This window comes from Vigna angularis, chromosome 3 (assembly GCF_016808095.1).
Source record: "Vigna angularis cultivar LongXiaoDou No.4 chromosome 3, ASM1680809v1, whole genome shotgun sequence".
NCBI classification, from domain to species: domain Eukaryota; kingdom Viridiplantae; phylum Streptophyta; class Magnoliopsida; order Fabales; family Fabaceae; genus Vigna; species Vigna angularis.
The window spans coordinates 12294099-12366187 of NC_068972.1; the positions used below are offsets into that span (position 1 = coordinate 12294099).

Below are 72089 nucleotides of genomic sequence, written 5' to 3' on the forward strand. Positions count from 1 at the left end.
GTCCCATTTGAAATAAAATATTAGTGTTGCTTAATAAAATATTATTGTATAATTAGATTTGAATTGGAGTGTTAAACCACGTTTTAATTAGAGGATGAAGACAACATGGAAGAGATTTGTTTTAAAAAAAATAAAACTATATGAATTGAGAACTTTTTTTAAGTCAATTTTTTTTTCCTTTTTCTCATCATGTTTTCTTTAATCAAACAAAATAGGTAAGCAGCGGCCGTATTTTTCAAATCAATTTTCTTCCATTCACACGTGAACATAAATCGTAATGACCATCAAAAAATGGTTGGTCTAACTGGTCATAGAAAACTTAAGTTATTGAAAAGAGTGACTAAAGAGTTTGAATTATTGTGACTCTTATTATGTATTAAGAATACTTAATTGGAAAAAGGGACCCAATAAGAAATTCCGCAGCATTCGTAACCCAAACCCTTAATGCGATAAATTTATATAAATTCTTTTAGTAGTTTTCAGTTGAAATATACGATATTTCCCTTCCTATAGTTAAGACCTAAGTTTTTCTAAAAACTTGAAAGCATTTTTTATACGAACAAGTTGGTTTGGTAGAGAGAGTGATAATAAAGAATATATGAAACAGTATGGTAAAAGTGGTGAGTAGCTATATGGAAGAAAAGAAATGTGAATAAAGGTTTTTGAGTGATGACAGAATAATCCCGTGAAGAATTTGACTTCATATTAGCACCACAAATTCTTCATAGTTGATTCACATTTACATCTGTAATTGGATCTATACCTAAAAGAACAAGAATCTGCTTTCTGTACTAAAATTTCCATCCCTACTTTCACTCCCCTTTCCATAAAACTTTGAACTTTCAAAAAGGGTTAAGGATTAGATTAACCAATTTCTCGCTACACCTTATTCACGTGCTCCTGTTCTTCTACACTCTTTTCAAATAACAAAATATGTGATTCTCCTATATATGTGTTACTCTCTCAAATCACTTTATTGAACTCATTGCATCAATCACCATTCGTGCTCTCTAAAACCTAAGATCTCACTTATGTTAGCTTCCACTCAAATACTCTTATATTAATCATAATTGGACCCACAAGTTTAACTTAAGGATCATAAGCCTGAGATGTTTGTCCAAAACAATTCATTTATCCTAAACTATATATTCAAAATTAATTATTCATCATTCATTTTTCACTTAGCTTCTAAATCTATAAACACGCACTATAGACCTGTTCTCAAGCTTTTCAATGCCTTCATTTTTCACATTCCAAATGTTACTTATTCTATGCATATTTTTAAAGATTTTCTTAATATAATTATAGCTATCAAAATAGAATTTGTAAATTTTAATATGGACCAAAATTAAATTTGACAAGTGAATTCAATTTATCTGAATATGTGATAAATCGGATTGAACGAGATAAATTGAATCAATAAGCAATTCAACCCATTTAATCTATAAATTCGTGACAAGTTGAGTCATTCAAATTCTTGAACTCGTTAATAAACAAACTAAATTAGATTAATTCGCTTAATGATCAATTTGTAATAATTAGGATAAAATATGACAAAATAATTAAAATCACAGTCCGTGAATTTAATGATTAAATTAGCAATTAAATTGTGTTTAAACTATTACCATGTATATATATGATTCAGTTATCGTAACTGGTTTTAACCATTGTTTTAAAACTCTTTTTTTAAACAATCTAAAATATTTTAAAGCTAACTAAAATTCATATTTTAAGATATTACGTGAGTATAAATTATTTCGTAATCTATTAATATTTATATTATATACCGTAAAAGTTATAAACTAAATTATTAAAATTTTGATTGCAAGTTATCTGGTTAAATTACAGGTTTAATTGATATTGAATTATAAACTTAGTAATTTAAGTTCCAAACAACTATGATTCGAATCCCTGATAGATATTTATGATTCCCATTAGCTTTTAGATGTATAAAATATATACAAATGATTCAGACGCAGCCAAATTGGATAATATTAAACGGAGATACTACTGGAGCTTCAATACGTGGTACAAATGTTTGAGATTGAGAGCATGTGTAAAAATATATTATTTCTGATCTTAACTACTTTTAAAATATGAATAAATATTTTCTAATATATATTTAGGCCAATATTTGGAACTTATAAAATAAAAATTTATATTTTATGAATTTTTAAAAATTATATTGTATTTTTTCAGCTTCATATTCATTCTTTAACTGATTTTCTTGGCCTACAAAAACATTAAGATTTAATAACATTTTTAGTCCTTAATATTAGAATAAATATGTTGTTATGATTTTTAAAATTAAAAAAATATAATTTCATTTCCATAAATTTTCAAAAGTAGCGTTAAAATAATTAAGTCTAAAATTAGTTATTGATAAGAACTTTTTTAATAAACTCACTCAAATATTTGTGATGTAATAACAATAATCAATTTTTTTATAAATAAAATTAGTTAATTACAAAATTATCACGCAACTCTTATATTTATATTTTTAGTTGAAGATGTTTAGCACCACATCCTTTGCGATTGTTTGGGGTTGCTTCAAGTAGTTTTATTCTTAGAGAAAAGTAGCATGCCTCGTTCCTTGAAAAAAAAAATAGGTTAGTTGTTTGAAGTAGTTTTATTCTTAGACAAAAGTAACATGCTCGATCCTAAATGTTTTTAATTTACAAAATATTATCTAAATCAGTCATATTAATTACTTATTTTTTTTTCTAATTTTTTTATTTAATATTTTTTTAGTGGTTTAAATCTTTATATTTGAAAGACGTTTTCTGCCTCGTAATTATTATCGTGAAAATATATAGAGTTATCAGCTTTGGCAACGATTCTCTTCCTTGATGATGGATCAAATTACTGTTCATGGTCCTAAACTTTATTTTGTTGTTCTTGTAGTGAAATAATAGATAACTTGTACGTATAATAAGTTAATGTTTCGTAATTTTTGAAAAAACCATTTGATTGATTGGATTTGGTACCTGCCATGTTTTTCAGTTTTTCATATACTGAGTTATGAAAAATAAAGAAAACTCCAACAATAAATATATTATATAGAATAAAAATAAACATTTAAATTGATTATTTGAAATAAAATTTAGGCTTATAAATATTTATTCTGTGTAATCCATGAGGTAATATATATATATATATATATATATATATATATATATATATATATATATATATATATATATATATAACAAAAACAGTGAAAACACGAAATACCGGAAAATTAAAATAGAAACAATATATTGTTTCAAAAAATCAAATTTCCAAATTAAAGGTTAAATGAAAGTTTCAATCAGTTCTTCTGAAAGTTAAATGAAAGTTTTTCTGTAAAATATAATTATTTATATAGCGTTTTGCTGACAAAATAAAATATTTTTTACTAAAAGAATATTAAATATAAAAAGTTAATTTTTTTCAAGATATCAAAACAACGTTCAGATATTTAATAAGATTTCAAATATTTAATATATTTTAAAAAATTAATATATAAAATATTACAAATATTATTTTTTTTCATATAGTTTTATATTAAGTTTCCATATATTGGATTAATTTAACTTTAGGGAAAAATTAAATCTAAGCTAATCCTATATTTTTGGCTTACTCAATCTTAATTTTGACTCTCTTTTTTTTTTTCATTCGCAATGTTGATCTGTTTGAATTTGGATTCTCGGGTAGATTTTTCTTTCACTGTTTGTCTTTAAAATACACGAACATAATATATAACAATTACACAAATTTAATAGTTATATCTCAACATTTATCAAAAGTGCCGGGATTTTAGTATTTTCTAAAGACTAAAAGAATACTTGATTTTGTTAAATGTAAGAATTGCAAATCTATAAAATTTTTAGAAGAATCCAACAATTTTTTAGAGAGTAAAACAATTTATTCTAAGCTAAATGTTATATTTTGTAAAAAAAAAAATGTTTTCCGTTAGATGCTGCCTATTTTATTTAAGTTTTAATTTATATTTGCAATTGAGTAATATTTCTTATTTTAATGATTAATTATTTATTTTATCTTATATTGTTTGTAGTAATCACTTTACTTATCACCGTGCCTTATTATTATTATTATTAATAACCTCAATAAGATATACAAATCTACATAAACCTAACCAATTAAAAAAAAAAAAGTTTATGCAAACAACTTGAACAGAAAAGAGTGTTGTTCAAAATATAAAAATGAGAAATTATATTTTGATAAGAATTAAACGAAAAAAATAGAATCGAATGAAGGGTGTTTTATACGAAGTGATCCACTCATTCCGTCATCCGTTCAATATATTCTGTGAGCAAAGCCATTGACTAAGTTATTGGACCTAATTGCCTATGGATCTTCTCCACTTTTTTTGCAGTTGAACAACCACAATAATACATTCTAAAATTATACATAAATACTATCATAATTTTTAATACATCAAACTATATATTTTTAATTTATTGCTACACAAAAATCGTAATATGAAATTGTAGTTTAATTATTAGATTCACAGAGATCACTTTATGGGTAAAAAGTCATTTAAGAATTAGAACTTCTATGTTGGTGGGTCATAGATTATGAGTTTAAGGCATTGATTTTATAAGATACCTGCATTGGAGAATAGATTTAAGATCTTAAGCCTTAAATAAGATATTAAATTATAAAAATAAAAGTTTTTTTTATATCAAACTTAGGTTTCGTTCTAGATAAATATTTCAAAATAACAAATGATTGGTCTTGCAAAACTTTTACATAGAAGTAAAAGTAGACTTAAGACTTTAAAGATAATGTAAGTGGTGGAATTAAAAAATATATATTAAAATCGTACATTGATATAACTATGTAAAAAAAGACATTCTTATGTTACCTATTTTTCTTGCTTAAAGTTTAAATAAACTGTTAGTTGAAATAAACAAATCACTTATCATTATATGCTGATTTTTATATAAGAGAAAAAAAAATATGGAACAACTGAAATGACGTAGCGTGTTACAGTTAGATGTATTTACTAAAAGACTATTTCTTCACTTGTTATAACAAAATATTTTGAAAATAATCATATTAAAAAACAGTGAATTTTTCAAGAGATGCATTTGGATTTATATAAACTACATAAACATTTTGTATTGTTTATTTTAAACAAGCTTTTAAGCTGTTAGTAATTAACACAGTAATATTTATTTTATATACTTGAGATACTAAATTGAAATTAGCTAATATAGTAATATGATATATTGTTCAGTTTAAATAAAATAGGATGAATTATTTAGTGACCTTCATTCATGATAGTAATTATGTAAAGATTTGTGAGTTTAGAATAGTGGTTTCATACTAACGTCATATATTTTATCACATCAATTATTTATGTCATTTTAATGTTTCAGCTATAATGTCATCATCAACATGTTAGCAAAAATATTTATTAAAACGACTTAATATTAGGAACCTGGTTTTCACAATAGCCACATTTAGAGTTGAAAAGTATAACAAAAACAAAAATTAGGCCATTCCTCTACTCTTCAAAAGCAGTTTTATTGACTATTTTTAGCACTTACGTCTTTTCAGCATCAAAGAAAGGATAAATCGTTTATCAAATATGACATATAACTTTAAATTTTTGGAGTGTTCGAATTATGAAAATGGGTTTTAATTTACTAAAAGATCCTCATTTACCATGAACATTTTCAAACCTGAACAAACACTGAGGATCCGAGGACACTTGTCATGTTTGGCACCTTGAGGCCGTGCGTGACCCATTACTTCTCACATTCGTTCGATCTCGTTTAAATTTAGGGCAAAATAAAAAATGAAACACGGTGGTGTCCTAAAAAAAGTGTGTCCGAAAAGCAATGGCCTAGCTTCAAACTAGCTTGGGCCGGGCCAGGGTAGAAGTTTTTTGGAAAGCCCATGGTATTATTATTTTATTTTAAATTTGTGATATTCGTCAATAAAAGGTTGGGAATCGGACTGCACCTGCACAGACAAAACCCTATCCCTAAAAACCCTAATCCTGAAGCACTGTAACTGTAATGGCAAGAGCCATTTCCTCATCCTGTGCACGGTTCACCATGCGTCTTCTCTCCACCAGCACCTTCACCGCTACATTACCCAAACACTCATCACTTTCACTCCCTTCGCGTCGTTTCCTTTTCCCTCTCTCCCATGCCATCGTCCCTCCCTCCACTCGCGTTGCCGGGATCCGCTGCCGTGTCAACAAAGCTGGCGACTCCGCCTACTCGCCTCTCAACTCCGGATCTTCGTCCTTCAGCGACCGCCCTCCCACCGAGATGGCGCCCCTTTTCCCCGGCTGCGACTACAACCACTGGCTCATTGTGATGGACAAGCCTGGTGGTGAGGGCGCCACCAAGCAGCAGATGATTGATTGCTACATCCAAACCCTTGCCAAAGTTTTAGACAGCGAAGAAGAAGCTAAGAAGAAGATTTACAATGTTTCCTGCTCGAGGTACTTTGGTTTCGGCTGTGAGATTGACGAGGAAACCTCTAATAAGTTAGAAGGTATGTCTTCTTCTGTAATGGAACTTTTTTGAGTGAGTGTTTGTTTCTCAATGTTTTCACTCTTTTATTTGTGTAGGGTTGCCTGGAGTTTTGTTTGTGCTGCCGGATTCTTATGTCGATCCGGAAAACAAGGACTATGGCGGTGAGGATTTAATGCTCTTCGTTTGGTGTCTTTTTAACTACTTATGGATATTATTTTGTGAAAATAAGACTTTATTTTTGTTTGTTTATTTTCTCAACTATGTTATAATGATGGTCCATGCTGAAAAAACAAGGTTTAAGTTGTGAAGTATGGGTGTACATCTAATGTCTAACTAAACTGTTCTATATGTATACTTTGTGAAAATGTAGATTAGTAGAGATTCATGTCTTATCATAATTTGTATTGGGTTTTTATTGTGTCTCTTTTTAACTTCGTCTAAGTTTGAGTGTACACTACTGTTCTTTTATCAGATGTCCATCTTGGCAAAGCTAAAAGCTCTCAATGGGTAATGGCTAGCTTTGAATGCTAATGGACTCATACTAATTTCTCTCTAATCCTGTTCTGTTACTTCACACAGTAATGGAGTCTCAGAATCATTGGAGTTGATACATTAGACTAAGTCATACGTTACTGTGTTCTTTATGGCGCTGGTTGTTCACTTATTTAAAGTTAAAATTTTATCTGTTTTTTGTTTACTGTAATCTGATGAAACTCTGGAGTTCAGTACTTATGATGCACACACAGTAAGTAAAAAATCAGCAGAAAAGAACCTTCAGAGAGAAAAATACTGTACTTATTTCTTCCCTCCTTCATCTGCAGTCCATCTTGGCAAAGCTAGAAACTCTCAATGAGTAATGGCTAGTTTTGAATGCTAATGGACTCACATCAAATTCTCTTCTATCCTGTTCTGTTACTTCAAAAACTTGTGGAGTTTCAGAATCATTGGAGTTGATACATAAAAATTCTCTTCTTCCATATCAGTAGTGCCAGAATTTTCATTTGTGTTGTCGCTGATGTGGATTTAATCTTTATAAATAAATACATTGTTTTTCTCCCTTTAATGGCAGTCCATCTTGGCGAAGCTAAGAACTCAATGGGTAATGGCTAGCTTTGAATGCTAATGGACTCACATAAAATTCTCTTCAATCCTGTTCTGTTGCTTTACAAACTTTGGAGTTTCAGAATCATTGGAGTTGATATATAAAACAACTTGATTGTCTTGTCTTCAAGGCCAATACCCCTCCAATCTTTTGTTTGGAGTATTTACTCTCTTTTTAGTTGTAGTGTCCATATGTACTCTATGAAGAAGGATTGTTACTCGTTTTAATTAAAAATGTCTCTGCTTTCTGATGAAACTCTTGGTTCAGTATTTGTGCACATACTAGTAAGGAACTAAAATCAATAGTAGCAACCTTTATAGAAAAATAGTGTACTTTTCTTCTATTATTGGCAGTCTATCTTGGCAAAGTAAAGTTTCCACGTGTAATGGCTAGCTTTGAATTTCAAGTTACTCGTGAAATTTTCTTTATCCTGTCTTTGGTGCTTCACAAAGATCTAGTTTCAGAATCATTGCACTAGATACACGGATTACCCACCTTATGCCTCTTGAGTGTTTTGTTTACAATAGCATTGTACTAATAACCGAGTTATGTATAATTTTTAATGGTAATGAACTTTTATAGAATTTCTCTGCTTCATTTCTGTCATTTAATTCATTTTTGGAGTTACCAAAATGAATATTCCTTTTTCATTCTGGGTTGAGCTATTTGAATTATCTTTCATTAATTGGTTAGCGTGTGTATTTATTCGTTTCACTTTCGGTATTTTAGTGTAAAAGTGAATGGTTGTCATATGCTTCTTGGTTTTGAGGAATTTGAATTATCTTTCGTTAATTGGTTAAGACTTCCATGTATTTATTCGTTTCTGTTTTGGTATTTTAGTGTAATAAGTGAATGGTTGTTATATGCTTCTTTGTCCACTTGGTAAGCACATAACAATGACATTAATCCCTGATTCAATGGAGTAGGTCAATGACAAGTCCTCTTGTTCTTTATTATTCATCCCCACTTCAATTGTTACAAATCCTAATTGATCTTATTCTTGGTTATCAATGTTTTATCCATGTTCGCATGATAAACAAGTTATTTATTGGTTACAACATTTTATTATTAATGGTGCAGCTGAATTATTTGTAAATGGAGAGATCGTCCAGAGGTCACCTGAAAGGCAGAGAAGAGTGGAACCACAGCCACAAAGGCATCAAGACAGACCAAGATACAATGATAGAACAAGGTATGTCCGCCGCAGAGAGAACACGCAGTGAAAGACCAATTTGTGATAGGGAGAGGAATGTAATGTGTATATAAACCATGGAAGTACTGTAACATGCACTGTTTCAGTCTTGCCTTTGGAGACATTCTATATTATATTTCTGGTGTCACTGACGATGTTAGTGCGGAGCTTGGTGTATTAGACTTATTTTGTTACAACTTTTACTATAAACGGATCTTGAACTCTTTTCACCATGTGTTTTGACCGACATAAAGTTGCCATATTTGGTTTCGATGCTTTCTTTTGATTTTGAATATTCTTAGAGTTTTCTCGAGAAACCATTAATAGACAAGTATATAAAATGCAGTTCATAACGGAGAGCATACGTCGTGAAACTGAGACTATTAATAAGTTTGATGAAGGCAACGTTTCTGGGTAACTCAACCCGCATTTAAATTTAATGTGATGGAACTTCCTTCACGATTTGATCATACCTTCTTCTCAATAGTTATTTTGGCATTTTTGAAAGCATATCATCAGCACTGTTGTTGTACATCAAAGATTTAGTTATAGGTGGTGCATGATACAAACGACGGGGAAGGGGAAATCTGAATAGAAATGTTAATGGGTATGTTGCGTCTCTGTAAAATGCACTTTGTTGAAGGAGAATTTTGGAAGCATATGTTTAGGAAGAGAACTTCAGCGAGAAGGGGATGAACAGTAGCAATAGGTTAAATTTCACGCCTTTGCTATTGAAAATGGGATGGCTTATCCGAAAGTGAATAATACTGTATACGATTCTTTCAAAAATTTGGTTGGCAATATGGAAACTAAATTTCGCAGGGGAAAAATTAAAAGCATTCAGGGAGCTATTTTGTATCACTGTAGACTTATTAGTAATAAGTGTTAGAATGTGAGTGTCAGTATCGAGAATGATACGTTATTGATGGGTAGAAAGTGAAGTTAATTTGATTGGTAGATATAGATAATCTAAACTGTGTATGTAACATTTTCCCCAGAAAATACGGGCACCCTTGATCTTTCAATCCCACTCAATATATGAGAGTAGTTTTTATATATACAACAAAACAACTACATTACAATATTAAAGTATGCCAAAATGTACATTAAAATGTCAAAAAGTTTATACTTTTGGTGAAAAACAAATTTACATATACTATACAAGTGAATATTTCGCTCCCAAGCCAGAGAACGGCGCCATATGAGAAGTTTTAATGCCCAAGATAATTTCAGAAATCGTAGCGAACTATTCAGATGGTAAATCTTGGTACATTAGATACAACTTGATACGAATGATTTTAGTTCAAAGAAGAGATTAATCAATGTGGATAAATAAATGGGTCTATTTTGTTTCTTAATTAATTATATTTGGTAAAAGTATATGGTGCTGGGTTGTTAGCTATTGTCTATTATGTAGCTCCTTGGTTGTGCATACAAATGGTGCGCGATCTCTATTCATCTTTCAACCAGCATAAGAAGAGAATAAATTATTAATTACATCACATAGCTAACCTGTGTTTTTTCTCATATTTCAGCTATCAAGAAGTAAAAAATTGCTGCTGACCTTTACAAACAAACTAGTAGCTCAGTATGATATTTTGTCAACAAAATAAGTGTGGAAGTGCTATCTAAAGGGTTCGATGGGAGAAGATTCTTCAAGAAAAGCTGCAGCTTCAAAGCATTCAACGGCTTCCATTGCCGATGTCCCCAGATCATCTCTGTAGAACAGTCCAAGATTGTACCAAGCAGATGGGTTTGTTCTGTCAAGGCGCAACGCATCAGTGAGTAGGCTTCTGACTATTGAAGATGATTGACCACCAAGTTGTCTGAGTACACAAGCTGTAGATATCAAACTTGGAACATGGTTGGGATCAATATCTAATGCTTTCCTAAATGATTTCAGAGCCTCTGGATGAAGACCTCTGGCTTCAAAGAGTAAACCTGCAAAAACCTATCCTTTGAATTTTGCTACCTTAACAAAATGAGACTTAATAACTTAAGGAAGTTTGGAATCTAAAACACGTTAAGCTTCAAATAATTTAAGATTCCTATTTTTGTGGAGAATTATATCCTTTCTAAAATTATATTGAAAACAAGCGATATACCCTTTGTGTGCCATCTAGAAGCAGAATAGGGATTAATAGCCTCAGATTTTGCCAGACAAACTTCAGCATCCTGCCACTGTGATAAGGCCATATACACATTGGCTAAATCATGCCATATTTCCATTTCCAGTCTTCTGTCACGGTTTCCCTTACTCTTCTGTATCACAAAAGTAAAGTTATTCTACATACATTAAAAAGGTAGAATTTAAATGAATTTTTAATATTCTTTTCCCCTTGGTAATGAGTAATTTAATGAATTAAAGTGATATATGGCGCATATCTTTACAACCTTACTTGCCGTGCCTAAACTTTTATTTTGGACCTGAAGAACAGCAAGAAGAAAAGTATATGTCTCCACCGCATTCTTTAATTTTCCCTGTGCAATCCTTAGTTTAGCTTTAGTTCTCAACAATTCTCCTTGATCCCATTTCCCACTTTGATCTAGAGCTGCATCGATAACCAGCTCTGCATCTTCAAACTTTCGTTGAGCAGATAAAATCCGCGCTAAAAGAATATATGCACTGACACTAGATCCACCCTCAAGCTTAATCAGTTTCTTTGCATGATCAATAGCAGTGCTCAACTTCCTCTGTTCAGCATATTCTAGACAAAGATGAAGGACAATGTAAGGATCGCTCTCCCTCATCGTTCTCTCCGAATCCTTTAGAGCACTGAGTGCTTCGGACTGCAAAAATATCTTCTCTGATTCAGAAGCGGCTGATCTGGATTTTGATGACAGTAGAACGCCTAGAAAGCAATTTGCAATAGCTGCCATCTGCATGCACTTTCCATTCAGCTGAGAAATGGCTTTGAAAGAATATCTGATTCCTTCTTCAGTGTAAATCTTCTTGTCTGCACAAACTTTTGAAGCTAGAAGTAGCTCCTTTATGCAGTCTGAGTTCTCTCTGTGATTCAGAGAGTTCCTTAGAAGATCCAAAGCAGTCGTATGTTCACCTTCTCCAGAGTAACAAAGAGCTAGAGTATAGAATCTTTCTTTTCTGTCCATGTTTTCAGGAAGCAATTCCTCAACCTGCTGAGCTAGAGTCATGAATTCCCCAGAAACACTTAGAGCAAACGAAAGGTGATCAATTAACGAAGGGTCCCATTCAATGTATCCAAGAACAAATTTTCTCAGCAAAATCAGAAGCAGAAGAACAGCCTCTTCTAAGTTGCTTCTTGGCACAAAGGAACCATCCAACTGAGAGCGGAGAGCAGGAGGGCTAGCTTCACAACCACTATACAGAAGAAAAAAAGCAAATTCCTTTTGTATTCTTGTGCTGGCTTTAATGCCAAGATTCCAATGATAAAGAAGGGCCCTCCTAAACGATGAGATAACGTCTTGAGGAGAGCCTGCAAGCTTCCACAACTCTGGAAGCAGTTCCACAGCATTTCCCACTGTCTCTTGCAGTTTACAGTCCGAAACTAAGTTTTCAGGCCAACCTTCTGGTAAAGCTGATTCAACAGTGTCTAAAATCGTCTTGCATGACTGGGCAGCATCTGCAAGTAAGCAAAACCATAGACTTTAAACTAACTGATTTTGATATATTTATTGTTGAAAGGATTCGAGCCTTTCCACCGAACCAGAGACAAAGTGCAAGATCATTAACATGGTATGCATGGATATAGTTAAATGAGAACTAAAACGATGAAAGAAACACCTTGAAACCTTCCTAGAGCCTGCAACGATTTGGCCTTGAGAAAGACAGCTTCAAGAATTAAAGTAACAGCATGCATTGACATAGGAGGCTGAGCATCACTTTGAGAACGGCGTCTATTAGGCTCACATCTTCTAGATATAGAAACTTTAATCTTGGGAACGACAGTAGCAATATCTATTCCTTCAAACACATGAAGTGCAGCTTCGACATTGCCTTTCTGATACTCAAGTCTTCCAAGCAAAGCTCTAGCTTCCTATAGTGAAACAAGTCACTTAGTTTCATAATATCTTATAAGAGGCTAACATAATCTCTGCACAACACCCTCGCTCTAATATTATCTGATACCAACTTTCTTTTTCAGACACGAGTAATTATCATCTGATATTCCACATCGAAAAAGTTTCCTCAGTACGATATATAAAACTTTAATCAAGTGTTCCTCGGCTTATGTATTGCAACCTATAAATGGCTTTTTTCTCAATAAATGCATAATACCATTTACGTATCACTTAAAACATCATATACATCACAACTCTGTTCGGAAAAGCCATTCAACAGTGTTTACAGCAGAGGACTCAATTCAAACTCTTAAGATAAATGTCTGCCTCTAAAACAGTAAAAATTGAAGTGGTCAAATTAAAAAATTGATCGTTTCCAGCATTATGTCTCTGCTATTTCTTCGAGAAAAGCTTAACACAAGTAAACACGGATTGGGATGTTAAATTGAAGAATCTAAAGGTGATGCTAGATGGGAATAAGAGGCAAGAAAAAACATAATCTGACCTCATAGTTTAAATAACCACTTTCACGAAGAGAAGACTCTGCTTCTTCAATGTTGGTATTGTCAATCTTTGTGTCGTTTTCACCAGGACGAGAAAAGCCACCACTTGCTGAATAATCTCTGGTTGCTAAGGACTCCGATGAGTAACCTAATTCATCCACCTTTAACTGCTCCCCGGAGCATATACACTTAATCATTTTTCTCAATCTTAGGCTTATCTGCTTTTTACTTATCAAACTCTTAGCTCTCATACTGAAACATTCCACTCGGTTTCCTGAAACATCATCATACAATAACAGAAGAAGAAGAAGCACTTCAAATTACATTCTCGAGAAGCATTACATAAGCTATACTCGTGTACTTGGCATATATTATATGCAAACAAAAAGCTTGGTATTCCTAAGTCCTACTATGTCAGCTTTTCAACATCAAATTTTGTGCATTTGCTTGCTTTGAAATACACGATAACGCAATTCCAGGTTTAAAAGTATGGTTTTTCAGAACTGGGTACCTAACATCTGACATAACCAAGTCAACCAAAGGATCTGATCAAAATTCAACATTTACTTACCCAACTTGCTGATGAACAAAACTACGAAGCAAAGGAGTTAATTTAAAAAAGTAATAAAAGAAGAAATGACCAAACTACCTAGGACCATATTATAGTGAATGCAATGGGGAAGTGAACTGTTGTAAAAGGAAAGAGGGTGATTTGATTTGTTTACCTAAAGTCGAATGTAAGGAAAGGCCTTATCGGAATCATAGAGAGAAGAAGAAATGATAGGAAAAGAACATAAAAGAGGTAGAAAGAGGAAGGAAAAAGTGTTTTTTCCATCATAGAAAAAGTATAGACTTAACCCACAAGACAAAAGAAAATGAGTGTGCAAGTCCATGTCCTGTTAAATTAACCCATTAAGAAAGTACCCCATGAAATGATTTTCTCTTGAGAAGCAAGAATCCAAAGCTGCAGATGCTTTAAACAACCTTTTTGTCTGTTTTGGTAATTTTCAATGTTGCAGGATGAGTTAAATTGACTGTTTGTTCTGCTCCAACTTCAAATAGTAGTAGTAACTTGTAACTCATGACGGTGCATTAAATTATTCATATCAAACTTCTGAATCTCTCAGGCCTGAACTTTGAATCTTCTACCCCAAGGAAAAAGGCACCTCTTGTTCACTACGTCTTCTCTTTTTATTTATTTTTAATTAATATTCTGTCTGCCACTGCCCCTCTTCACAATGACCTATTCTCCATTCTAACTGTCACAGTTTCAAAATTTAAATATGTATTTTCTTTCCTTTTTTAAATCTTTATTTTACTCTTTACAAAAATTTAGTATATTACTTCACACACTTTATTTACACTTTTAACATGAATTACGACATTGTTTACTATTGGTTTATTGCAGAATTTAAATCTATTATTATCTATTGAGGATGAATATTGTAAACTTTTTTTAATCATATTTTCTTAACGTCAAATCTTCTAGTAAAACTGACGTATATCAACTAGTTTTAAGATGCAGACTTTGTGGAAACATATATATTATCGAAAAAGAATTAACATTTTATTTTTTACATTAGAAAAAGTTAACAGTTATTTCTGATATTGAATCTATGTCATAATGGTGTTAGAATTGCTGCATTGAAATTGAAGGTGATGGTTGTCCCAGTACAAAAATATTTTTTTGTGGCAAAGCAATTAAATCTTAAAATTAAATGGTGTGAATATGAATTGTGTAGGTTGGTGTGCGAGTTAAAGTCAGGCCGTGCGTATATTAATTTAAGTGATTTTGAGAGGACAAAAGGAGTAGGTGAGAAGAGAAAGAAAGTGGCAGAAGAAAAATCATGGAATTCAAAAAGAATTCTCCTAACATCAACTTGTGTTTGTTTATGTCGATGTATTACTGAAAAAAGAAAAAGTAAGAAAATTGATATCATTGTTAAAGTGAGTTGAAAGAAGAAAAAAAGAATTACAATGTTTTATATCTCTGCCCTTCCCTTTTGAATGCATTGACGAAAGAATTTTCAATTAATACATGTAATTCCTTTTTCTCCATTATGTGCTTCTTTTTATTCATTTAAGTTTTGGTGTTAGCGTTCTGAGACTTTAACTTTCACTACTCTCTTCATCTTGATAGCTCGTGTAATATGATTTGTTTTTTGTTTTTTTGTTTTTATAAAATCAATATCTTATCAAACTATATATTTATTGAACAAAGTCAAAGCTATAATTGATGATGTATGTAATAAAGACTTAATTAAGTTTATTTTTTTTTATAAATTTAAGTATTTTTAACTGTGTCTATTAAATTAGTTTTGGATTAAATACGTTTTTTATTTTGAATTATTTACTAGAATTGTATTTCTTTTTTGTTTTAAAATATGTATCAATTTTATTTCTCAATATTAAAAATAATGTAAAATGTATTTAACATGTCAAATTCTTCTCTTATCCTACAATGCTCTCTCTCCCTATTATAATTTTTTCTAGTGGTGGCAGTGGCAACCTCATGGTGGCTATGGCTATGGAGGTTGGTGGGGCTTAAAGAGATGACGTAGGAGATTAGTGTGACAACTCTCAACAATGGATAATTTTTTCTCAGATTTCTTTGACTTTCCAATTACTTTCACGAAAAAATAATTTTTTCTCTTCAAAATACTATTCATGGGAAAAACAATTTTACCCGCAAATTTTGAGTGTTTCACATAAATTTTAACTATGAAAAATTACTATTTTTCTTTTTCTTGTTCCAAGGGAGAGATTGCGATAGTGATCTGCCCATGAAACTGTTACCATTTCTAGGTTTGCCGCAATCACAAAGAATTACCGGAAATGGAGAAGGAGAGAGAGTTGTAGATAAGAGAAGAAAACTCTAAGGTGGTTTGTTGTAGTTTGCTACCAAAAGTATTTTATATTCTCTTATAACTATTTTGAAGTAGATATGAAATACGACTTTTAGTAAATAGATTGAAATACGAAAATACATTTAATCCAATTATTTTAATATGTTAAATAATAAAAAAATTCATATTTTTTAATTAAATTATTATCATTTAATTTATATGTTAGTTGAGTAACTTACAGAAATGTTATTTTGTCTTACATTGTTATCACAAAGGTTATTTTAATTGCCCATTTACTGAAATTTGAGAGTTTGTAATTATGATAACAATAAAAACAACAAAAATCACTTAGGAATTTATATTAACTTTGTACAAACAAATAAATAAGATAATTAATAGATATAAAAAAATATTAGTACTTAATAAAATAAAAATGTTTGGTAGAAATTAATTACAAATATTTAGATTTATGAGGACTTAAAAACATAATTAAACTTATAATAAATTATTTTTGTGATAAAGTAAAAATAATAAATTATATTTATAATTAGTTATAATTATATTCTATAATATATGAAAATAAATATAAAACTAATATTGAAAAAATAATAATAATGATAATAATATAAATAGTTTTATTTATATTGTAACATCTCAAAAATATAACAAAATGTTATATAAAGGAGTCAACATATAATAATATAATAAGACACTTACTAGAATAAATTTATAGAGATCCTAAAATACCCAGAAATTTAAAACTTTACAAGGTACTACAAGTCCAATACAAAATATGCGAATAGACTGAACGATTCTAAAACTATGTTTAAAACCGAACGGTTTATACAAAAGATACCCAACTTACTGATCGAGCGGTCCTAACTTAAACTACAGAGTCCTCGCATCCCAATGCTTCTTCCAGCGAACACTCCTCACCTTCTGTTCACATCCATAGGATGATCATTGCAAGATAGAAGACGACCGAACGGGAAACATAAGACAAGACAAGAAATGTAGGGTAAGCTAATGTAATTTAATTAATCATAAGAACATAAACAATATATAATCATATATTCAATCAAACCTTTGTAACATGCAATCATCATACCTATCTATTCCAAGCAATAACCACATAATCAAGCATACAGTGACCGACTCCTTGACTTGATCATCCGGATTGTATGAATATGTAGCTTGTGACTGTTCTTTCACCCGGGTGGTGTAGTAACTGGAAACCCCTCAGCTACCACCCGAGGTTAGCCTGTCATACCTCACCCAGTTCCCCTCTAGACTAGGATCTCTTGCCATTCTCACCACATGCGTCACCATTCTCTACTTGAGACTCGGTGATCATTAGAATTTCAGGATGAACACCGTGAATTTCACTATCCATATTCATACTTTACCACTTCAATAACCATTCACCGAGACATTCCTCCTTGGAATTTTCTTCCATACCAACTTGAAATATAATACCAACATACATCCTCATCCATAATATATTTAAGTAAAATTAGACTGAACAGCAAAAAAAGTCATCAACATCGAGTACAACCGAACGGAAGAGCTTAACAACTCCTATGAAGAAGACAGAACGAGATATTGTTCCCTATAGGTGAACATGACCGAACGGTCATGTAGAAAGTGAAACTCAAGCATGAGCCGAACGTCTTTGAAGTTGAACACCATTACAACAGGATTTTAAGACTAAAACAGAACAATAAAGACTTAGGCCGAACTCCATTGAAATAAGATATAGGAACAAGACTGAGTACTACGAAGAGACCGAGTGCGAGTACAAGACCGAGCATTTCTGATACCGAGTGCTGGTAACGGACCGAGCACTACCAAGATAGTATATGACCGAGCGGTGAATAATAGTTAAAGCCTATGATAGAACGAACGTTGTTTACAATCAAATGTTATGTCTAGACCGACTGTTATATTCACTTGAATATCAACACAAGACCGAGCAGTTATTAACTAAGAATCCACAAAAGTAGAACTCAGTTAAGACCGAACACTCTCAACTTATACAAAATGTATAAGTAGAACCGATCATTGAAGTTATTGAACCCAAATTACAAACTAATTACAATTATAATACTGAGGGCTTAACTGAACTAAATACTTTTATCTAGGCTAACTTATGAGTGGAAATAGAAAATTATACTTAGACCGAACGCTATATTCACTTGAATATCAACACAAGACCGAGCGGTTATGAATGACTCTCTATTACAAGTAATAATTATGCAAAATATTGCAGAATTATGATCAGACCCTATTCCTACCCAGTTCACGCCATTTATCAATCATCAATCCATACAGACGAACATGCAGTAATTAAATTATAATTAAACATACAACCATTAAAAAAATAGAGAATCATAATTAAATTATACAAGCTCCCCTTACCTTTTTAACAGAACAGTTACTTAATCAACAATAGAATACGTCCACCCAACACCAACCTTTCTAGAATTCCTATAAACCACCGAATAATAAGGAAAAATCAATTAAAAGACCAAAACATAATCGGATTTGTGAAGATGAAGCTGATGAACACATGCAACCAGAAGATTGGCTTGCATGTGCTCGGAACCATTTTTTCTTAGAAAGAGAATGAACTTACCAACTCAAAACAATAACTTGATCGGTGCAAATGAAAGCTCTTGACACCAGTGAAGCTCAGGCGTGGCCTGATTGTTGTTCAGAAGTAGAAAGAGATGAGAATTTGTAGAGAAAGAGGATAATTTTAGAGAGAAGCTAGAGAGAAGGAGGAGAAAAGAAGGTTTCAGAATTTTAGAAAGATGAGCTGCATGTAAAGAGTGACACCAGATTTTAAAATTTTCCTTTATATACTACCGTCAAAAACCGATCGGCCACTCAGCTGCACACACCTGCTTTTCACTTTCTAAATTTCTAAACTCTCACACCTACATCTGGCTTCCACTCTCTGCTGAAATTAATAGTTCTGACAATTATTGTACTGTTTAATGTCATATTTTAATTAGATAAGTTTATCTTTCAATAAATAAAAAATAATTGATTTAATTATTTGATAAAGTAAGTAACTGAATCACTTTTCTTTATTTTAAAATAAATAAATAACGAAATTATTATTATTTAATTTTTAGTTAAATTAAATTTATAGCAATAAAAACACTTTAATCATTTCATAAACATATTAATTTACAACTTTTTAAAATTAATTATATCGTATTATTATTTTATTAATTTTTCTTTACTTTTCATATTTCTCCAATCTAAACAATTGTGCTCTTCATTCTCTTTTTATTTTCTTTTTCTTTTTCACTCACTCATTTCTAGTCTTAAATCAAACAAATCCGAGGAGACTTTTGGTGAGAAATAAAACATAAACAGTAGAATCCATTACAAATTAAAATATGATTTTGTTTTTTGTTCTGTGCAAATATATTCCAAAATGTGAATACTGTGTGTATTTATGAAGAAAACTTTTGAAACATGCAGATACTCTAACATAATTTACGCACTTGCAGTTTATGTGAGGACAAGCTGAGACACACCTTCGTTTTCGTGTTATAAGGGCTTTGATGACCAAATTTAACATCTAATTTGCACTTTCATTAGTATCTTTGGTTAGGTATTTATGTCTCGTTCTATGTTTGGGCCTTGTTGAGCCCATTGGCTAGCATTTTCTTTTAAACTTTTGGCAGGCATAAATGCTATGCAAAACAAAATATAACTATAGGAGTGTTTTTTTTTAGACTTTACAACTCTTTAGGCCGCTGTGTGCATGAACTTTTATTATCTGCGGATAGATAGCGGGTATTTTACTTCTAAACGGATCGATATGAATAATTTGCTATCCAATACGTAGCTATTGTTACTCACAAAAAATAATAAAAATATTAATTTATATATTTTAATTAAATTTAATTAAAAATAAAATAAAGTTATATTTTATTAGATTAAATTTAATTAAAATTTAATTTTAATTTATATTTAATTTAATTTATATTATATTATATATATTTTTTGTAATTTTATTTAAATTTTATTTGAAAAATGTATAAAATATTTTTTTTTTGCGAGTATACGTGGGTATTTGCGGATTTTAAAATACTTGCAGATATTTTTTAAACAAATACTCGTACGAGTATAGTGGATACAATTTTATCTTACAGGTCGGTTTGCGAGTAAACACTATTTGTGTCCAACCCGATCCATTGTCATCCCTACTTGATATATATTGTATTTTATTTTCCTTCAAATATGTTATTTTCATTTAAGATTTAGAATGTATTCGGAGTGTATAGATATGTGTTGTTTTGTTCGAAATGGGAATATGATTGTTTCAATCGGATTTGAAAACTGGTAAAGGATGTACAAGATTATAACAAGGTTCAGAATTCGAACAAGATTTCATTAGATTTTCGAATTTCAAAATTCCGTAAAGCCTTAATCAAAAGTGTTCACCAGATTTCGAATTTGTGATTTCAATTATGTTACATGGTCCGTCATTTTATTTGTGATTTCAATTAAAAATACGTAAAAGAAAGAATAAGAGTATTTGATATTATGTTACAGGGTCTGTCATTTTATAAAATAATAATTATATTAAGAATGAATATGGTATTAAGTTATTGAGGATAGTGGTGTTTTTTGTAGGTATTGTAATGATAATTAGTGTAGGTTTTATTTGGAATGTGAAGATGACTTCCCAAATTTATTAGGTATACAGTTGACTATATAAAGTCCAATAATAAATGTCTCCCTTTTCAATATTGCGACAACAAGAAAAAGTGGTTATGTGTTGTGCACCTCATTTCTAAAGTCAGCATTGACAGAATTCGTATGGCAAATTACTCCTATACAAACATCTTTTCCATAATCATACTTCTCTACCGGTATACAGGCATGTCTGTTTCATATGCTATATATTTTCTTTAATTTATATCACTTAAATAATTTAAAATCAAGTTAATTATCAGGACCAAATCCTCACTCTCTTCCACACCTTTTTATTATTATAGCAAAGACACATAATTTACATAGTAAAATGATGAAATTCCAATCTACTAGAAAGAAAAAGGCTCATAGATTATTCATACGCAGAGATGAAACTAAAATTCATTTTTATTTTTTAGTTATCCACTCACTTAATATATGTCCATGAATCATAAACTACATATACATATATAAATTTTATACAAATCTTCTATAATATGAGGATTCAATTTAATTACATTAATCATCAATTAAAATAGATATGTTTAATGTAAACTATTACTGAATCTTTACTAAATTGTTCAACTTTTTTTTCTTAACTATTTCACAATCACTTAAAAATCCAGAATTTCATCTTATTATGAACTGCAGTCTTGACAATATATATTACTTCATATCTACAAAAGGATTGTTTTGCAGTGATAATTGGAAACAAGTAGTGCGAGAATAATAAAAATAATAACCCTATATATAAGAAGATAAAGTTTGACTCTCTTTTTTAGCTTTTGGCAACCAATCACATATATCAGAAATAGTTTAAAACTTTTTAAAATGTGAAATAGTTTCACCTAATCAAAGTGTTCAAATTGTATCCTCAATCATGTTATCTTGTTCAATAAAATTTGTGTATAAAATTTTGTTACTAATTGATAAATGTCATCAGTTCTGAACACATCTCTTTTGAATGAGTTATTTTACCTATTTATGAGTTTCTGAACTAAATTCCTACAATTGGAAGTCTTTCACTGCACCGTAATAATTTCTCCATAATAATATTGTCATCATGTTGGTGTTGGTCCTTCCATACGTACGGTAAAATGACGAGCAATCAAATATTATATATATGCATGCTCACCTTTTTTCACAATAAGATTCAAAGCTTATAGCCAATTTATCCCATCTATCTTGCTCAGAAATTAATGATGAGCTAAAACTTATTTGTTCAAAATAATGTTTTGACACCAATTGTATACCTACTGAAAGAGATTAAAAAAGTAAAATATAAAAATATGCATGATAGGTAATATAATTATTTGTTAAGAAACAGTTTTTTAACATAAAAATTACTTTGTTTAGAACGAATGACAATAAAGGATAATAAATCTATATATCACATTCTTCAAAAAAGTTAGAAATTTCAAGAATTTAATCGTAAAATTAAATTTAAATTATTTAACAATAGCATGCTACGATAAAAGTCACAATTTTCTACGAATGAGTTTGTTTCATTAAAAATACTGATATTGACATATTCTTTTATTTATTTGACATATAATATAAAGATTAAATAGTTATAAAAGAATAATTTTTTGTATTTAAAAATAAAATTAATAACATTAAATAAATGTAACAAATTTATGATCAAAATATTATTTTCTTTTTAATATTATCACACTATGCATAAGATATTGCAACGCTTGAAAGTACCTGTCATTTCTTGTTCTTATGGAAGACAAAGAAAAAAAAAAGAGAGTAAAGATCATTCTCATGCTTTCATTTAACATTAAGTATAAAAGAAAACGAGGAGTAGTACATAAATATTATAATAACCAAAAGAGCAAATAATTCTCTTTCACTCGGACAATATTTTCTATACCAATCATCATGGCTAATGCAAAGAGGACGTTGAAATATAAGTTTGTCATGCATGCAACGTCTACAATGCTCAGGGGTGTCCAATTCCACCACCGCCACCTGCTCCACCGCCGCCGCCAAATCCACCTCCAGATCCTCCGCCAAATCCACCTCCAGACCCTCCGCCAAATCCACCACCAGCACCACCACCGCCACCGAATCCACCACCACCGCCAAAGCCTCCACCTTTGCCTATTCCTCCTCCAATGCCACCACCTTTTCCAATTCCCCCACCAAAACCTCCGCCTTTGCCAATTCCACCCCCTATACCACCACCTTTTCCAAAGCCTCCGCCACCACCTAAACCTCCACCTTTGCCAATTCCTCCTCCAACACCGCCCCCTTTTCCAAAGCCACCACCACCACCTAAACCTCCGCCTTTGCCAATTCCTCCTCCAACACCACCACCTTTTCCAAAGCCACCACCGCCTCCTAGACCTCCACCTTTGCCAATTCCTCCTCCAACACCACCACCTTTTCCAAAACCACCACCACCACCTTTGCCAATTCCACCTCCTACGCCACCACCTTTTCCAAAGCCACCACCGCCGCCTAAACCTCCACCTTTTCCAATTCCTCCTCCAACACCACCACCTTTTCCAAAACCACCACCACCACCCAAACCTCCACCTTTACCAATTCCACCTCCAACACCGCCACCTTTTCCAAAGCCACCACCACCACCTAAACCTCCACCTTTGCCAATTCCTCCTCCAACACCACCACCTTTTCCAAAACCACCACCGCCGCCTAATCCTCCACCTTTGCCAATTCCACCTCCAACACCACCACCTTTTCCAAAACCACCACCAGCACCTCCTCCAATGCCACCACCCTTTCCAAACCCTCCACCAGCACCACCACCAAGTCCTCCACCTTTACCTATCCCGCCTCCTTTACCAAACCCTCCACCAGCTCCACCTCCAATCCCATGTCCACCCCCAGCTCCACCACCAAACCCTCCTCCAGCACCACCTCCTCCACCTGCTCCTCCTCCTCCGCCAAACCCTCCTCCACCTCCAAACCCTCCACCGGCTCCTCCTCCTCCACCAAATCCACCTCCGAACCCTCCCCCTCCTCCTGCTCCTCCACCAATTCCACCACCGAACCCACCTCCCTTCCCAAACCCTACATTCTTTTCTTCATCATTTTTCACAGTTACTACATCCCTTGCAACCACATTGGCAACAAAGGCATGAACACATAGCAATAACAACAAACCTAATCTTTTGTTCCTTAGCAACATTTTTAATTGCTAGCTACTCACTCACTGACACTCTTCAATCCTCGTTGGTGAAGTTTGTAGAAGTATGAAGTGCTTTTATAACCCAGAGGATCCATATCGCAATCACAAGCTGGACCCTCTCGGTGACTTTAATTGGTTTCAACCACTAACTGTTTACGGCATTTAATGCACACCGTTTTGCAATTATTCATCGCCTGTTTGGCGCACCTTCATTTCACACTGAAGAAGTAATGTGTATCCCTTCAAAACTTTGTACTACTCGACTGACACAATGAAACTAGCGCCAATTTGAAAATCCCACATGACCATAGCTGAATAATAAATTTTTACTATTACTTATCATGTCGACTATAGTCCTTCTTCCACTGGCCATGCTTTGCATTGCCTATATGCCATTCTCGTAGTTCATTCAATGAGCAAATTCTAGTTCTATTTCTGCAACTTGTCTTTATGTGGGTGCATGAAATTTGTCCTCTGTTCCCATTCATCATGTGTGCATTAATTGTTATGTGCAATACACACAAGTATACTTGACAAGTTATGATGTGTGATATATATATACATAGCAGTGTTTGAATGAAAAGAAGTTGCATGGATGTTTCTGATCTAATCTCCATAAGTTAGATTAGATTGAGGAAAGATAATTACACGTTTTTCTGCATAATCCGATATAGTATAGCAATTAGTTAGCTTGTGAAAGGAGTGTCCGAAATCATATAAATTAAATTAGAGCATTATTAAAATTAGTGGGTTAGTTGGGCTTTATTGCAGTTTGTAAGCATTTGCCGACCAGTGGCAGTGAATTGCACACTATGTGGCTTTCACAGTTGAAAAATATCTGAGGCAAGATTCAATGAATACAGTAGTCTGAAATGAAAACTAATTATAAATCTACGTTAGGCAACGTACGTATAGTAAAGATCATGGGCCCAAGCGAAGTCCTCTCACAGAAAAATTAAGTGTTGTATAAAGATTCATCAAAGTTTTGGAAGAAAGAAGTGCTTTGGTGAAGCAGTGCATGTGCTCGGCAGATGCATTATTAATGCCCAGTGGAATTCTATTTTGATCTCCAGATCTGTATGCCTGGCATCCATATATATCTCACTAAATTAAAGTAATCAGATAACAGAAAGAGACCCACAGTATTGCCTCACTGTATGTTCATTTTTATTTCTCTCATTTTGTTTTTCTTTACCATAGGAAAGGAAAAGATGGGACGGGACTGGACAGCGTCTTTCACTGTATCTCTCAATTTTTTTTACGTCAAAATTCATATTCACCTGTTTCCGCATATCTGTTGAATATGAAATCTTAGTTTAATCCATGTCTCCGACAAGAGTGTCTTCGTGTCCTATTCATTAAGTAATTTAATTGTAAAAAAAAAAAATCATAACAACAAAAATATAATGTTATCAATATTCAGTATCAATAGGAGATACATCTTTTTCAATGTCTAATTTTAAAAAGTAAATTATAATTACATGAATTTTAAAATAAAGCATACAATAACAATTATATAATATTAAGTAATTAAAAATTAAAAAAATTATATAATTGAAAATTTATAATAAATATTATTGCTTAATTTGTTAGAGAAAAATACCTTGTAAAGTGAAATGCAGTTAGAGGGTATTGAACGATATGAGGGAATAAAGAATCGTACAATGAAAAAAGTGTTTCCAAACAAATAAAATTAAGAACTAAAGACAAAAGAGAAGATAAATTATTTAACCACCTAATAAATTAACACTGTGTTTGTGGATCGAAAATTTCAAAACTTTGAAGAGATTAAGATATATTGGATTTGAATTAACTTCATCTCAAACTATTTTATTTTTTATTATCTTGGGTCACATTGTAAAAAGAAAACTTTACAATCTTTATTTGAAGAATAATAAGCAATTTAAAATGGAAGAATTATTTAATTTACAATTACAATATGAATAAAGGATCACTGTAAAATCGTGCTTAGATTTCCTTTTTATTTTCTATTAAAGAGAAAAACTTATGTATGTGTTTGAGAAGAGTAGTTCATAAGCTAGTTCTTAATATGTTAGTTGATAAGTTAATTTATATTAGATTAAAGTGATTGGTAGATTTAATTGATAAACTAATTGGTAAATTAAAAGGGTCATATATATATATATATATATATATATATAGAAGTTTTATTATATAAATAGAATTTGTATTTTTTTTAAAATACATTATTATACACTTATAATTGTAGATCTTTTTTTTAAATAATTAAATTCCTATTACATTTTTCAATATTTCTATTTATTTTTTAAAAGTTGTATACTTTTATGGTTTTGATATGTTATTTTATTTAAATTACTTTATCTAATAAATATTAAATTAAATTCATTTTTATTTAATTTTCATAAATTTGAACTTTTTTATTACATTAAGTTTTTTTCTTACACTTTTCCTTGTGTGTAATGAAATATTAATTATTATTTTTAATTTAAACTGCATACAACTTTAAAAAGCGACAAAATAAATACTAAAAAATTGTATATTAACATAAATGGTCAATATCTTTAATTGAAAAAATGAAAATAAATAATAATAGGTAAAAATGAAAAACAATAACAAAACATATTAAAATATAGAAAAAAAAACTATAAACTAATTGAAATAATATATTATTTACAACAAGTTATTTTGAAATAATTTATGGAAATTTTATTGTATGAAACTAGTTTATAGACTAAAATGAGCTACTGACTTATTGGTGCTACCCAATTTCTCTAATTATAACCTATAAAGTTACTGTTTATTTAGAGCTTCATTTAATGTTTGTATATTTAATTAACCTGCCATTATTACTCCCACACTGATGTATGTAAAGTTTAAATTGTTTATGGAAGCAAAAACTGGCACGGTATGATTGAAGATTTTGAGCATTCCTTAAAGTATAATAATCTTGGGACCATATAAAAAGTCTACCAAATGGCACAGTAAATTTTGGAAGGAATAATTGTTTTGGTTTTTGATCCTATCCTCAGTGGTAGCAGTAGAGTATGTCTTTGCTTTGCTTATGTATATATAGGTAGAAAAAGAGAAAACATTAAATCCCCAACTCAACTTGTACAGTTAGAGTTGGTTTTCAGGCCCTCCAAATATGACCAAGCTCTCTCACTTCCAATTCACAAAATAATTGCCCATAAATGTTATACCAATGCCAAAGTCAATGTCTATTTCGAGGTGTGAATTTGGCTAATGGTCGATGGATAAGTACTAGACTCTCTTTATTAAGCTCCTTTTTTTAAAAAAATTCCAACTCCAAAACTTTGTATTGGGTTAGACTAATAGCTAAAGCAGTTTTAAACTCTTAAAAATTAATACTTTGAATATGAGTAAAAAAGTTATTATCGAGGACAAATACATATTAACTCATATTGAACGTAAAGACGAGTTGATATAGATCCAAGACCAAAATAAATTTGTCTGGCAAGTTCGAGCCGAAATCAAAACAATCTAGTATAAATTGAAAACCAACACGAATAAACACAAACTGAAGACCAGAACTGATAACAGAAGAAGGCCCAAACGTCCCGACACACACAAAATTCATGACAACTCTAATTTATTATAACTTCACAAGAAATTCAATTCTCTTCCTTTTTTATGAGTTAACTATTACTGGTAAAAATAATTAACAGGTTTAGCCATTACCAGTAATTCCTCTTTTTTAGTTAACTATTACATAGTAAAGATAATCAATAGGTTTAGCCATTACGAGTAAGGCTGGGCATAATTCAACAAACTGTACTGAAACTACAATTAACTGAATTATATTATACTTAAAAAGACTAAACTTATTTTAACTAAAACTAATTAAACTATTTTACAGTTCAGTTAAAACAAACTGAACTCTACATCATTTAAGTGCAGTTAACTGTGAACCACAGTTTCTCCCTAACTGAGAATTTCACCCCCAAATTGAAAACCCTTGAAGCTAGGGTTCGAAAGGATTAGGACTGCTGTGTGCTTCTTCATGTGGCAGCCGTGTTTTTCTCTGTGTGGGATCTTCTTCCAGCTCTCCAATCACCATGCCAATCTTCTCTGCTGCTGGACCGTGAAGGTCTTCTTCAAGGTGCTGGACGTCTTCTTCTTGTTGCTGGACGTCTTCTTCTTGTTGCTGGACCGTGAAGGTCCTTGGACAGCCATCCATGCATCCACTTCTTCCAGCTGCAATTTACGTGAAGTTTCTTCTCCTCCGTGAACATGCTGGCTGGCTTTTCCAATGAAAAAGATCACTTTCTTGGGTGGATGGATCCCATGGGACGAGACATCACTCCTCTTTGCTCCGTGTTCTTTTCTTCCTTTCAGCATGAGTTCCCATGTGTTTGTCGTTTTCAAATTCTTTAATCAACAAAAGTAAGAAAAGGGGGCCATGTGTCCTTGTATTATTTTATTTTCCAGACACTTCAGCAAATGAGCACAAAGTGTAATATAAATTAGTTTACTGAACTGCACTGTACTATGAGTGGACTAAAAACCAGTGCAGTTCAGTTCACCCGAACTACTTTTAGTTCAGTTTAGTTTAGGAGAACTGTTTTATAGTTAACTGCAAATTTTTATAGTATAGTGCAGTGCAGTATACTTTGCCCACCCCTAATTACGAGTAAAAAGTACTTCATTGCATCATCTACACTGTATGGATCAAACAGAAATAGTTATAAAAATTTAGTAGTGTAAAAGTGTTATTTAACAAGTCTTTTTACCATTGAGGTAGGGTGTCACGGGATTTTTGAGAGCGAAATTTAATATTTATTCACAAAATTAGACTTTATAATTTATAAAAAATGACTAAATTAATTAATCATGTTTGAATAATAATAATAATAATAATAATAATAATAATAAGAATAATATTATTATTATTATTATTATTATTATTATTATAAATAGATGCTCTAATACATAATGAGATCTGAATTAAAGATGATGTATACTTTTGAGTATTAGAATCTATAAAAATATTCAGATGTAAAATACTCTTTAATACTTAAATTATTCAAATCATTAAGAGAGTTTGAGTCTTTTTAAACAAGAGAGAATGAGTATAAATAAGTGTGTCTTTCCTAATAAAATATTATATGTATTTATATTTAGACTATGTAACTTATGTGATAAAATTAATAATATAAAGAGAATATAAAATAATCAACAAATATAATAATTTATAAATATATATGATAATTAATAAGTAATAGTTATAACGTGATGCCGTACATGATTTATCAAATATTCTATAAATATATAATATTAAAGAATATTATATATAATTAAATTACTGAGATTTCACGATATATATTATTAATATGGTTAACAAATATAACTTTAAATATTATATAACCACGTTGAATATGTATAAGTATAATATAATAATAATAATAATAATTATTATTATTATTATTATTATTAGTATTATAAAAGAACGCTATTTAATAAGAACTATAATTCACTTATAAATTTATAAATAAAAATAAATAAAATAATGATATCAATTGTAATTTGGACTAACATAATTTTTTTATGTCAGCTAAACTTTTAACAAGTGTATAAAAGTATTTTCCACATTCGTTTAGTTTAAAATCGATATCTTTCTAGGTGGATTTAAATTGAACTTATACGATGGAAACACAATTAAAATTGTAATACTTTTTCTTAAAAAATAAATTACAGAGATTCAAGAAAAAAATGAGTTGGTTGCTATGTAAATTTTGAAAGATGTATGAAATATTTGTAAAGAAAAAAAATCCACAAAATATAAATTATTATAGTAGTGAAAGTCTTATCTTATCTATCTAAAAAATGAAAGTTTATTTTTGTGTTTTATTTATTTTTCCTCCTTTCTTCTTAAGTTCTCCTTCTCTTTCTTTTCTGCTACCATAAACTATTTCGGTATTCACCACTGTGAATATTGTCACCATAAGACATTCATCATTTTCTTATCTTTGTTGAGAGAAAAATGAATAATGACAATGGCTTTTTTGAAAAAATAAAATAAAACCAGTTTGTTATATCAGTTTCTTTTATAGTCTATATAGAGTGTGTTTTACCATCTTATAATTCTTTAACTGATATAAAAGGTTTAATTTTTTTTTTGTGGTTTACATTTATGTTAATCTTACAAAGAACATAAAAATTTGTAAAAATCAACAAGTCATAGTTTTAGTAGTGATGCATAGGCATTTTTTCCATTTTTCCTTTTTTTTATATATATATTTTTTGTAACACTTTGACCTATTATCACCCTCTTCATTATTCTCTCTTGTGATTATGCATTCTTCCTTTCTCATCATCATCATCTTGTTTCTTCTCTCATATATGTTGGAAATGTATATGCCTTTATTGTTTATGTGAAGTTGAAATTATGGTTAGGGTTAAAGAGAAAATAATTGAAGGATTGTAATTAAAGACAACAGAATTAAGATTAAGGTGAATCTTCTTGTAAGAGGTAAGAACGAAAAAGTAGAAGAGGAAAAAATTTCAAAGACACGTGCGAATCTTGTTAAAAAATATTATGTATATTAATTTAGGATAATTTATTCTCTATTTTTTTTATCTATTTATGTATTTTATACATTTATCATGCTTTATATCTTTTCATTGTTAAGATAAAGGATTGTGACAATTGGATAATGTTGGAGGGTCTAAATTAACAGAATCTAAAAAATGAGCAAAGAATTATGGAGAGATAAAGAAATGACACTTACACCATTATTACATTGTTTCATAATAAATGTAAAAATGTTCAAAATAACTTAGGGAAAAGAAAGTTATGATACAAGGGAATAAGGTGGTATTATAAATAAAAGAGCTAAATATATTGGTTTTATAATCTATTGTCTACAACTTTGAGAAATTAATTAAAATAAGATTTTATTAAACATTCTATATTGAACAAAAACTACGCCTTGAGAAATAAAACACATAAATTTATACTGAAATTGACATCCATGTTAGTCTAATTGAAATTGAAAAGAAGATGGACGAAATAATTATAAATGACGACGGGTAACAATTTTTACTGATTTAATCAGTATGAGAAGAAAAGGAATATGAATCAAGTTATTGTTAAGAGGCAGTGTTTGCATGGAATGTGTAATGCGAGGGTATTAAGGTACATGAGAATGAAAAAGAAGGAGTATATATATTAAGGGGTGCAAAAGGTAAGGCCTAGGTTGAAATTCATCTAGGAATCTGACCCAAACCCATTAGGAGGAGTTGCAGTATTGTGGGACTTGACAACAGAAAAATACCGAAAGAAAGTGACAGTTGAAAACGTGTCTAGCTAGCTGATAATTGATGCTAGTGGAGGAATTTGTAATTCGGTAGACATTAAAGATTCCTTCTCATGTTTCTCCTTTTGTACTATTATTAAATTATATTAGTCTACATAAAAATTATTAGGTTTACGTTGACAATTAAAAAAATGATATACTTTGGGAAAATTTTCAATTAACAAACCACATTTTTTATACTAATAACGCATGACAAGTCAATTTATAAATTTAGAATCACATTATAATAACAAATTGTGTATATAATTATATAACATGAAATTAAATACAAAGAAAAAAAAATCAAAGAAACTCACTATGGTAATAACTTATTTGACCGAATAATTTCTGAGTAGAAAATTTAGTTTATTAGAGATTTTATATTTACTACAAATAATAGAATTAATTTTGTAAGATTGGATTAGGTTTAAATTTGAAGATTACTTTTGTGTTCGTTAGGGAAGACGTGGATATGTCAATGCTCACTTTTTCTAATCTTTGCTTCATTTGGGGATTTGAAGGCAACACTGCATTTACCAAAGTATTCTTGTCAAATCCCACTCTCATTTTACATGTATGCACCACTGTTGTGTGTTTCTTTTTGGCTTTGTTTTTTCAGCTACAACCCTGAGTGAGATTCCTAATGATGCATCATTTGAATGTGAAGGTGGTTGGTCGAGCTAGTTAGTGCAGTTTATTATAAAAGTGAGAGATGGAGAACCTGACTGAAATGTTGTGCCTTTACTGGTGGAGATAGTGGTGTGTGATTGACGTTTTGAGGTGAGATAAAAATAAGTTGGTGTGATGTGTGTTTGGGATGCATGGTTGATGGTGAAAATGTGTAGAAAGTGTTTTCATGATGTTGTAAACGTCCATGGCGGTCAAGAAAAGAATGCATTTGCATTTGGAATTGATTCTCTGTGGATGGAACCTATTATAAGTATTAGATTTAATTTATTTTTAGTTATATTTATGTTGATATATTTATATTGATATATTTATATTATATTTTTATATTTATATTTCGTTTTTATATTATTTTAAACAACTATATATATTAATTGTACATTCTCTTTATTATTAAATAAGATACACAATTTTCATCATTTCTTTTTTCATAACATGGTATTATAAGAAAATTAATTCTTGATCACGTTCTTTCGGAATCAATTCTATTACTGTTAAGATCTTCATCTTCTATCTTTCATTCTTGGCTTTCCTACAATTTATTCTTCTTCTATGACTACTCCCTCTGTTACTCTCGCATCGTTATGTTTTATGTTTTGACTCTACTTTCTAGGGTTTTCAATGAGAAATAATTGTGTGCTTTAATCACTTGTAGACCTTAATTGATTTTTGAGGAATCTGGAAGAATTTTTGGAGATTCGAGTTGTGAAATTTTTGTCCAATTTGAGGTTGTGAAATTCAATGGCATCTGCAGTTGTTCCTTCCTCTAATAATTCTCAGGCGCAGTCACATTCCTCAACTCTAGGATTTTCTCAAGAGCAAATTCATGGTCTATTGACACTTTTTCTTCAATCTAATCCCACAGCCACACATTCTACCGATCTAGTGAGTTCTCATAATGTTTCCACTTCTTCTCAGGATCAAGATAATATCTATTCCTAATGGATTCTAGACATAGGTACTACTGATCATATATCCAATTATTTGTCTCATTTTATTTCTTATTATAGAATCTTATCAATTACAGTACTTAATATTTTTCAGAGTTTTATTAAAATTAATCACAACAATATTTTTAATATTGGATAACAGTTTTTTTTTTAAATATTTTTAACTCATCCAAAAAAACATTTTATATTAGTTTTAACATTAAAAGTAATTTTGTAATCTTGTTCTTGTGTCTATTAAAACTTTATTTTTTTTATCTATTATATCAATAAAATCACTCACAAAATATCATTTCTAAATTCACTTGTTTTCACCTCTAGATCTCTTAAAAAAACACAAAAATTGTAAGTTTAAATTCACATAAATTCATCAACCTGCTCTCTCTTAAATCCATTTTCACAAAAAAACACACCATTAAAATTTATTATATTCGAGATCTAAACATATTTCATATACTATTGAGCTCTCTTGATTCTCATACTTGTCTTGAGCATGAAGATGTGTGTTAGGGATCTCATTCATTAAAAAAAACTAAATTATAATATATAAGTGAAGTTAAACTATACTTGAGTTGTATTTATATGATTGAATTAAACTTAAACCACATATTATAAGAGTTCATCTTAGTTAAAATTTTATATATCATGTCATTAATTATTGGATATTTCATGATTTTCACATTAATTAAAAATAAAACTAAATTATAGTACATAAGTCAAATTTGATCTTATCAAATTAATTAAATAAACAATATCGTAATTCTTTGTATTTCTCTTTATATCTTATATATATATATATATATATATATATATATATATATATATATATATATATATATATATATAATTTCTGCAATAGAGTTGTTATAATAATTTTTTTATGTTTTGATTTCTATGCTAAATTCTACTTTCTTCAAATTCTATACTAATGAAATTTTAGTTTTTTTTAATGTTTTAATTTTTTTCTTTTATCTCCTATATGTTTAATTTTTTTCCATCCCCTTCTGGTCATATTTGATATTATTTTATTGTGGTGTGTTCTGTTTCTTATTAATCAACATAGTATACATCAAATATACATTGAAAATTAGCAGACACATATTTACAATATACAAATATGTGTATGTTGCATAGTGGAGGTTCTTCAAAGTTAACATGATGTCTTATAACTCCTCAAACACGCACTTACATAAAGGAAGCTACCCCCGTTCCAACTAGACAGGGAGATAAAAATACTCCATTTTTTGAAAGTGAACTAGATTGTGTTGTAAGAATCTGAATAACAATTTAACTGGATTGAACCAGTTTCTCAAAATCAAGTTTAATATACCATGAAACAAGGCTGCGGGTTCAACACACTCTGAAAAAGAAAAGGCTTTGTAACCATGACAACATAATTTTTGGAGTATGTTTTCTTTTATAAAATATTTAATTCCATTTATACATTTGAAAGAAAAATTTTATAAGATTACCTTTTACGATTATTATTTAGTTATTATTTAATTTATCTACTATTTATTTGTCATTTTTAATCATATTTGCCAGTTAATAAATTCACCTATGCATATAGAAAGACACGAAATTTTTTTTAAAACAATTGTACTGACCAAATATGAATTAATTTATATAAAATAAATAAAAGTAAATATTTAACCAATCAAGAAGATTAAAATTGGGTTTAACCTAAAATAGAAAATAGTTATAACTTATTAATGGTGAGATAGGAGTTATATATTGAAAATTGAGGGACAAATGAGTAAAACAAATTGGTAGATAAAATATATTATGACCCTCTTTTTTCCTCACACATAGTATTTTCCTCTTTCCTCTCGCATTCGTACTCCCAAACTCCCAAATCACAATTCCTCTCTTTTCTTTCTGGTGTCTCACTCATCTATATAATTTCTCTCACTCCGTCGCATGCGGTGGTGATTCCTCAAACCCCACAAGATCTGTGCTCGTTTTTTCACCCAACGCCGATCTCTGGTTTCCTTCTTCCACAACCCTAACCCACTCTTTTTCGCCTAATTTTTTAAATTATTATTGTTATTAATTTTTTTTGTTACCGTTGTTATTGCTGTTTTTAATTGCATGTTGGAACGCCTTAGTTGTGGGTCCGGTCTGTGCTTCCTTCACTAACGACAAAACTTAAGATTTCGCAAATTTGCCCTTCCAAATCAAAAGTAGTGTCCTCTACGCTTCGTACAATACGATAATGAGTCAGCATTCGCGTAGAAATTTTCCAGGTGGCAACTCAAGAAAGGGGAAGCTTGCTGAAGTTGATAAATCGGCTGCGCCAAAAGCCGCCGAGCCACCACCATCAAATGGGCTTCTAGCCGGGTATCTAGCCCACGAGTTCTTGACCAAAGGAACTCTTTTGGGTCGGAGGGTTGAACTAGACTCAGCCCGACCCGACTTATCTGGTTGTACCTCAGTAGAACAGAAGAGAAGCCGGTTGAATTCGCAGACTGGGGAGGTGAAATCCAGTGCGGTGAAGGAGCATGGTAGTTACGAGGAGGTAGCAAACCTTTTGAAGATAAAGGGAACCTGCATAAAGGGAATTGTGAACCCCACTCAACTTTCCAACTGGATTAACAAGTGACAATGTATTTTTTCTTTTCTTTTGGCTATTCCTACAGTCATGTTTCTGCCTGCAAATAACACCATTCCTATTTTGCAAACTTCCACAGGTTAGTTTTAATTTCATTCAACCAAAATGCAACTTTTCTGTTTCAGAATGTGCAGATCATCATCAGCCATGTCTTTCTCTGTTGCTTCTTGCTTCTTCCATATGTTGATTATGAAAATAATTTATTTCTTCTATAGACCCAAATTATCCAAAAAAATAAACATAAATTAACTAAAATAGTAGGTTACTTATTAGAACGGTCTTTATTAATATTTCATTTATTTGATAAATATCGATTTATTAATATCGCTCTTTTATATTAATACATGTCTTTTAACGACTATATATATTTATTCATTTCGATTGAAAATTGACTTATTGAATATCATCAGCGTGCATTATTATATCATTCACATGGATTTATAACATCGGCACTAGTAGTTTCATTTTTTAAATAAAAATTGTATAAACAACTGACTATGAATAATCTTTTTTGATAGCGTATGTGTTTTTTTATAGATAAAATTGCAGTTGCTGAAGTATTATTATGGATTGATGATTCGATGTGTTTTTATTTTCTAAAAGTAAACCTTAAGCTTTGAAATGGTAGAATTGCTTTTGGATACACCTCTTTTTATATGTTCAGCAATACAAATTTAATGTTCACATTGAGTTGTTTATTATGTATCACGTATGGTCTCAAATTATTTTATATTTCATATTTTTGTGTATCCTTTGTATTTGATATATTCAAGCTAGATGTCTGACATTATATGCTTAGAGTATACTTAACGTTTTTTTTTTCATAAATATTTATATCAAAGAAAACTTAAAATTAAAAATTCATAAATTTAAAATAGATATACATTAATTAATATTTAGGAGCTTTTTTGTTTGTTTTTAATCTGTGCATCTATTATTTTTGCTTATACAATTTTTCATTTTTTTTCTTTCCTAAAAAGTACTTCTGCAGAAGTTTCTTCACATAATTGTCACTTTAGAATTAATCACTAATCATTTATATGTTATTAAGGGATAAAAATCAAGGTAGTTTGTTTAAAGTTGGATAATTATACAAACAAATATATACCTGATTATGAGAATTGTAAGTCATCTCTCATAATAAATAATATAATACTTTTATAAATTGGATAAAATTTATTGTCACAGGTGTAATTTGAATCGACATAATTTGAATTGACATAACAAACACACTTATTACGATAGCTAAAATGTTAATCAACATATAGAGTAAGTATTTACTATATTGATTCAACTGAAATTGTCACGGTAAAAGTTAGTGCAACAATATTTTTTTTCTCATTCTAATTTACATGAAACTCACTCGATCCTTGATTCATTAATCATCTTCGTATATTTATTTAATAATTATAATATATTAAAGATAAGAAAGAAAGAAACATCCTTCGTTTTGTTCTTTCTCAAAAGCTTTGAAGATCATTTATTAATTTTAAATAAGTTTATTTAGATTACTGTTATTATTGACATGAGTATCTGATTCACGGTAAACAGAATTAAAACTTATTATGTTAGTAATCTTAAATAAAATTTTAAATTTTTTATGTAGGTTGGATTTATATGAATTGCGAAATTGAGCTAGTAAATCTAAAATAACTATAAAAATTGTTCTTTAAGAATATCCGGTGTACAAATTATGCTCATATCAATATCTAGTATATATTTATTTATCAAATAAAATATAATTTGTAATGTAGTTTCAAAATTTTAGTCTTAGGAACACAGATGTGGTATCATAAGTTAAATTTGTTTAAATCTACAATCGAAACGATGTTTTTTTTCTCAAATTTTCACCGTAAAATTTTGGATAGTACGAATTACTTTTCATCATAACATAGGCCTTTTCCTATCTAGATCAAGCACAACTTAGATATTTCATGGGATATCTATTGGATTTGTGCTCTTTTCGTCTCTCAAATAAAATAAAGTTAAATTTAGTTTTTTAAAATGCATTTTAAATCAACATAATAAAATTTCGTTATCTTTATTTCAGGTATCATATTTAGATGTTGAAGGACTCCCCAGCTAAAGTAATTAATCCAAATCACCTCTTTCTCTCTTAAATGCAAAATTAGACATCATTCTTAGAAAAATAAAGATGATAAATATTCTTAGTAATAAAATCAGTTTTACTTTTTAAAATCAGTTCAAGTCACCATAAAATTAATTTTATAAACGCAAAAACCAAACAAATCTATTCCCGAATTAATGCTATCAAGCAAAAATATATTTAAAAAATGGGCTTGGAGTAAAAGGTTTTTTAAAATCATATTATGATTATAATTGATGTCGATAAGAAGTAACGTCACATTCATCAATAGTGCGACTGAAAGCTCAACTCAACTGTGATGACAGCCAGCGGAAATTAAAAAGAATAGTCTAATGTGGCAAACAAACTTCCGTGAATGCTCCCATGGTAGATTTTTCATCCCACTTTACATTGGAAGCAGGCAGAAAATTACCCAAAAGTCTGAAATTTGCCCTACGTATTCTTAATTGCAACAGACCTTGCTTTCAGATTCAGAAAGATTCCCCTGATGTAAGAAAGTCAACCAGAGGCCCATTAATTGCCAATAAATTCATGGAAGGTATGACAATAATTGATTTATCAAACTTAGAGCATGGAAGAAACTATTATGCACTTCAACCTTGTGCTAAAATCTAAAATCTTAGTGACTTGGTAACATACTGACATAACTTAGTCCGTTTCAAGGCATCTGAAAGAAAATAGTTTAATCAACACACACAAAGAATCAAACTGCAACAATATATTATACTTGGTTTCATTTACTAGGTATTCGAATTTGTAGAATTACATTGTTAGGGTGAATCACCTCTTATCCAAAATATTGCCCATTTTAGAATATGTGTTCTTAGACTTTAACTCCTAAATAATGTGAAACTATTAAATGTATTGAAACATAAGCCCTTAGTCAATGTCTAAAGAGAATGATTGTTCTCGTTATCAGCCCACATTGAAAGTCAATGTTCTGATCCTGTCGACTGACATTGTTAGGATCAATTACCCTCATATAAGGTATTGTCCGTTTTTGCTATATATACTATTAATATATGAATATTTGTACCAACAAATATATCTCGAATATTTTCTATGTTAGGTTAGTGAAGTATTATGAACCTTGTTGGGCCATTTTATTCAGCATATCTATTAGGTCGTGTATGTACATTAGACATAAGACTTTAGCTAAGATGGTAGGTTTTGCAAATTTCGAAATCACAGTATGATGGTTGATGGCAGAATTAACACAATAGGTATTTTGTCCGCTTGAAATATACCCTCTCCTATGACCTTAAAAAGTCAAAACTAGACCTGCTTCTAAGAGTAAAATATAATTTCATTGATTTCACATCACTTTACAGGAAACTTCTGTAGTTTACAATGCCACGCATACCTTTCGTAGTATAATCAACTCATGATGCTGATTCATTAATTTTTAGAACAAATGAGAGATGCCATGTGTAAATAATAAGTTAAAAGATGTAGCTCACCAGCAAGCAGCAACAAAGCTGTGAAATACAACACGGAGCTGCAGAGGCATATACTGGTAATTCACCCAACCAACTACAGGCCAAAACTGCAAGTAAAACCATATAACTTAAAAAAACTAACTCTTCAAACCCATGAGCTGAATAGAAGACTGTTTTCATTGCCATACCTTCCATGCAGTCAATTGAACAGAAGGATAATCCTTTTTAACTTTGTTTGTGACTGTACTCCAAGGTCTTCCTGAAAACCAGTTAATTACAATGCAATGCAGATAAATCTGTCAGGATACTTTATTCACAGGTTGTCATTCTTAAGTCAGGTCTTCAAAATGTATTAGAACACTTAACAATAACTGAAAAGCTGCCTACATTTTAGGTTTAGTACATGAAGAAAATCAAAGAAATATGAGGTGTATCTCAGAAAAGCTTAAATGTTATCTATCACTCAATGTATAAAATCTCTTAAATCTTGAAATTTTGTTTGTGTTTTCTTCTTCATTGCAACTTTCCAGACTCTCCACCCTCTTGGTTTGATCAAGTCTTTTCTGTGGGAGTTCTATGTGATTCACATAGTTGAGAACAAGTACTTGTTCAAGATCGTAACTCAGACACATGCAAGTAGCCCTATATTGAACTCCTCCAAGTTATCCAACACAAAAATTCGTATAGACGGGATAGTTTAGGAAAATAAAAACTTCGTTGTTAGACTCCTTTGTATGCTCCAAAGGTAGGAACACCAAAAACACTGTTAGACCTTATTTTATTTATTTACTTATTTTTCTAATTATAGTTCACCGATTTCATATTAGTCAAGGGATGTTTGATAAAACTGAAAAGTTTTGCACTGAATTTGTTTCCTTTGAAATGCTAAAACTGCATCAAAAGAAATTACTAACATTCTTGTCAAGAAAAACACCCGACATCATTTATCATGTAAATAATTAAATGACTAAACAACTGTTGCAGACCACATTTAGCATTTTCCATGTGTTGAAATTCAGTGAGGAGACTCATTTTAAAGTACCACATTCCAGTGCAATACACCATATTGACATACAAATACTAACTTCAGCACTACATCAGTGACAGGATCAAAGTTAAGAATTAAGCAACGACAAGCGACCAATTTCTTGCATTGGCATAATAATCATGATAAACACAAGAAAGCAGGTATTTAAGGAAGAGCGAAACAATTGAATGGTTTCTGTTTTGAGTGGGGAGGTGAGATGCAGAGCAGACAAGACATTAACAGCAAAAGTTGGCATTAAGGATTAATGTAAATGTTTCAAAATTAATTTGTGTAAACTGAGGTATAACAAAAAAATGAGAACGTATTTTATCAATGAGCATACCTTCTATAACCAAGCCATAGTACATCATGAAAAAGAAGTTGTTCCATGGGGAACTGGTTATCTGTTCAAGGATCACCTATTCATAGAGGAATTTCATTCACTAGAGAATTAGTTAAAGCCTTGTAGCAGGACTATAAACATTATAGAACCTAACACAATACAAAATAATGTCCCTACAAGTGAAAGGATCAGAGAAGAGACCAAGGGATAACAACACAGGGCTCACAATACCTTCTTAGCAACGGTGTCATTGCCTTTCTGCCCCTTAAAAATTTTATCCATCAATTTGTGGAGAAAATGTCCAAAGGGTCCCGAGTAGGCAAAACCATAGAGCTGCAAAAAAAATTGATTTCAGATATGCTCAGTCCTTAAAAATTTCTCTACAAACTTTAATTTCTGCCTCATCTTCGGTGACACAGGGTGTTTTATTTTTATTATATGATCACTGAATGAAAGTTCTGAAAAGGTTGATGGTAAAGACGATATTCTAGTTAGCTCCATGGAAAATACGAACGATTTTCAGAAAAACTGATACAGACACAGATACTGTACAAATTGAAAATGAAATTGAAACAGTGATTTAGGAGAAACATGGTTAAGGAAAATGGACATACCATGAAAAGAAGCAGCCTTCTCAACTGAAGTTTCTTGGCCCCAGATATCTTCTGTGCAACTGCATCACTAAAACCAGCCAAAACTGCTGCGGTAATTGCCTAACAACCGACAAGGTTTTTTTAGCAACCCCATTAGTCTCTTAAAACCCATAAGGAAAAATAAATGAGAAAACAATTTTTTTGAATCAAACCCAATTGTTTATTCTCTTTTAAATGAAAATGAGAAAAACGAGAAGAGTGTGAAAAGAGAGATTTGAAACCTTGGTTCTGAGGGGATGGTGCTGAAGCTGGTGAAGATATTTCTTGAAAACATGGTTGACTTTGTCAGACATGGTGGTTGATCAAGCCCGGATCTTGTGTATTTTTACTTTGTGATAGTTACTCGTATCCTTTGAAAGATGGAAGAAGATGGAGAGTGACCAGAAACATAGAAAATATAGAAAGGGTAATGAAAGTATCAGAGGTTAGGTGGCAAAAGCAAATGGAGGTACTACACATGAATCACACGATTCACACGAAGCATGGCGTTGCAGAAGGGTGTTAACGTATTCATGACAAAACTAGACCAAAATCGAATTTGATCCCTTCCCAGAAATTCTTAGATATTAATTAGCCATTAATTAATTAATTAATACCTACCCTAAACATTTCAAAATAGTAGCAGAAAAGAACGAAAGATTAAGGAATCTCTTGGTTCCATTGGAGAGGCATTTAGCCATGTTTATGGTAATTTTGCCCGCGTGGAAGCCTGTCTTGATTGGATCCAATTGATCCCGTAGATTTAATAACCCAAATCATACTAATTCGATTTGTATTCATATGATTAATTACTTTTTCAAAAAAAAAAAGGGATACTGTGAAATATGACTCGGTGAGTAATCCGATTGAGTTGAGGAATTAATGATTAGAAATTGGATAGTTTGACGAACTCAAAATTTTAAATAAAATTCCAAAATATATAATTGTATAGTAAAAATATATAAATGTAATTCATAACAAATTTACCAGTAGTAAATATTGATAATGTTTTAAAAACCATCTATATATATAGTATAATTAAAAATAAAATATTTTTATATTTTTTTTACTCACTTCAGTACATTTTCAAAAAAGCTATGTTTACATTTTTCTATTTAGATCCTTAGTCTTCTCATAAAAAGATTCTATATATGGAATAATGAATAATTTTTATCTGAAATAATTAGTTGATTTTCTATTTGAAACTATACTTGTATGTCTTGTTTGAATGTTTATCATACTACTTGTAGGACAACGATTACTAATTTATCTCATTTATATTTAAGTTGTATTTTTTATATATATAAACAGAATATTTGGATTGTTCATTAGGTTTATTTCACTTTCAAAAAATAATTTAATTCATATAAAAAAAATGTCTAATTCGAATCAAGTGATTGCTTCACTTGCTTGTATTAAACTGAGTCTGGTCACTCGAGTTAATGTGATTCATGTAAATGATTGATTTTCTTTTAATTTAACCTAATATAATCAGAAACTTCAACAACAATTGTCTAAACCTAACCCAAATTTAGTGAAAAATATATAATTATAAAACTCTGGGAGTTAAATTTTCCAAGTGCAACACATGTCTAAGTTATAGATTATTTATTTCTTAGACAAGTTTGAAAAAACTTTCACAATAATTTTTAAAATAGAAAAATAAGAAGATAACCCAGTTTCTTTAAAACTCACTGATATATAAATTAAAAGCAATACTTTAGAAAAGTTATATAAGACAACTTTTGACGAATTAATATATAAGATTTTTTTTCTAAAAATATTTTATACGGAAAAGTCTCATACATAGCATTATAGTAATGATAAATCTTTATAATAATTATAACATTTTTATCCCATTTATTAGTGGAGTTGATCTTTATATTTAGAAATAAATCTTTCACAACGACAAGAAAATGCCTAAGGACTTTACAAATAAGGCGTATTGTGATGAGTTATTTCAAAAAGTGCAAAAGATGCTTTAGTGACCTTTTTTTTTCTCCCGTTTAACTTCTAAAAGTTACTTTTTTGAAATGTTTTAAAGTTTAACACTTTTGTAAAACACTTTGAAAAATATTGTGAAATTTTAATTCATTTTGAAAGTTAGTATATGAAAAAAAAATCTTTAAGAAATATTTGTATATAAAGAGTAATTTTCAAATAATCCACTACTAGTAATTACATATATTGTACTATTGTGTTTAATTTATTTTCATTATATTTTTCAGCGTATCATTTATATAATATTTCTAAATGATTTAATTTGATCACGTCCTTTAAGTAGAAAAATTAATCATACGTCTAAAATTGTAATTTAGACAAATTTATATATTTTTAAATTAAACAATCTTTAAAATATAAAATAATGTTAGGATTAAATTGTTTTTCATTTCTATAATTATAAAAAAAATATGTTATGTTCCTACTAAATTATATTAAGTAAAATAAATATAAAACATTATTTTCAATCAAAATTTGTATATAATAAACAATATTTCATATGTTAAATATGTTTTTATTCTTATATTTTAGTAAAAATTAAAATTAATCTTTTTTTGAAATTCTGGTTTAATTTAGCTTATGAACTTTAGAAATGTCTAAATTTAATTATTTTAACCATTTTTTTTAAAATTTATTTTATGATTCAAACACGTTATTTAATTAACATTAAAATAATAAATTTAATCAAATTTATTGAAATGATTAAATTTACACAACTCTAAAAATAAAAAACTAAATTAGTTTAAAATTTTAAAGATAGATTAATTTCAATTTTCACATATTAATAACCTTAAACTAAATATAATTTACACATGTTATTTATTGAAAATAATGTTTTATATTGATTTTTGACATAACTAAATATTTTAAAATTTGATTTAATAATTAAACACAAATTTTAGTAATTATTTATATATTTAGACTTCATTCTAATTGAGTGGTTTGGTTTGTGACCATTAGGGATGACAAAAAATTTTGCACTTGTGGATGTATGTAGATAAAATTTGCGATAGATAATTGGTATCTGCGAATATTTATTACCCGCAAGTTGCGGATATTTTAATACCCGCTTATAAACAGTCGGGAGTGGATATTATACTATCTAATTCGGGGGTATCCGTTGCTTGCAAAAAATAAAAATAAAATAATAATTTAATTTATATTTTATTAATTTAATTTAATTTAAAATAAAGTTAATTTGTATTTTTTAGATTAAACTTAATTAAAATTAAATTTTAGTTTATATTTTATTTCATTTATATTAAATTTTATATAACTTTTGTATTTTTATTTAAATTATTTTTAAAATGTATAAAATATATAACTTTTAACATTTACGGATATCTACAGTTAGCCGTAGATTTTAAAATATCTACAAACATCAGCATGAATAACGGATAAATTTTGGATGAAATTTTTATTTTTACTGTTCTCGTCCTTAACCACCACCACACTCTATCGCTAGTTTTTATTACGATAGCATCATCTTTCACCGATTTATATTTACATTGCAGTCCGTAATTTCATTGTTGATAACGGTAAACTTGCTATTGTTCATCAAGTCACTAACAATATCATGTAATATATATATATATATATATATATATATATATATATATATTAGTCTGAGATAACTTCTAGAAGTAATATCATTTGTAATTTTATTATATTTAAATTAATATTTGTATATCATATATAATATTATATTATTAAATAAAATATATAATATATAGTTTAATATAGTTATTAACTATAGTCTATTTATTAATTTGATCAATCTTTTATAGAATTTTTTTTATAGCATTTAATAATATATTGTGATTAAGTCTTAAATACAAAAAAAAAACATGGAGTGTAACTAAAATGTGAGAATATTAAATTAATTTTAATAAAATTCACATTAATTTTTTTTATAATTATTAAATATTATATATATATATATATATTAAAGAAAAGAATTGGTAGAATTTAAGTCATACATTAAATAAAAGAAAAAAAAAACAATATTTACTTAAAAATTCACAAAATATTATTCATAAATTTATTATTTTAAACTTTCAAACAGAGAAAGGTCTTATTTAATTTTGATTCATATTTAGATGCATTTTTTGCAAAACAAAATTAAATTTTTGCACAACAAAATTAAATGACTATCTTATATACTTTTAGAAATAGCTAGTTAAAAAAAATTAAATATGTTTAGCCTGACAAAAATTTCAACATCATATATTGTTGTGTAATTTTTCTATATAAGCAAACAAGTTTATTGAAACCTCTTACAAAATCTATATTAGTTTGATTAAAATGCTTGTATAAGTTGTTTGACAAATTAAAAACATTTAGATTTGTAAGAGTTCAGGAGTTAATTACATTTTTTTTCTTTTATTGAAAATGAATATTTTTTCTGAAAAGAATTTCCAAGGATTCATCCTGACCTACATGACTTTTATAGATATTTTTTTTTAATTTTATGAACTTTTTCAATGGGAGACTTTTTGATCTCGTTAATTTTTTTAGTTTCAGCTCATCTAAGTTAGGACCATATATATTTGTTCATTACAAATTAAAAGTGTTACAATTGAAAATTTCCTCCATGCTATGTACTACTGTATAGAGATGGAAATTGTAATAAAAAAAATATTATATTGAATATAAAGTTACTTTGGACACTTTAAAAGAATTAAATATTTTTTATTGTTCATTGGTACCTACATTTTAATCACATTACGTATATTTTATGAAATTTGGTAAATTACATTGTTGTGTGATTTTTAGAAATATATTTGATTATAAAATATTGTCAAAATTTTGTAAAAAGTAATATTATTAAAATTTACATAGTAATAAAATATAAAAGAGATTTTGATTTATTTAAGTAAATGTTAATGTTTAAATCTAGTTTTTGTACCAATTAGCTAAAACCAATATTTTTTGTACTATAGTATAATTGGTTAAATTTATTTGTAATTACAAGTTGGAATACAAACTGGTCTTTTAAAAATAAGGTACAAGACGTTACATTGATTATGATCAAAATGTATATAATATGTGCCCTTACAAGCATTAAAACTTTATTGAAAGACATATTACGTCAATTCTTGGAAATAGTCATGGTAATACGTGATACACGTTAATCGATTACCCCAAAAAAATTGATCCAATATATCCTTGAATAAAACTTTAATTATTTTACAAAAACACAAATTATATTAAGTTTAATCATAATCATCTTAATATTCTTTTTATTTTAGATTGATTTAATAACCGATATAAAAATCATCAAACTTGTTACATCGATTTTTATATTAAATTTAAAAGTGATATAACCTTGATGATAAATATGGTTTAAAATAGACGAAAACGCTTACTAATAAAAGATTATTCAACATGCATGTGATAATATTGATGAAAATATTCTTTCTCCTTCACGTTTTGTTTTTAATGTTCATGTATTTAACCATTTGCATAAGATTGGGGTCTATTATTACTTCAATGCACATCAGTGTTGATGATAAGAAATTTAATGAACAGAGATTGGGTAGATGGATCATCTAGACATGGACGGTGGCATTTGAGGAGGTGCATTTGGTGGCCCAATCCAACCTGCATATAATTTGCTTAATAAACCCTCAATTTTCAAAGTCTTCTAATTATAGGAATAACTTAATGAAAGATAATAAAAGAAATACTTAACAAATACCTTTGGAAGGGTCAAAACCTCTTGCTTTTAGCTCAGCATGTTCTTGGCATAAGGCACATGGATCGCAGCAGCAAGTAACACAGCAATCGCAACAAGGTTCTGCTGGCAACCCAAACTTTGCTCTCAGTTTCTCTCTGTAAAGGCACGAGTACACCCAGTTGCATGCTACCACCATAAGTAACCCATACGCACACCCTTGTCCAACGCAAGCTATTCATTCTCACGTTCAAAAACACACACTGTATTACATTTTGATATCACAAATAATCAATATACCATTCATATATATGTAGTAAAATAGCAATGATCTTACAACTTCGTCCTTCATCCACAATTTCTGCAATTTGGCCAAAGGTGATGCACGGTAGACAGCAAGTTACAAAACCTGCATAATCAATTACGGAGCAATGTAAGAAATCAATATGTTTGTAAGAAAAAAGAAATTAAGATGATTTTACATGTTAGAGGCTGTTCTCCACAGGCACAGAATTCAGCTGACCATTTGGAAGGGGTAGAATGATGACCTATCATGTTAGAAGTTCAAACAAAAATGTCTGAGGCTGCAGATATTTGTGGGTCAGTTGTTTATATAAATACCCAAGAGTCCAAGGTCGAAAAATTGTTTTGGGAAACGTCGACTTCATCAAATGGTTCATGCAGTTGTCTTTAGGCATAAACATGAAATTAATTATTACATGCCGGACTCCTTCACACAGACCAATGCCAACTTATTTCCTCTTAATCATTTCTCTTGTCGGTTTTAAAAACTTCATTCTGCCGTCTTATCAGTCACCATTTTGATACAGTCAATTTTGACATCCTATTTTTCTTTTTTTTTTTCACATTTCTGTTACTGAATTACACTGTCACCATTTAATCGTAATTTATTTCAATATTTTAAAATGTTAATTTTCTTGTATATTTTTATTTATTTATTTATTTATTGGCAGATTAATATACCTTTTTTTGGGTAAATATTACACAAAAGTTAGGGCCATAACAGGACTAAGGCAATTTCTTTTTGCACTCATTTTTTTCCCTTAATAAATATTGACATTTTATCTTTATCTGAGTTTAAAGTTCATTTCGGAATGTGGAACAGGAAAATCTTTGTGATGGTGAAATATAAATCCTATAAAAAGTATACGAATTATGCAATCTGTAATAGTAATTTGAAAGATATAATCTAAAAATAATATTATATTCTTCATTAGATAATTTAATAATTTTTCTTGCAAAAATGAATTTTGGATTTAGAAGTGATTTTCGGATTATATAACTCTGAAGTTACCTTTTACATAAAAAAAAGTTTTCAATTTGTAAAATCCAAAAAAAAAAAATCAGATTTTATTTTTCATAAAAAAACCTTTTAAATTACTGTAGTAATCTGAACAATTCTTCTATGATGGGAGCAGGGAGCGGGGGCGGCAACAAGGGAATATGGTAGCTTTTGTCTTTTACACACTCAATGCGGAGGAAACATGGAAATGCAACACGAAATAGCCCACAACTAAAGGAACTCAATGGCCCAGCACATATCTTCTTATATTAGGGCAGTTTATTCATGCTCTTCCATTATTTTTTTTCCTTATTTTGTCTTGTTTTAATTGTAGAATCTAAAACTTAAAAATATTTTCAAATTATAAAATTTGGAAGCTATTTTTTTTAATAAAAAAATTCAAATTACATGATTTACGTCAAAAATAATTTTCAAATTTCACAATTTGGAAGTCAAATACCTTCCCAATTGTTATCCCAGTTTGGAAGTCAAATAACCCATCATCTATTTTTTTTTTAAAAAGAAAAAGACTTTTGAACTGTGTAATTAACAAATTATTATTTTTTAATTGTACAGTCTATAAAGCTTTGCATTGGACATTTGTTGTTTGTTAATATATCATTAAGAGTCAAGTAAAGTTTAAAAAAAAATTCTTTACTTCAAAGAAAATAATGTGTATAATTTGATAACAACTAATCAATTATATAATGCAAGGTACACCTATAAACGAATTATTGAGAGGTTCCTGAATTACAGTAGCTAATGATGTTGTTAGAATGTGATAAATACATCCATTAAAGTATATGTGTAGACATATCTAAAGTGGTGAGTGACCTCTTTGTGATACATTTTGATACAGTAAAAATGTTGAATGCATTTAATATTGATTTCTTAATGGATAACACTTGTAAAACCAACAAGTATAGGTTGTCATTACTTGAGATAGTTCAAAATAGTTAAATTTCTCAATTGGCCTTCTATTCTTATTGAAGGTGGTCCTAAAGTCATTGTTAGATAGAGACATAGTCTTGATGAATGTCATTAACATTGTATTCCCTAAACGTTATCATTTTCTCTGTCATTTTCACATTAAAAAAATAATGTGCAAGCCAAGTACAAAATGTTAGTGAATTTTGTTGAGATATAAGATGTTATCACGGAAGGATGAGAAAATGTCATGGCTCATGGATTTTTGCATATGAGTCAAGCTTTAGTAGAGGTGTCATTTGAGCCCCTGATCCATGGGTTGACCTTGGTCCCTTCTAAAATCAAGCTCCAATTTTCTAGCCCACTTAATAAGGGGTTTTTTAAAAGCCCCAACCCCCAAAACTCCACATAAAGTGGATTGGGGTTGGGGTAGGATGAGACTAGCCTCCAAACTAAATTAATTCACTTTTAATGTTTTTTTGGTTATTTATTTTATTTACTTTACAAGTTCAATAGTTCCCAAATTTTACATGCTATTTAATATCATTTTAATTAAATATATATATATATATATATATATATATTGATTTTATAAAAAAATATTTAAAATAATTTTTTAATTATAAGTATATTTTAAATATATAATTTTATTATTTTGGAAAATTAAATAAGAAAATTTTTATTTAAAAGAAAATGAAAAAATTTTCAAAAAAGAAATTATAAAAGTAACACAGTTCAAAATTCGATTTTTCAATAATCGGATTCTGATATCTATATAAATATTTGAAATATTAATTATGGATATATTTTAAATTCAAATCTACTATTTGGATTAATTTTTTAATATCAGTGTAAAATTTGTATTTTTCATAGTTTGTCATATAAAATTCTTTTGTTGAATGTTTTGTATAGATATATAGACATTAAAAAATTAAACCACAAACTTTTTAAAGTTTAAAACTAATTTCACGTAATAAAAGAACTAACTTTTTAGTGAAAATCCTTGTTAGGCAAAACTGTTATAAATATAATATAGGTTAGTATACAAGATCTAGATGTAATCCTAGCGATTAAAAAATCAGATTTTTTTTCTAACCTTTTAGATTAAATTCATATTTTAAAATCAGACCTATCTTTATCCAGCAGAGATCGTTTTTATTGAATTATTTATCATAATTGAGCCGATTGTAATAAAAAATAATTAAATAATAGATACAATATTTTTAAATAAATATAAAGTTATAATTTATAACACTAAAATTAAAATTATTATTGTATTTAATTATTAACATATAAAATAAATACAAATTATAATAATTATAATAATAAATAAATTACATTAATGTCTCTTAATAAGAAACTAATAAAAAAGACAAATGAATATAATATAAAATATATGAAAAGACATAAAAATATATAAATTGATGTAAATGACTAAATTATACGTTTCATAAAAAAAATTCTAAAAGAATTATATAACTTTATAAATAAATATTAATTTTATTAAATTTGGAAAATTAAAAAAGTTAAAAAGTTATTAAGTCAAAATTTTAACATGTTCACACTAATTTAAAAAAAAAATGTAATTTTGATCCCAAATCTTAATCGAATGATATTGATTTAAACTAGTGACAAAATAGATTACCATCTATAAATAAATCCGTTAGTCCATCAAAATTTTACAAATTAAATTAAATTTTTTAACTTTCAAACCTATTTTATGTTGATATCTCTGGACCGTCAAATTTACAAACCAAAATTAAGATGAAAAAAATTATCAAAACAGAGTTTGGAAATTAAGGAATAATTGTATAAAAGCATTATTATTAAACTAATTAAAATAGAAATAGTTATGAAGTAGAAAATTAATTTTATTAGCAAAAAATATAATTATACATAAATCAATTATGGTTATAAGTTATTACTAACAAAGATAAAATGAAAGCTGGATAAAAAATATGAGAAATATTTCAAAATAAATATGTGACTCACTACATCTTTGTATTTAAAATGAATATTTTTTTCTAAAAAAAAGCCCATGGATTGGCCCGGACTTTTATAGATATTTTGGCCCGTGTACTTTTTCTATAAAGGATTTTTTGGCCCTATTGATTTTTCTAACCCCAACCCATGGGGTCAAGACCAAACCATGTAAGATGGGTCAAATTGACAACTCTAAGCTTTAGTAATTGTGTTGATCACCTTTATTATATTATGTTTGTAATTCATAACCTTTATTATTTGAATATGTCAATAAATTAATCATTTATTGTAAAAAATACTTTGTGAAAGCATGGATACATGAAGTAATATATTTAAGAAATACAACATTAAACATGTGCTTATTGGAGTTGCAGGAAGAAATTTGTGGATGTAGGAAAAAGCCCTCTTTTCCAAAGACGATGGATAAACACTGAGCCCAACACAACCCAGTATTAAAATTTAAGTAACTATTTATCAAAAATTAATTGTAATTGTAGAATTTTGAAGATGGCATGATGTGTTCGACGTCATGGTAGCATCAGGAACGGTGACTTTTGTAAATCAGAATTATAGATGAATGTACTACATAATATGACACTAGAATTTTATCAATTAAATTACAATAAATCTTGTTCATGTCCTTTTATTGCTCTAAAATGAACGATTAAATATTCATTCTTGATTGGAAAGTAACAATTAATGCCAATTTCAGTGCTCTCACGCTGAATTCCATAATGGCCTTTATGATACTTATTACATCCTTTTCATCCTAATTATAAGGCCAGCCATCAATAACTGTCTTATGCCATTAACCAATCTCACATCCCATTATTGGAAAACCAATATCATTCCAAATCATGGATTCATATCTTTCACCCTTGAAAAATATCTTTACTCTTGTTTTAGACTGTAAATGTTTTTTGTGAAAGATAATCTTCTTAAGTTATATATATAGAACTATACTTCAGATAAACCTTTTTCTGTGTATTTAATGTAATTGATTAATTATTATTTAATTTGAATTCACCGATTAGCTGTAACAATAAAAGCATGACAAAAAGTTTAATATATATGAGAGGAGATTACATTTTTTTATTAAGAAAAACATCAAATAAAATGAAAGAAGAACAACAGGAGTAAGGAGAAATTTATTTTATTTTGTCAAGTTAATGCCTGGAGGGATGATGAATTGGAAATGTGAGTTAGGTTAAGAAGATTTGATCTGATTTATGATACTGGCACCAAATAAGAATATGCCAAACAACTATGCTGTGCATTTCACTTCGTAGCATTCCTTTTTTTTTTTCCCTTTCTTTATCAATTGGCATGTTGATCTGACTTAGAGGTAATGTCTCTGTCCCTATTATATATATTCATTCTCCACTCAAAAAGATGAGTGGTCTTGCCCTTTTCGTATTAGTCTAAAACATTGAAGAAATTCAATGTTCCAATCCCCACCACAGCCCTTCAACATGTTATGTAATCAACAACTGAATGTGTAATCTTCGTCTATATTTATATATTTGACAAGCATGTGTCTATTATCTCTAATGTACGTGGAATCTTCGTCTATATATAAGGTGTGAAGGCTCTGATTTCCTTTTCCCAACCTAAATCACAATTTTTAGAATTAATCCGTTGTATTTAAGTTTATGTTTTTTCTATGAAAAGAAAGCAATAGTTGCAGATCTGCCTGTCCATATAAACTTGATAGAGATTAATTTAAAGCACGAAAGTACTAAAAAATTGGTGGACCAAATGAACTGCTTTAAGGGCGTTGAAAGACATTCCACAGTGACAAGGGCAACAAATTTTAGGAGTTAAATCTTTTAGCAGTCAGTGTTTGAAAAGGAAACAGCAAGGGAAAAGAAAATAGACAGAAAAGCTTATAGATTTGCAAAGAAATAGATTCAATTGACATGGATCTGATTTATTTTTTCATGTGTCCCATGATGATGGGACAGGTTGACCAAAAAGTATTTTAAGTACAATAACTTGCACACTTGAATTGCGGACGGGGAATGTAATGGTGTAATGTTACATGTCTTTTTCATTTGGAGAGAAGAAATCCCAATATTGTGTAAATGTAATAAGCAATAATCAATGGTCAGATATGGTTTTTGGTTACAGTTCAACATTCATGCTAAAACTATATTCTTCAAGGACAACCAACCTTTACTCAGACGCTGTTATTTATTACTGATAATAACAAAAGTAACCAATCCTTTTGTTTCATTCTTCCTTTTCCATTTTTTTAGCACTCCTTGGTGGGAGGGTGATGTGTAGAAAATGAATGAATACAGTTGTGAGTGGCCTCTTAACTTTCTTACTGCAAGGTTAATTATTTTAGAAAAATAACAGAAAGTGATGGCCAAAGAGCTGCCACTACGTCACAATTCTATTTTTATTACCATAAAGCATGCATGCCAGGTTATATACTATAATAAATCATAATGGTAGGGTCACTTATAAGTTTCATTGATTGATGGTAGCTTAATTACATATTTTATGTGACTGATGAAATAAGAAGACAAAATGTGTCACTACAAGTGCTTTCTGCAATAAAAGAAAAACACCTATCTATCACATTGTCAAATGGATATATAACTAATTTCATCATGAAAAAAAAGATATGATGACATATCTTGCATTTTGATAAACATTTGATGGTGTCAATTGTTAATTACTTACCTTGTGACGAAATCCATATTCATATCACACTAAGAGGGATATAAAAAATGTCTTTCAAAACATGAACTGATACAGAGCAGTCACCCAAATGGATACCTAACAAATCACGATGAGTCATAGACAAAACATAGATTTGGAACTTGAGTGCGGTTACAATGTTGCAAAAATGCACATGATGCAGTTCATACTTGCACCAAAGTCATCAAACCCTCATGAATCACGACTCTATCAAGATTAAAAAAAAGTATTAGCTTATACTAGCACGATAGGATAGGAATGTAAAGCAATTGCATGTGTATGGCGAGCAGATTTAGGAAGTTTATGAAGAGGATCCGTACTTGATTGTTGATTTTTAACTAATAAAAGATTGAGGATAAAGAGGGGACATTGATTATGGTACCTCATGTAGAGCATTTTCCTTGACTATTTTAAGCACTGTTTCTGCTACGTGCATATGAATGCTTGCCACGGTATGTTGCAGTATCACTCTATCTAGTCAATGCCCATGCGGATAATGGATTACACACCCCTAATTCTCGCATGCCAAAGAATTACTCAATTTAATACCAAACCATAGATTCTCAAGCAGCAACATTTAAACTTGCAAGAAAAAGGTGGAAAGGAGAATCAGTGGCCCACTGTAAAATGCACTATATGGTTTTAATTACATTAAACTGTGCACTTCATTCAAAACCAACCAATTCAAATGACTCGTAATGCTATACAGATCCACATTGATCTTAAGAGAGTAATTCTGATTTTAAATTTGGATAATTAGGATAGACCATAGCTGTGTCCTGACCCTTGTGAAAGAATAAGATCATTTGGCTGAATTTTTTTCTGTTATGCACTATTACGGTTTATTACTTAAGTTTATAGATATGTGTTTTACTTTATCAATTAATTTAAAGTCACTCTTCAGGTAAATGTTGAAACAAAATTAATAAACTTATCATAGTTAGGTTTAATTATAAATATCATGCAGAAAATAAGAGTAATATACTAGTTTATAAAAAGGAGGATTGTGTGACGTGTGCTTTCTGGGACCATGTATTTTTAAAGCACAGAAGACAGCCCCAAGAGGCTAATGTTGTTGTGTGGCCACGAGATATGCAAGGCCCAGGTGTGCCTAAAAATGTAAAAAACTGCACAGTATAGTATAGTGTGTCCCAACCTAAAAGGATGAATTTTCCAGCAGTAACCCACCCACAAAAGTAATTTTCAACCTCCCATAATGGCCAATTTTCTGTCTTTAAATTTGGTATTCACCAAAAGACCCATTAAGAAACTTAAAGAAATGTATTTGGGGAAATACTGTCTTGGTGGGAGCAACATAGTCATACATAGTCATAGTGTAGCATCCTTCCAACGCCATCCACACTCAAAAAGCTTGCCTCTCAAGTTCCTTTGTCTCTTCCACTGCACATAACAACTCCCTAACAGTTAGCTCTATAGACTCTCCAAATTCATTACTTTCACTCTGTCATGGAATCTTTACACGTGCTTCTCCATGCATTCTAAGATGTATGTACTCACCCCTAATGGTTACCAGATTATTTACCTAAAATATTCTCTTTGGTTTCCTTAATCACTTCTACTTGTTTATAATTTTTTTAAGTTTTTCTTAATGACTCACATAAAAAACAAAATAAATGTGTCTTGCTACTAATAATATTAAAATAAATTGGTGTTGTTGTTACCTGCTGATATAAGAAACAAGCAAGTCTTCTGTGGAAACTTTTTAAGAAATATTTTTAATGAGATAAAAAAAAATTAAATATATTTTTTATAAAATAAAATTAATTTATGTATGATCTAAAAAGTAAATTTAGATAAATTAATTTAAAATAGTTTTTATAATTTGATTTTTATATAAATAATTTTAACTTATAAAGAAATTTATTTTATTTTATTTTTGAAACTATTTATACGGATTGTAAGATCGGAAGGAAGACACTAGCTTACCAAAAAGTTCAACTTAATTTGATAAGATAAATTAATCTTAGACATTTCATGATGGATTTATGGCTATATACGACTTTCTTAGGAATATCCCAAATACACGGCATTGGTATTAATTACAATTAGTTCAAGTTAGACCAAATTAATAATAATAATAATAATAATAATAATAATAATAATAATAATAACTAAATAATATGTAGATTATTATAAAAAATATAATATCATAATTTAATAAAATTAAAATTAATAATAACACATTTGTATAGGTTTTAACATTCAAAACACACATAAAGAATTAAATCAAATATATAATAATATTTAGTTTAAGTTTGAATAATATATAATAAGATTAATTAACAATAACAAGTTTGAATTTAGAAAAAAAAAATCAATTAGGAGAACAAATAAAATGTACATTACCTTAAACATTATTACTACTTTAAGTAGGATTTATTACACGTAATAATATAGATGGTAGATTTTACTTTATACAAAAAAAATACATATTATATATATATATATATATATATATATATATATATATATATATATATATATATATAAAGTTTTATTTTAATTCAAATCCATTTAGCAAAGTGTGCAACAAAAACTATCTTAGTTTTTTAATTGAGTTTGTAAATTTTGTTTTAATTGAAACTGTTTCAACTGAGTGAATAAGGAATGTAGCTGAAAAATAAAGAATTGTGGTGTTGTATCTAACAATACAACTGAAAATTTTAGTTATATTAACATTTAATCAGGTATAAATTTTTTTGAATTGAAGTCATTCATCCAAGATGGTGAGCATGTGGTGCAACGAGTAATTTATATAAAAACAACATTCATGTGATTATATGATTTTGTTTGAAAATTTATCTTATCTTACAACTTTACAAATTAAATCTCAATCTTGGTTACAAGGCTTATAGATATATTAGCTTCAAATTAAGAAAAATAAATTACTAGATTATTTATCAAACATGATTAGATGATAATATTAATTACTATGTATGTGAACTATATTATATAAAATGTATAATTGTAATGATTGAAGTTATTGCAACTAATTATACATAAAGGATTTATCTATTGTACTTTTTAATTTATGTCCCCTTCCTTTTTTTTTTCTGTCCAATTTCTTTCTTTCTTTCTGTTTTCTTTTCTTCCTCAATTTTTTATTTGTATTTTGATTAATTCGGTAGCATTTTAAAAATGTTGATTTTCAGTTGAAATTTACATCAAAAGTCCAGATTTTCTTTACATTTAAGTCTCACTTTTGGTTAACCTTGGATCAATGTCAAGTTTCTAAGGCTTTGAAACAGTCCAATTCTAACTGAGAACAAGTTTCAAATTGATATTCTAGCAAAGTTCAACTTTAAAAGAGTAAGAAATTACTTTATATCAACATATTTACCTTAAGATTCTCTTAATGAATACATTTCTAACTCTTCTATTAATTTAAAAGTTGTTGAAAACTTACAAACATGTTATACCATGAACGATTTTGAAGAATTGAGTTAGATATAAAATCAATTTTTTAACTGTCATCAACTTTATCACTTTATGTTTTAGTATTGATGTTTGCCTTATTTATATAGATTATCTTTGCATTCATTTTTACATAACCTTACATGAATTTTTGTAACCATCAACGGATTTTAACTTACAAAAACAAATTTGTCGGTAAGACTAAATATACAACAGAAATAAATTCTTAAGTAAATTTTATTTTACTAACAAATTTTAGAATTTAAATTACCAATGGGTTTTTGTCAATAATTTATCTATCAATAGATTAGAATTTGTATTACCACCATATATTTTTGTCAATAAATTTTGTCGATAAATTTTTATTACAAGAAGTTCTTTCATCAGTAAATACATGGATAAAATCAGCAACAAATTTCTCATCAATTTTAATGAATTTGTTTTATATACATTAAAGGGATATGTGTGAGAAGAAGAATAAAAAAAAAGAAAGAAGAGGAAGAGGTGGAGAAAAAAGAGGAAAAGCAAGAGCAAAAGGAGAAGACACAACAACAACAGGGTTGAGTCAATCATGGTGGTACAACGATGACAACGGTTCAATGACACTGGAAACCAAAGTTGCAGGAGAAGGAGGAAGAGGAGGTTCGACAATAGTGAAGGCGCTTTGGTGGTTATGGTGTAATGATGATAATGACTCAATAATGATGGCGGTTAAAGTTGGAGGAGAAGGAGGAAAAAGAAGAGACTGAGGAAGAGAGAGAAGAAGAGGAAGAAAGGAAGGAAGAGGAAGAGGGGAAGGAAGAGGAAGAGAGAGAAGAAGAGAAAGAAAGAGAAGCAAAAGAGGAGCTAGAGGCAACAACATCAATTGCGATGGTAATGTTGAAAGGATTGTGAGGAAAAGGGGAGGAAGAAAAAAAAAGTGGGAGGAAGAAGAAAATCTGACATTTATTAATAAACTTTATTGATAATCAAAATTCGTCAATAATTACCAATAATTATTTATCAAAAGATATATATCAAAATATTTACAATCGTTAATAATAACTGATAGATTTCACAATCTTTCAGAAAAATTTATCACTTTATTGATAAATACTTTATAGTTGATAATTTTTCGATAAACTTAAATTATTAAAAAGTTTTTGTTATTATTGACAAATATAGTTTGTCAAAAATACATAGTTCTCTCTTAATACAAGTTTTATTATAAAATTAAATAAATTTAATGTTTCTATATCACTTATATTTTACTATAATAATATTATAACACCAAAATGTTCATATCTTTAAAAAGAGATAATGATGAAGATCTAATTTTTTTTATTAATCTAAAAATTATCGAGAAACATTAATTGAAAAAAAAACTTACCAAAAACATAAAAACTAAAACATTTTTTTTAAGTGATGACAAAGATCAAGAACATAAAAGAAATTAAGAAATACTTTGTGCTTCGTTAGAAAGAAAGAATTTGTTTTTACTTGTGAGTCTAGACTTAAGTTATAAATAAGGATTTGGAGGACAACTTATGCAACAATTTAGAGATTTTAATTATTTTTGTAGCCTTAAAATACTTTGAATTTCTCCATGAGAGAAAAAATTGAAGAATTTTTTCTACTCTTTCCGTAGACACCTTGGATATTCAAATTCAATACTTGTAATTTTTTTTATGAGTTAGTAAAAGTTGATACGTCAAAATAAGAAATTGATATTTTAGAAGTAGTAATGATATAAAATTAGTGAGATTCGACTATTTTAATATTAAAATATTTTAATATAAAAGTTTTTTATGAACGAGTTTTATTATTTTAAAAGACGTGGTTCTTCTAGAAACCATTTTTCTAGGAGTTCTCACCCTTTGTTCCTTTGATTGAAAACATAGACCGTAGGAGTAATCCTTATGGCGATCTCTTCAACTTGAACCGATCTGTTTCTCCTTTTAAGTATGCTGAGTTTCAACTTTTTTTCTTTGGTCTTTTCTTATATTTGTTGCTTGTGGGCCTTGCTCGGCTTGCATGTTTCTTTTGAGTCATCAATTTAAGTATTTGTTTATTAATGGTTCTAACGGTGTACCCTGATCGTGTTTATGTTGTTTGTACAAGCAAATAGAGCTTCATGTGTTTGTAGAGGTATTTTAGTTTTTCTAGACGATTTGATCTTTTGTTAGATAAGAGAATTTAGCTAATACTTTTTAATTTATTTTTTATGTTTATAATTTGTGTTATATGTTTGAAATGTTGTGAAATTTGGTGGTTTGATGTGGTGAATTTTTGTTATGAATTGTCGATTGAATGTTACTGGTTTTGGATAATTTATGATGGTTAGGAATGATTGTTTAATTAATTTGAATTGTTCTAAAATGTTGTTGTGATACACTATAAATACTTGATTGTTGGGTTTAGAATCTCTTGGTTTGGTATGAGTAAGTTATGTGGGGGTGGTTTGCTAATAACGGGTATATAAAAGAGTAAAAGGTTGGGATATTTTGGAGTTAGGAATTTAAGTTGTGTTATTTAAGACTTGGTTAGCTTCTTTTCTTGTTGTGTGTAAGTATGTTAAGTTGATAGTTGGATTGTGGTGAGTGGGAGATTGATCGAATGGATTGAGTCATTGACCATTTGAGCAAATTGATATCTAAACCAAGGTTTAAACATGTTTTCAAACAATTTCAAGTATTAGGATATCAATTTGATCATTTGAAAATAGCTTGATACACATAGATCAAGAATCATAACTGCTAGTTTATAGTAAGACACTGAGTGACCAGTTTGAGCACTAAGCGACCAGTTTGAGCACTAAGCGACCAGTTTAGGCGTTGAGTGCTCTAAAAATAATTAGTTCTTTGTGTTCTGGGCGCTGAAAGGACACTCTAGACCACTGGGCATTATGCTTTCTGTTTGGTGGGCGCTGAGTGGTAAGGAGTGGCACGGAGCGTTACTTCTCTACTGGTTTGAGTTTTTATTTCTTTTATTTTGTTGAAGGAGTGACTTGCTCTCAATAAATGTTAGTCTAATATGAGATATCTATTTTAGATTTTTGTTTTAAGTTTTCTCTATTTTCAAAAGTTGATTTGTTTATAATGTTTTATACATATGAATTAAATTTGATGTAAATATTATATATATTGATAATCGATGAATATAATGATTTATACGATGTTATTCAAATATGTCTTGATAATAATTTTATTAGATTTCTACTATGACTTTTATTATTCAACACAAGTGAGAAAAGCTTTAAATGTTTAAAAATATGTTATTTCAAATTTTTATTTTTTTATGATTTTTATTTAAATAAGTTATACATATAAAAGTATTTTAATTTTTACTTGCTACTGTTTACACAGGGAAATATTTTGTAGCTACCGAAGGGTGTCACACAATAAGACATAGTTAGATAAGGAGTAAAGTTCTGTCTTTTTCAACATCTTTTGTTGTAATTATCTCTTTTCTATTTGATTTTATTATTCATGTTAGAAATTTTGAAGATTGAAATTGAAGGAAGAAGCAACACGTCTTTGAGGTGCAGCGAAAAATATTGGTTGCATGGCAAGGCTAGCACATGTCATCAGAAATAGAAGAAGAGAAATAGAAATGAAATAGTGATACTTATAATATGTGCCTGAGTATTGCAACTTGCAATAAGAAATGACAAACTTTGTAGTTTAGCTTATAAAAAATTTGTTCAGAAATATAAGGGTCTCTGGTGTCCTTGTGCAGAGTGCAATGTTACTCACTGAATCTTTGTCCATTTGTCTTAGACTCACTGATCAGTAATTTGGATACAATAATCACAGACACCCTTAATGTGTTCACCGTGCCTCATATTCTCATGTTTACTCCCTTATGCTCATATTTAACCATTTTATAATTCAATAACAGAATATAATTCAAGTTTTTCCAATCAATTCCTTTTGCAGTGTTTGTGTTGGGATCCTAATTATTCATCAATCAAAAGAAACTAAAACCTGAAATCTTAATAAAGAAAAGTTTTATACTTTAAATCACCATGCATCCTTTTTCCTTTTATCATTTTTCCTTAGACTAAATGGAGCTACTATACCTTTACTTTGAAGTAGAATATTTTCAGAATATTCCAAATTCTAGAAATTTAAGAATGGAAAAAGTTGCTACACTTGAAAAGTAATAAATTGTGAAACTGAATCTAGGACCCCAAGCTCCAATTATTGTATGGTTCATCCAAGAGAACTCCACCAACAGTCTTTAATTCAAACGAGTAGTAAATTGTTATATGAAATCAGCACCCCAATTATTTCATTTTCCAAGATAGTCGAGTCCCTACTTTTGTGCTCTTCTTGATATTATCAAGGTTATGTTGCTTCTCTCCTGGAGTGTGAACATGTTCAACCACATGTTCCTTTTATATATATATATATATATATATATATATATATATATATATTACTTTTTATAATAAATAGTTTAAAAAAAAGTTATATTGCTATTACTTTTAATTAACTGATATTGTTACAAAAATTAGATTGTCAATATAAAGAAAAATTAAAACTCTATGCTTTTTAGTGAAATCAAATTCTGTTTCAATAGACACTATAAATGTTACTACGATGAGATGAAACTTGGGTTTTTATAATTCATTATTCATGAAGTGATTTTGCAAAAATAAAATTTAATTTTCTTTTATCCATTGTCTTGCAGTACTGTCTATAATTATAACTTTATATTTTTTTTCCCATCATGAAAACAAAAATCATTTACTTTTTTTAATATAACTTTTATTTTTTATATAATTATTTAAATTTTTAATTAAAATCATAAGAAACCCTAAAATTATATTGATACTCCATATCATATTAGAATGGATAGATTGCTTTTAATAGGGTTTTTTTTATTAACTTTTAAATGTTATTTTATATAAAATTTTAAGAAAGTTATGTAAAACACAATGTACACTTTAGTTAGAATATCAAATAAAAAATTTATATAAAAATTAATGAACACAACCTTTTTTATAATGAATGATTTGAAACACACAAAGTTTAAAATTATAAAGTCTTACATTTCTTAACCTAAACAATTAAGCAACATAACATAATAACATAAAACTCATGTTATCCAATAAAAAATAACAAAAAAATCAATTAAAAAAATTAAATTTTAAAATAAAAAACCAAAATTTAATTAAAAATATCTAAATTTATGAAAAAAAATTAATTAAATAAAAATAAAACTATAATCTTATTGATAAAGAACAAAATCATATTGTAGCTAAATTTTACATTTATCTCTGAAATTTACAAGATTAAATATTTCAAATTTCTAACCCACAACAATGATTACAGTATATATTGACTAGCATGTAAACAAACATAGTTTTATTCACAATTAAAATGTTAAACAGCAAACAAAATGTGTTATTTATATTATATATATAAAGAAAAATGATATATACGTGTCATAATAAATCTGTCATGGCCTTTAAAGCAATGTGAAGACCTGAAACTTATCGGTCACGGATACAAATCCTCCTTTACGTGCGGCCAAAATAAATATTTGACTATTTAGTTTGTTTTTATCAAGTATTTTGTTTTTTATATAAACACAGCAGTAGGAATCTCTATGTACCATTTTTTCTTCTTTTTTAGACACTCACGTAATAAATTAGCTAATTAGTTTAATCAATATGTTTTCTTTTGTAATGAAAGGATACAATTTCAATATAAACCTATCTCCATTTAAGAAAATATTTAAAGGGCAAAAAGAATTTGTTTGAGTTATGCCCGTCTTTTTAGATAAAATTGTTTTCTTTTGACAATTCCTATTATATACTTAAAATATATAAAACAACCACTTCAATGGAATGGTTCTGTGTTCTAGCTAGTGTAGATACCTAACAACTTTCAACCAAAAGGAATTCAACATCATAACAAGAATCATTTTCAATGTTGACAAATAAAGTTATGAACAGAAAACATATCACAAAATTTTCAACTACTTGCATCAATTCAATGCTGACCACAGATAATATTTAAATAAAAATAAAATATAAAATAGTAACAAATTATATTATTATTTCCTAAAAATCCTAATGTTATAAACATGTGATAGATATTTTTATAAGCAAGTTAATTTGTAAAGCAAATTTATAAAATATGAAGTTCTGGTAATAAATAACATGAAATGAAATATAAATGATAACAAATTTAAGATATTTTGATCCACAAAATTAAAAATGGTACAACTAATAATAAAGTCAACTCACACATGCACTTTTAGTTAATGCAATTAAAAATTGAATCCTTATATTTTACTCTAAAGTTAACTTATATGCATTTATGTATACGTGTAATTATATCTCTGTGGTTTTTATAGCTTTTGAATTAAAATTAATTTTATATATTTTAGAGGAATTAACTTGCATAAATAATTAATATGTGTACGAATATAAAGAATGTTATGTACAATATTTTAATATAGGGATGGACCCTTTTATTCAAAGAATAATTTGTGTCTTTTTTAGGCCGATTTAAATTTAATCAATTTAGTACATTCCAAGAGAAGTACCAACAACTATGTACAGTCTCTCCTAAGTCATGAGTATACTAATGATCAAAATAATAATATAATTGCTGATACACTGACAGTCAAATAATAAAAGACACTCAAAATATATTTTATACACCTGATGTATATTACAATATTATTTTATAATTTAATATTTAATAAATATAAAATTGAAAAAAAAAATAGTATTAATAAGTACTTTATATATTAAAAAGGCATATCTGTCTATATTGTGCTATTGTTAAAATTGTGCCAATTACCAAATTATAGATAATTAGTTATGTTTTTTCATAAACAGTGGCTAAAAACAAAGTTTTTGATAGAAACACTGCCTTTTTTTTGTATTATAAGTAACTGGTTTCAATATATTAATTATTAAATATTATTATTTTCCAATCAAGCCAGATATATTTTTTTCTAGAACAACATTTTCATAGACAAGTTATTATTCTAAAGAAGTAATATTAATTAGTTACATAAAATGATAAATAAATACCACTCTTATGAACCATAAAATAAAACCTAAATAATTTGTCGTCACAATTTATTGGTGATGCATCCAGTGAAGCTGGTACTTTAATTGCAGGTTATGTATATAAAAGCAAAAGTATGTTAATTAATCCATTTTGTTATATTAATTTATAAGCTGATGGGCTTTATGAAAATTGATTACATTTTCATTTTCACCAGTCTCATAGATTTAGAAATAGATTCAACTGTAATCAATTTAGGTTCAAGTGGTGTTTCATCCACTTAATAAGACATGCATCATTATACACTTTTTCCTCTACATCATTTACATTATTTGCTTATATGCAACCCATTGATCTTATCTTCACTTTAGCATACCAACTTTGGTTTGTTTGATTGCATAGTTCGATAAAGACACCGTACACTTGTCTCACATTATATGCCAACTGCAGATCGAACATGTGATACCCTTTTATATTCTTCTCACAATACATATATTTTCCCTCCAATTCATAGTCTTTCTTTTCCAAAAGTACTATAATATCTTAACTAAAAATCTTCCTTTGCTTATGTTTTAAAAACTTATATTTTCAGAAAATCAAATTTCATCAAAGATGACGACGTTACTTTCTAATGTGTATGAAGCTTATATGGATAATTTTGAAATGTTTAAAATAAATCAAATAAATTTGAGGTTCAAACTTTTTTAGATACCTTTTATCTTACTCTTATATTTTTCTCTAGCTATTTAAAATTATTATACTAAAAAAAAGCAAGGGTAATGTAAATAACTTATTGCAACTATTAGAAGAAAAAAAATGAGGGTAAAGAGATATAATAACTCTCTTAATGATTAGATAGCAATAAAGTGTTTAGCTTCTCAAAATTCTGAAAATGTTTGTTTCAAATGTTTGATTTATATTTAAAAAAATAATATTCACATGGAACCATATTTTTTGGAATGTTTTCGGGCTATGCTTCCCGACAAAATCATTCTTATAGAGTTAAAATAATTATAAATGTAAAAGTACAATGTTATTTTAATAAAATAATTTAATACAGTAAGTAATGAATATTGATGTCTCCAAAAAATTATTTTTAAAACTTGAATAGTTTTGGAAAGAAAAATAAAGTGTTTACCATGCCCCCAATATATCACATATATTGTGAAACATGTATGAGTATTGATGTGTATTAATTTAGATATAATTAAATAATAGACATTATAACATAATGATGAAAATAAAAATAGTTGCTTCAGAAATATTTGAAGAGTAATAATAATAAAATTACAGAGAAATATTTTGATTAATAAATTAATTTTAATCGCATAACTCTGATCTACTTGCACACGGCTTCTCTCTCTTTGGTACAAGATCCTCTCTCTTCTACATATATAAAATCTCTTTCAGATTCGATCATGACACCCCACTTCATATAACCTATCTCCACTTTATTTTTTTTCTCTCCACAACCTCACTCTCTTCTTCCACCCACAAATGGTGAAGTTCTCAAAGGAACTCGAAGCTCAACTCATTCCAGAATGGAAGGAGGCCTTCGTCAACTACTGGCAGCTCAAGAAGCAGATAAAGAGAATCAAACTATCAAGACTTCCCAAACAATCCCACCACCATGTCAAACCTAACTTTGGCCTCTCCATTTTCGATTCTTTTCGCTTCTTTCTCCACAAAATAGCTAACAGCCTCTCAGATTCCGACCACCATGACCTCAACATCATTCAGGTAAATAAATAGTAACATAACCACAACATTAATATTTTCACTTCCCTCCGTATCTGTTTATTGCTTCCCACGATTTTCGCTAATGTTCTCTGGGGAAAATTCGGGTTGCTTTCGTGATTTCTGGCAATGAAGTATATGATCAGTTTCTGTTTGGCACGTACCCCAAAAACTGTGCTGACAGCAACATGTTACACCTGAAATCTTGGTTATTTTTCTTCTCTCTATGGTTCTCTCTCTTGCCTTCTTGCCTTTCATTGAAGAAGAAAATTACTTATATGAATATATGATAAGTTTATTTTGATTGAAACAAACTTGAAAAGGAAAAAATAGTTTTTTAGAAACACTTTTCTGTTTCTGTTTCTGTTTCTTCTTCTAATCAAATTTGAGAGGGGTGATGATGATTTATTTGTGCACGACTTTACTGCATGAATAGTGAGCAATCTAAATGGGACGTCTTTTTTCTGACAACGAATTGCTTTGGAGAATTTCAACCTCGCTTAATACCTTTTTAACCCACGGATTTTTTTATGGCATGTGGTAATTAATGTCAATGGCCAAAAGCAAAACAAATAAAAATAATTTTAATGTGGTTGCCAAAATTGTGATAACAACCTGTGTATTTGTAGTTGAAGTAATTACCAATTAAAAATCTTATTTTGTCATTTTTATTGTGTGGTACAATGAAATTTCCAAATAAATCATCTATGATGTTTTCTCTACTATTTTTAAGTGTCTTACTTAAAAAAAACTATTTATATTTATTCTTATTTTCAAGTCTAAAACAATATGAATTATCATTGTTACCATTTACATAACATTTAATATATATATATATATATATATATATATATATATATATATATATATATATGTGTGTGTGTGTGTGTGTGTGTGTGTGTGTGTGTGTTTGATTCAATTAAAAAAATAATTACATTTTTTAGTTTTTCAAAAACCATATTTAAAAAGGTATAGAGAGAATATAAAAATAAAAAATGAGTCATTGAAAAATATACTTCTAATTAATTAGTGTGTTGGAGAGTATTTACTATAAATAATAATCTTTAGTTTTTATTAGAAATGATGTGATAAAACGCGTTAACAATAATGACAAATTAAAGTATTTTTGCATATATATTTTACTTGTAATGGTTAAATTAAATGTTCTAAGCTTACTTTTTATCGTTAAGATGACAAGTTTGCAACAATAACCTATACTTAAAGAACGAAATTCTTTTAACGATGTAAATTAACAAACTATATATTAAGAAAGAGAGAGAGGTAACCCAAGATAAATAAAACTCAACAATACATGGCTGAAGTTAAATTCCTGCTTTTTGGTGTTTGTTTAAAGTATTGAAATGTGGTGGATATGAGTTAGACATGAATGAAATTGGTAATTGATTTTCTGAAAGTGAATGGTAATAAGAAAGGAGTAAATACAATGAATGATTATTATTAGAAAGAGAAAACAAAAATTATGAAAAGTTGGGGTTGGCGTAAAGAGATATAAGAAGTAATGTAGCAATGTGAGCATAGTGTGGGGTTAAGTACTAAATAAAGTGGGTTTAGTGGCCCTCCTTTTCTGCTTTCTTTTCGGGAGTTTCTCAATCTCTCACGAAAGCCACCAAATTCTCGCCTTTGCGGATCTATCTGTGCCACTACCGTTGCAACATAAAATATAAAAACAATTAATTTATTTTGAAAAGAAAATAATGTTGACACACACAAAAATGGAAAAGACCAAAAATAATTAAATAAGTATATGTAGGTGAGGAAGAAAACCACAAAGGACAGTGAAGAAGAAATCTATGAGACCGAGCTTGCGCAGTTGTTTTCCGAGGAGGATGAGGTACATTAGTTTATTAAATCGCTTTTAAATGATTTATGTATATACTGTGTTATTGCTGTTGTTTTTGTCACATGAAGACATTTATGTTTTTTTTTTTTTTTTAACTCAGGTACGAGTGTTTTTTGTGAGTCTGGATGAAGAGCTGAACAAGGTGAACCAATTTTACCGGAAACAAGAGAGTGAGTTTCTAGAGAGAGGAGAAACCCTGAACAAGCAGCTTCAGATTTTGCTTGACCTCAAGCAAATTATCAGTGACCGTCGCCGGAAAAATTCTCCGTCGAAGCCATATAGCACCGGAACATCCCCTCAATATTCTCCAACCCGAGATTCTGAATATTCCGGTCAGCTTTCTCTTCATGTACAGGAGTTGATCCTGCTTAAAATATTTCCCAGTGTTAATTTGTGCTTTTGAGTGCTTGCTGACATCATACAACATACTGTTAAGATAAATTCTAATTAAAAGTAATAAAAAGAAAGAAAATTTGTTAAAAATGCCATATAGATGTGATGTATGGCTAAGTTGCATGGTGATAGTAGTTTGTGCAGAAAATTTTGGAGATTCAGATGAAACAACTTCAGAAGTTTCACAAACGGATGAGGTAATCACAACATTGGAGAAAAACGGTATAAGTTTTGTTAATTCAGCAACGAGGGCGAAGACGAAGAGGGGAAAACCTAAAATGGCAATGAGAATTGATGTTCCAGCCACTAATCCAACTAGGGCCATTACAGCCATCACTAGCATGCTGTGGGAGGATTTGGTGAACAATCCAACTGGGGATTTCGTTCACAAGAGAAAGCTCCAATGTGCTGAGAAAATGATTAGAAGTGCTTTTGTGGAGCTTTATAAAGGCCTTGGCCTACTCAAAACTTACAGGTTCTCATTTTTTTTTATATATAAATATTTAGTTTCGTTAACTTTTATTCAGTCTTAATTAATCTTCAATATATTAAAAGCTTTGCTTTGAGACTCGGGTATAAATTTAGCTGGAAATAAGAAAACTAATCTAAAATGTAAAAGTATGTAATTGTCACCTTTTCTATTCATGATATAAGGTTTCAACTATAAAGTTTGCTTAGAAAGATCAAACTTCTTAGCATTTATTCCGAGGTTGGTACTTGTTTTTATGAGTATAATCATCACTGTTCCGTTTGCGGGTGAAAATGAGAAAACCTTAGAGAAAAGGGAATATTGATTTTATTATTATCTTGGTCAAAATTGGAAAGAATATATAGAAATGATGTGGAAGCGAATGAAAGATTGAGTTGCATGGCAGTTCATAACATCACGTAAGGTTTTTCGATGGATAGAATAAATGAAGGTAGGTGTGACTGTCACGTTATGGATTTTATATATATATATATATATATATATATATCACTCAATATTTATAGTATGGTTTTATTATTTGCTTATAATTAAGTTAATCCTATTTAATATTTAAATAAAGCGACTTAGTTTATAAAATTCTGCATTTATTTTCATTGGTTGCATATTACATGGGAATGGGGGCAAGATGTTTCTATTAGGATCTGTAAAGCTAGCTTTTGCACACACTTCCGAATAGTGGCCAACAAAACCAAATTGAATTTCTTATCATCAAATTTTGCTTTACTTTTTTCATTTCGTTTCCTTTTTGTAAGTAGAAAATTCCTTTTGAATTCCTTATTTGTTTGTTTTCACCCTAAAATTTAATGGGGTAATTTGTAGATTCCCGAATGAGAGAGGGAGGGGAGAGAGACTTAGTTTTATGTGTATATAAATACATGAAAAACAAAAAAAAGAAATCTTATTTTTATCAAATTTTTAAGTAGTTACATTGATGTTTAGAAAATCATAGAAAGAAGTTTTATTCTACTAATATATAAAAGCTTTCCCAGAAGTCATATAAAAATATCAATCACTCTATATCAAGATTGAAATTAATATATATATATATATATATATATATATATATATATATATATATATATATATATATATATATATATATATATATATATATATATATATATATATGTGTGTGTGTGTGTGTGTGTGTGTGTATATATGAAAAGTGCTTTTCCATTTGAACAAAACTTCGTTTTATAAGTGATTCAAAAAGAGGTAGAGAGGTTCCCCACCTAAATGCCATAGTATCCAGTAAAAAAATGCTAAATATAGGGCACATCTTATCTAATATGCACAAATGCTTTGAAAATATTTGACAGGAATTTTTAATATAATGGAACTATAATCATTATAGTAAAAAACTTAAAGCAAAACTTATAAAACATTTTTATTTCCCGAAAAAAAAAGATAGTATATGGAAAAAAAGTTACATATACCAGAAAATGGAATGTAACGAGACTATAGGTAAAAAAAAATCATATATATTAGAGTTTAAATTTAATATAATGTGGATATGATGATTCGAATCGATTAGAAATTATCTAAAATAAGATATTTAAAGAAATTACTATAAAGTTTAAAACGATCCAGAGTAATGAGTGTAGAAAAAAATGTTTGCTATATATTTCATATACTTTACTGTTTGGCTTTATATTAACCTTCATCAGTAAACACCTTGTCTAACAAAACTTAAATGGTTAAATATAAACTACCAGTATAATATATCATATTCTAATTTGATTGCATTAAAATAAAGTTATATGATCAGAGATAGATACTTTTAACATTTTACTTATCTAATAATAAATGACACTTTTTATACTGTAAACTAGGCCAATGACATGGTATAATTATTTCTCTACTTGAACAGATTAAATATAGGGTGTAATGAAAAAATGTTATATGCTAATAGAAACTGCTAAGTATATTAAATATATTTCTTTCAATAAAAAATAATATGTCTAAAATAATATTTTAATATAAAATGGTGTATAGACATTAACAATATAAAGCATTACACTAGTAATATGATACAGGGATTAATAGATATAAAGTTTTTAATCTACCATACAATATAATTAATTACACCAATAACTTTTTGTATTAGTATCCTCTTTATTATGGGTATGCATTATGTCTGATATGATTTATAGGATGTATTAAAAAGATGGTTAAAATTTGGAAGAAATAATTAACTGAGTTTCTTAATTTGTAAAGAAAGAGGTTAAAACGAAATATTATATATATATATATATATATATATATATATATATATATATATATATATATATATATATATATATATAAAACAAATCAGTTGAATAAAAAAACTTTAATATCTTGAATGCAGATTATAAAAATAGGACAGTATAATGTGTGTTAGAGAATTTTTTTACGGTGAATCTATGCCTGCCTCGTATGAATTAATTACTATATGTGTATGAATATTTATAAATTCAATTATTATATTTCTTTACTGAATATACTAAGAAATATGGATCTCTTTAATGCTAATTATTTCTTATTAGTAAACTTAAAATTGAAATTTAGAAGTCTTATTTTTGAATCCAATCTAATGTATCTCACGAATGAGCAACTTCTAATATAACATTCTCTCTTTTTTGCAGTTCACTGAATATGGTAGCATTTACAAAAATATTAAAGAAATTTGACAAGGTATGGCTAAAAATATCTTCTCCACTATACTATTTGTACAACACACAGGTAAACACAAAGAAGGGTTGCATGAGTTATTATTTTTCATTATATTTTTGCTATGCACGCATGGAACTGAATTTGAATGGCAAATGTTGAAATAACAAGGACGAAATCTAAGGGAAAGTTTCCTAATTAAAAATTAATAATCTGCGGTGGTGTTGATCATTCTTAATACTTAAAATTATCTTACAAGAAAATCATGAGAAAATCTTAAATTATGTGTATGACGACGGAGAAGAAGAACTTGATTTCCTATCCCCAACTAACTTTGACTTATAGTACATATGACCTAAAGATAGTGATAGTACCACTATATTTGTCTTTTCCATTCTTTTCAGTGGAGTCATATCTTATACATATGTCCAAAACTGCTTCCTACATATATTTAAATTTATCTAATCCTAACATGGCGTAAAGCTGTTTCACACATGAAATGAACTTAACTTTTTTTTTGTGCAATCTAACAAAAATATGTGTTCTAATATAATGTATCCTCTCTTTTGCTGTTACCCTCCTTTTCTTAATGTGTGTGGTAGCTCGTGCTTTTCCTGAAATATAACATAATAATCTGTTTGAAAATGTTCAGGAGCAAAAATACCTGTTTGGACCAATTTGTTTTATATTTTACTTCCTTAACAGTGATAATTTATTCTGCTGTTAATTTTAGTTAAGTTGGCATATCTAATACGAAT

The 72089-nt window shown here is 29.0% G+C and overlaps 6 protein-coding genes across 11 annotated transcripts in view; 3 read left to right on the top strand and 3 right to left on the bottom strand.

Annotated features, from left to right (window-relative positions):
- The first annotated feature begins 5960 nt into the window (after positions 1–5960).
- On the top strand, positions 5961–9065 carry LOC108326650 (multiple organellar RNA editing factor 2, chloroplastic). Of its 2 annotated transcripts, XM_017560255.2 has the most exons (3): positions 5962–6519; positions 6596–6661; positions 8683–9065. In XM_017560255.2, exons 1-3 carry the CDS (start codon positions 6033–6035, stop codon positions 8823–8825), a joined length of 696 nt encoding a protein of 231 aa, XP_017415744.1. In that variant the 5' UTR covers positions 5962–6032; the 3' UTR covers positions 8826–9065. The 2 variants fall into 2 exon arrangements, with proteins under 2 accessions (XP_052731054.1, XP_017415744.1); XM_052875094.1 differs by having other exon boundaries at positions 5961–6519; positions 6596–9065.
- A 1157-nt stretch (positions 9066–10222) lies between these two features.
- Positions 10223–14367, bottom strand: LOC108326666 (protein NPGR2). 4 transcript variants are annotated; one of them, XM_052875095.1, is made up of 6 exons: positions 14263–14367; positions 13341–13612; positions 12558–12810; positions 11189–12396; positions 10900–11056; positions 10223–10735 (listed from the first exon to the last, which is right to left on the bottom strand). In XM_052875095.1, exons 2-6 carry the CDS (start codon positions 13587–13589, stop codon positions 10419–10421), a joined length of 2184 nt encoding a protein of 727 aa, XP_052731055.1. In that variant the 5' UTR covers positions 13590–13612; positions 14263–14367; the 3' UTR covers positions 10223–10418. The 4 variants fall into 4 exon arrangements, with proteins under 4 accessions (XP_052731055.1, XP_017415765.1, XP_017415764.1 ...); XM_017560276.2 differs by lacking the exon at positions 14263–14367 and adding an exon at positions 14064–14239; XM_017560275.2 differs by lacking the exon at positions 14263–14367 and adding an exon at positions 13988–14057.
- An 8286-nt stretch (positions 14368–22653) lies between these two features.
- LOC108325222 (glycine-rich cell wall structural protein) lies at positions 22654–24123 on the bottom strand. The gene has a single exon (XM_017558252.2). It carries the CDS (start codon positions 24058–24060, stop codon positions 22846–22848), a length of 1215 nt encoding a protein of 404 aa, XP_017413741.2. The 5' UTR covers positions 24061–24123; the 3' UTR covers positions 22654–22845.
- A 10660-nt stretch (positions 24124–34783) lies between these two features.
- On the top strand, positions 34784–35811 carry LOC108325545 (uncharacterized). Its single transcript, XM_017558633.2, has 2 exons — positions 34784–34978; positions 35101–35811. The coding sequence occupies exon 2, from the start codon at positions 35208–35210 to the stop codon at positions 35592–35594; it is 387 nt and encodes a 128-aa protein (XP_017414122.1). The 5' UTR covers positions 34784–34978; positions 35101–35207; the 3' UTR covers positions 35595–35811.
- A 2183-nt stretch (positions 35812–37994) lies between these two features.
- On the bottom strand, positions 37995–41814 carry LOC108325107 (peroxisomal membrane protein PMP22). The gene is made up of 7 exons (XM_017558118.2): positions 41394–41814; positions 41134–41232; positions 40751–40852; positions 40520–40595; positions 39338–39408; positions 39171–39256; positions 37995–38194 (listed from the first exon to the last, which is right to left on the bottom strand). The coding sequence occupies exons 1-7, from the start codon at positions 41463–41465 to the stop codon at positions 38143–38145; spliced, it is 558 nt and encodes a 185-aa protein (XP_017413607.1). The 5' UTR covers positions 41466–41814; the 3' UTR covers positions 37995–38142.
- A 23796-nt stretch (positions 41815–65610) lies between these two features.
- LOC108326688 (phosphate transporter PHO1) overlaps positions 65611–72089 on the top strand; it is a 9842-nt gene continuing 3363 nt past the window's right edge. The window contains exons 1-5 of one of the 2 annotated variants that reach the window (XM_017560302.2): positions 65611–65938; positions 67707–67787; positions 67897–68128; positions 68325–68664; positions 71307–71355. In XM_017560302.2, coding sequence (XP_017415791.1) covers positions 65696–65938; positions 67707–67787; positions 67897–68128; positions 68325–68664; positions 71307–71355 — 945 coding nt within the window. In that variant the 5' untranslated portion in view covers positions 65611–65695. The remainder of the gene's footprint in view (positions 65939–67706; positions 67788–67896; positions 68129–68324; positions 68665–71306; positions 71356–72089) is intronic. The other variant, XM_017560303.2, reaches the window with a different exon arrangement.

Coding starts and splice junctions, on each gene's coding strand:
- LOC108325545 (XM_017558633.2), top strand. CDS start 35,208: ATGAGTCAGCATTCGCGTAGAAATTTTCCAGGTGGCAACTCAAGAAAG.
- LOC108326650 (XM_052875094.1), top strand. CDS start 6,033: ATGGCAAGAGCCATTTCCTCATCCTGTGCACGGTTCACCATGCGTCTT. Junction 6,520..6,595: donor AACCTCTAATAAGTTAGAAG/GTATGTCTTCTT, acceptor TTATTTGTGTAG/GGTTGCCTGGAGTTTTGTTT.
- LOC108325107 (XM_017558118.2), bottom strand. CDS start 41,465: ATGTCTGACAAAGTCAACCATGTTTTCAAGAAATATCTTCACCAGCTT. Junction 39,409..40,519: donor CTATGGCTTGGTTATAGAAG/GTATGCTCATTG, acceptor ACTGGTTTTCAG/GAAGACCTTGGAGTACAGTC. Junction 39,257..39,337: donor TTCAATTGACTGCATGGAAG/GTATGGCAATGA, acceptor TTTTACTTGCAG/TTTTGGCCTGTAGTTGGTTG.
- LOC108326666 (XM_017560275.2), bottom strand. Junction 12,811..13,340: donor GTGGTTATTTAAACTATGAG/GTCAGATTATGT, acceptor GTTTCACTATAG/GAAGCTAGAGCTTTGCTTGG. Junction 11,057..11,188: donor GTTTAGGCACGGCAAGTAAG/GTTGTAAAGATA, acceptor TTTGTGATACAG/AAGAGTAAGGGAAACCGTGA.
- LOC108325222 (XM_017558252.2), bottom strand. CDS start 24,060: ATGTTGCTAAGGAACAAAAGATTAGGTTTGTTGTTATTGCTATGTGTT.